The sequence below is a fragment of the Phascolarctos cinereus genome, unplaced genomic scaffold, assembly GCF_003287225.1.
Source record: "Phascolarctos cinereus isolate Bilbo 61053 unplaced genomic scaffold, phaCin_HiC Scaffold_5;HRSCAF=322, whole genome shotgun sequence".
Taxonomy (NCBI): Eukaryota; Metazoa; Chordata; class Mammalia; order Diprotodontia; family Phascolarctidae; genus Phascolarctos; species Phascolarctos cinereus.
The window spans coordinates 4,410,817-4,482,905 of record NW_027555958.1 but is presented as its reverse complement, the minus strand read 5'-3'; the positions used below and the strand labels follow the sequence as shown (position 1 = coordinate 4,482,905).

General features: G+C 42.6%; 1 long non-coding RNA gene and 1 other non-coding gene across 3 annotated transcripts; one reads left to right on the top strand and one right to left on the bottom strand.

The window, feature by feature from the left end:
- Positions 1-2,333: 2,333 nt before the first annotated feature.
- On the bottom strand, positions 2,334-2,415 carry TRNAS-CGA (transfer RNA serine (anticodon CGA)). The gene has a single exon. It is a non-coding gene; the product is annotated as a tRNA-Ser (tRNA).
- A 29,809-nt stretch (positions 2,416-32,224) lies between these two features.
- Positions 32,225-57,201, top strand: LOC110198865 (uncharacterized). Of its 2 annotated transcripts, none has more exons than XR_002321859.2 (2): positions 32,225-32,299; positions 56,831-57,201. It is a non-coding gene; the product is annotated as an uncharacterized LOC110198865 (long non-coding RNA). The 2 variants fall into 2 exon arrangements; XR_002321860.1 differs by lacking the exon at positions 32,225-32,299 and adding an exon at positions 52,430-52,566.
- Positions 57,202-72,089: the final 14,888 nt, after the last annotated feature.

Here is a 72,089-nt window from a genome sequence, read left to right as displayed (position 1 = left end):
CAAGTTTCTAAAATTGGAAGTGGTGGAGAAAGTGGCACCCTGCGTATTTGTAAAAGGAGTTTCCTCACCTGGGAGTTCCCTTAACCAATTAACTCACATAACTAGTCCCTTGGCTACAGCCATTTCTTAGGGCTTAGAGATTCACAGCTAGAGGCAAGAAACTGTTTGTTTCAAGGTCTTGGGCACACTAAAATTAGAGCTTCAAGGTAACAGATGCAAATCGAAGATTCCAATTCATAGGCCAGGAGAGGCTCAAGGTGAAGTTTGAACAGAGCAACAGCCCTGGAGGAAGATGTCACTTCTACAACACCACCACCCCTCCCGCAACCGCATCATTGCTCCAGGCAACCAGCCTGGCCTCGAGGGCACAGATGTGGGGCAAGGTGGGAAGCAGTGTCCTCCAATACCCAGGCTCTCTCCAATCTGCAGCTTCTACAAAGTGAACCTCTCCAGGTCGATACCTGGATTATGCGCAGCACTAAATGCTTATTTCTCCTTGGGGGCAGCGATCTAGCCATTAAGGCCTCTTCCTACCCCCATACCCTGAAATTACCTCATTGGGATTCGATGTGCAAACATTCGAATGTGGGCGTGTTTTGTTCCCTTTTTGAGGGCTGGGCCTGCCCACTGCTTTGTTTTCTTTGTATTCCCAGCCACCAAAAGCCAGGCATTTAGATGATATATCCTTTCTTGTTCAGCTGAAGTGGGGAAGCACCCTGACTCCCAGATCAGAGGCCCTGGACTCATATCCTGGCTCTGACATTCGGTGCCTTCGAAATGGGGAGCTTGCACTGGGATGGCCTCGAAGGGCCTGGCCAACTCGAGATCTTTGGGCCTATGATTGGGGCCATATTGCACCTGTCCATTTGTGGCCGTCATGGCCTTGGGCAGGGCTCTGTAACTGATCCGCCCTTCTTTCCGCCTTCTGTGGTCACATGGGTTAACGGGGTATGTCTCGAACTTGAGACAGCCGGCCCTGCAGCTACCTCAGTCGCTCTGAGTTTCGAGCCCCACCTACGACTCCAGGCAAAGAACTGATTGGGTGTTCCACAAATCAATGTTAGCTTATTTTCCCATGTTCCTTGAAGAGACCCCAGGGTTGGTCAGCAGTAGCAGTAGTGGGCTGTGAAGCAAGAGAGATCCTCCGAATCTTTCTTTCACTGTCTAGGTAGCTCGGTTTTTGTCTCTCTTTCTTTGTCCCCTCCCCTCCCCCTCCTCTCCCCTTCCCTTCCTTTTGCTCCCCCCCTCCCCCCTCCTCTCCTCCCCTCCCCCCTCCTCTCCCCTCCCCTTCCTTTTGCTCCCCCCTCCCCCCTCCTCTCCTCCTCCCTCCTCTCCTCCCCTCCCTCCTCCTCTCCCCTCCCCTTCCTTTTGCTCCCCCCTCCCCCTCCTCTCCTCCCCTCCCCTCCTCTCCTCCCCCTCCTTCCTTTTGCTCCCCCCTCCCCCTCCTCTCCTCCCTCCCCCTCCTCTCCCCTCCCCTTCCTTTTGCTCCCCTCCCTCCTCTCCTCCCCCCTCCTCTCCTCCCTCTCTTCCTCTCCTCCCCTCTCCTCTCTTCCCCTCCCCTCTCCTCTTCCCTTCCCTTCTCTATTTTCCCCATTTGTCCCCTCTCTCTCCACTCTCTTCTCTGTCTTCTCTTCCCCTCCCCGAAGAAATAACATCTGGCTCCCATTTAAGAGACCAGGTTAGGTCTCATCAAGACAGCCCCTCCCCGTCCCCCCATGTCAGAGCTCCCATTTCGATAGCCCCCTCCCAGCGTCAAAAGAGCTTTCCTGCGGCCTTCCTTATGAGGTAGGGGGCCCACAGATAATCACTCCCCCTTTACAGAGGAGGAATCCGAGGCCCAAAGAGACAAAGTGACTCGTCCAGCCTGACCACAGCGAAGTGTAAAGGTGGGCGCCTGCCTGTCTCCAGCATCCCCATGAATACTGGGCCAGGCCACGCAGCTCTTTTTGAGTCATTGTGGCCTTAACCAATTCCTCCCCGATTCTAGCTCTTGTAATTCCTGCTCCACCTCCCCAAGGCTGTATTTCCTTAGTCTGTATTTGCCTTTCTCTTTCCCCTCCCCACCCCCTCACCCACACGGGAGAATCGAAATGCCCTGACCTGAGGGACCGACCGGGTCTGACACCTGATTTTCCTTCTAACATTTATCACGCATTAGGGGAACGCTGGCTCACTGACTCCTCCCTGCAGCCTCCTCCTCCTTCCCGCATCCATAATTACCAACGCAAATGGCCGAATTGCACTTTTGTAGGTTGGTAGGTGGATGAATTTTTTCCAACTTTTCTTGTAATTAAACGAGACTTCTTCATAATGCTACAAAGTAAAAACACCATCGCTGTGAGCAGGATTCGAACCTGCGCAGGGAGCCCCCATTAGATTTCGAGTCCAACGCCTTAACCACTCGGCCATCACAGCACCTAATTTCACATCTACCAGACAAGAGGAATGATGGACTTGAGATGCCTAAAAACAACAATAATATAGGTCTGGAGGGCAGTCTTGTACGTTTGCTATACACTCTACATACTGGATACACAGGACCTCCCAAGAGCCCCTGGGCTGCCAAAAGGAATCAATCAATAGGTAGAATGCATTCTCGTTGGCTTAAATCAGGATCTGCACTGGTGAGGGAACGGGGCAGGGAAGGATGGCAGGGGACGACGCAGGAGTACTAAGCAGGTCCAAAGATTCTAGGCACGAAATTAATGATGATGCTGTTATCTCTCTAATACTTAAAGGTTTACAGCAAACGTAATAAAAAAAACTACCTAGCATTTATATAGTGCTTTAAGGTTTGCAAAGCACTTCACAAATATCTTGTTTGATCCTCACAATGACCCTGTGGGGTGGGAGCTATCCTCATTTTACGGATGAGGAAACTGAGGCAGACAGTTAAGGGACTTGCTCAGGATCACACAGATACTAGCAGTTGTCTGGAGACTGGATTTGAAATCAATCTTCCTGACTCCAGGTGCAGTGATCTATCCACTGCCCTGTGGCTGTCGATAATTCTTATCTCCATTAACAGAAAAAGAAATGAGGCTCCAGTAGATTGAACTCCTTGAGGGCAAAGACAGGCTCACTTTTGTGTCTGTATGTCCAGCGTTGAGAAGTGTCCAGCCTTTAGCACACACTGTAATAAATGCTCATTAACTGAACGAGTGACTTGCCTGCGGTCTTCTAGCCAGCCAGTGTCAAAGCCGAGATTCCAAAATAGCTCAGACTTCAGGTTTAGAGAGAACTGTACCGCAGCAATGCCGGAGGAAGCCTCGATGGCTTTGGGACTAGAAAATTTGGGAAAACTGGGCTTCCATCTTGACTCTCTGAGCTTGGGGAAGTCATTTCCCTGTTGGTAGATGAGTTTTCTCATTCACAAAGTGGCAGACACCCTGACACTGCACAGGGATGGCTATACCCTTGAAGTTGTAATCACCCACCAGAGTCCAGCTTCCTGAGTCCATTCCTCTGAAATTCCTCAGACACTAATCGGTCCTTAAATCTCTCCTTCACCTCACACCTTATCTGTTCCCATCTTAAATATCCAGGCACTGGACATCCCTTTTTTCTCAGGCTATCAATCTCAGGTTAAAGTGGGGGAGATACTGCTATCAGGGACAGCAGGCTGTTCAAATAATCTGGCAAAAAGTGGTAAGGGGCTTAAACTAGCATGGTGGTGACAGACCAGGAAGGAGCAGCAAAGCTGATCCTCTAGGTGCATGGGATAGGAGAGGTGTGATGGAAGAGGAAAGCATGCTAGATTTAGAAGAAGAGAACCTGTGTCCAAATCCTGACCCTTCCTTATTCTAATAAATAAACAGTCCCTGTTGAAGTTGGGAGGGACACCTTCATTTGATTTCATTTCAGAACACATCAGGCAATTCTGTTAGCTTTCCTCATCCGTGACTCCTCTGGTCTTCATCTTTACCTCTTCCCCAAAGGAAACTTGACCTTTACCAATAACCACCCTGGACTCTGCTAGGTGAGCTTCCACCTTGTCTTGCCTCCAGCCGGGCCTTCCCCTCCCTTCTTAGCCATCTCCAGATTGCATCTTTACTCTGGACCATCATCCCCTACCTCCCTTCACAGTAAGGGCTTGATCTTCCTATTTACCTTACTCATATTTTTCCCTTTGGATTGGAATGATTTCTTCCCCACCTCCCCAGAACCCCTTTTCCTGGTCTGGTCCATATGTGTCTACAGAGTCCTGGGATTTGGAGCTGGAAGTAACCTTAAAACTTGTCTAACCCCTCCAGTTGACAGATGAAGAAACTGAGGCCCAGGGAGTTGTGACTTGCCCAATGTCAGTAAGCATCAGTGGCAGGATGTGAACCCAGGTCCTCTTGCCTACCAAGAACATGCATTTTACACTCCAAGCCCTAAGTCTCTTTTGCTCCAAACCAAACACCCCTTAGTTTCTAAGTGCTTAATAAAGGTGTTTGTTGTCCTGCCTTGGTCGGAAGCCTACTGACTAGACTGGGCTTTATCTGCTGGACCTCTCATCTCCCCTTCTGATCTGTTGCCAACCCTTAAATGCACACTGTTGGACTTCCCTTTTTTTTTTTTTAACAAAAAGGCACCTTCTCTTGGGGGTAATATAGCAAAGGGCGACCAGTCTATAAACCTTGGTGAGAATGGGTTTCTGGGATTCTTTCAAATGACCACTGAAAGACAGATTTTGAGACACGATGGGGAGAGAGTAAGCATCCCTGGCTGTCAGAGATGAGAATCTGAAGCAAAGGGCTCATCTTTGTTGTCAAAGACTTGGAAGCCACCCCCCACTTTAGCAAAGGTCCCGTAAGGGCCTGCTGGCACCCTTTCTCATTAAAGAAAACCACTCTTTTTCTAACCTGAAGCTCTTTGGGGCTGCAAAAGTGAGGGCTGAAGGGACTTGATTTTAGCTGGAAACCACTGGGATAGATTTTCTCCAGCAGGATGTTTCTATTTTGCTCTCTAAAAGCATGCAAATTTCTTGCAAGGGAAGCAGGATTTATTTCTCATTAAAATATTTGTTCAAGGACCCAATTCAAACAGCAGTGCCAGGCTCCTCTTCCCTCTCTCTTTGCTTCACATCAGAAAGAATGAGTCACCATTCTGGGCTTGGTGAGAGTCAAAGGAGAGAAAATAAACAGAGGCCTCCAAGGGTATTGTTTTAATCAATCCTTGAAGATAGAGGGGGAAGGGAAAGGAGAAGGCAGATTCTGGAGCCTCCAAAGAGCCAGAGAAAACGGTAAGTTCCAAAAATTTTGTTTTATTGTTACTTTTCCCCCCAGTCCATCCAGAGACCTATTTTCTAAGGGTTACTTAAGGAGAAGTGGAACAACAAATATTTTCATTTGCTTGTCAGCTTCTTCAGGACAGGACCTTTCTTCTCCATCTCCTCACCTTGCCAATCTTCAGAGTGTCCTGGACACAGTTGGGGGCTCCTTATTCCACTGGAAAGTACAGGAATGGCAGAATGACTAAGTTAGAATGGATCTTGGAGATCCTGTCCTGCAATCCTCTCACTAACAGAAGAGGAAACTGAGGTTCAGAGAGTGACAGATACTTAAAAGTTTAATTAGGCTGCTAACTGTAAGATGAGATTTAAGGTACATTGGAGAAATGCCTCCTTCTTTAAAAAAAAATGGTCCTCCATTGTCTCAGTTATTGTGTCATGCTTATGTCATGATTCTTTGACCCTGCTATTTCTTTTTTTTTGACCCCACTATTTCTTCTCTTCATCAAGATAACCATTTCCAACTCCTTCTACCCTCTGACTTTTCCACTGGGCAGTGTCCAGTAGACACTGATAAATTGAGGATAAAGCTGTGAAGTGGGATTACATGAAGTGAATGAAGAGGTCTTTATTAAGCATTTACAATGTATCTCCACACTATGCCAAGCATTGGGCGTGCAAAGTCACAAAGCAAGAAAGGCCTTGCCCTCAGGGAGCTTATCCTCTAATAGAGGTAGACAACACCCATGTGAGGGGCCACATTTTAAGAAGGATGTTGTTCAACTGAACCCCCAAAGGAGAGAGGACAACCCAGACAGGGAAGGGCCTTAAGCCCATATTCTATGAGGATCTACTGAATAAATCAAAGCTGTTGAACTAAGAGAAGAGAAAGCTTTGGGTAACATAAAAGCCAACTTGGATTATTTTAAAGGATTGACATGTGGAAAAGAATTTAGACTTAATTCAACTTGGTCCCAGGGGGCAAGAGGATAAAGAGACAAATTTTCCTCAGGACCTGGAGAAGTTTGGAACACACACACACACACACACACACACACACACACGCACACACACACACACACACAATGTACTGGAACATGTAGCCTACTGATGTGGCCTTTGAGAATCCCAGGACATACCAGGTCCACAATGAGGACTTTAATGGGGGTCCATTTAAGATAAAATTTGCAATTGAAAAGAAGTGTGGTGAAGTGGACACAGAACAGGCCAAGGATTCAAGACACTTGGGCTTCAGTCCCAGCTCTATGACCTTGGGCAAGTCACTTGGTCTCTTTCTGCCTCAGTTTCCTGATAAGAAAAGCAAAAAGGATTGAGCCAGCTGATCCCTAATGTCCTGCCCAGATCTGATATCCTATATTTCTGTGACCAATTGTCCTGGCAATACCTTGTAAATAACTGAATCAATCAACCTCTTGATGGTACTAGAATCTGTCACCCTTTCCCTGCTCATTTGAGACCCAACTTCATCACATCAAGGAAAAAAAAAATGGGGCATTGCTGCACTGCCTAGCCAAAGATCTGCTGCAAGCCTTTCTTTGACATATAATGTATGTGATAATAGACCAGCTGCCTGCCTCTTCCTCTGCTTCACCTGGCCTACACTTAGATGTAACAGTAGTAACATCACATGGAATATTTGAATATCCCATATGAAATAATTCCATAATTTTAAAAGCATGCTAGGAAGTTTGAACTCTGTTTCCTAGGGAAAATCCTTCTCAATATTTTTGGTAAGATCTTAAAATTGAAATTATGCTTTCATGCTGTCTCAAATATTACCAGTGCCACCTTAAAAAGCAAACCTTAGGCATCATTATGTTCTGAAAAAGCTTCATCCTGGCCCTGGTGGCACCTGGCTATTGAGGCCCAGTATTGAAACTGTAATCTTAGACAGTTCTGCTGTAAAGTCATATTCTTGCTTCTTCATAACTTCCTTCAAAATATTTCCCTGGGGAAAAACCTCATCGTGCTTTGAGAAAAGCTCGACATTGTAGAAGCACCCCCAGCACCTCCTCCTCTCTCCATCATGTTGGCTAGTGACCTGCCTTGCGTTTCTACAGAAGAAACAAGGACGGTTCTTCCCTGTGTCTGGTACACTGTAAATGTTGTGCCTGTATAACAAATACAGATGGTTAGTTAGGGGTACTTCTTATGCTTAAGCATTTTACCAAATGCGCTTATGAGTGCAGTGCATTCCATGCCTCCAGACTGCTCCCTGTTACCTTCAGCATCAAATTTAAAATCCTCTGTTTGCCTTTTCGAACCCTTCATGACTGGCCTTTCCTACCTTCCCAGTCTTCTTATACCCTTCCCCTGTTGTACTAGCCAGGCCTTGCTGTTACTTGCACAAGATGCTTCATCTCTTAGGTCTGGCATTTTCTCTGGCTCTTCCTCATGCTTTGAATTCTCTCTACCTTTGGGATTCCTTAGCTTCCTTCAAGTTTCAGCTGAAGCCCCACTTTCTGCAGGAAGCCCTTCCAGGTCCCCAGCCCACACATGCATTGTGTAAATCTCCAATTTCCCCTGCATGAGTCTCTTTTGTATGGAGTTGTTGGTATCTTCTCTTCCCTATCAGCTTCTGGAGGGAAGAGGCTTTTTTTAGCTCTTAGCACATAGTAGGTACTTGATAAATGCTCATTGACTAAACCCAGTTTGCCATTTTGCAAATGCATCCCACTCACCAGAGTGATGATCAGGCAGGAGAGTGGACATGGTTCAGCACAAAGCAAGTGCCCCCACTGGGCCAAAATTTCCAAAGTGGGAGCTCTTCTGACAGTGGGCAAGAAGCTGCTCTTAATGGACAAGGTCAATCTTGTTAGTCTAGAAAATCATAGGAATAGAACACAAGAGCTGAAAAGGACTTAAATATCCAAACATTTTCTTTTCTACATGAAGAGACTGGGTCCCAGAGAAGTGAGATGACTTGCCCAAGACCATGCAGGAATTGAGGAGCAGAGCTGGGATTTGGACGTGGGTTCTATGTGATTTTCCATGACCTTTCCGCATGTGTGTATGTGTATCTGTGTGTGTGCGTGTGCATATGTGTATGTATGTGTATATGTGTGTGCATGTGTATATGCATGTATTGTGCATGTGTATGTATGTATGCATGTGTGCATGTGCATGCATGCATGTGTGTACGTGTGTGCGTGTGTATGTGTGTATTGTGCATGTGTATATGTGTGTATTGTGCATGTGTATGTATGTATGCATGTGTGCATGTGCATACATGCATGTGTGTACGTGTGTATGTGTGTATTGTGCATGTGTATGTGTGTGCATGTGTATATGTGTGTATTGTGCATGTATGTGTATGTACGTGTGTGTGTGCGCGCATGTGTGTGTGCGTGTGTGTGTACGTGTGTGTGTACACAGCTTGGTCGGGTGTGTCCCCCAGAGAGGCTGCAGCTGGCAGGGCACATGAGCATGTGAGCATCAGAGGCTGAGAGGGGCCGCCTGTGCCCGGAGCTTGGGGACGTGGCCTGGATCAAGAGAGACAGTGTGGCCGAGGGGGAGTGCCCGTGAAGCCTGTGGCCGGAGGCGGCTGCCGCGCCGGGAAGCCCTTTCCACAAAAGCGAGCCGTGCCGTTTTCGATGTTATCCAAGAATCGCTGCTGCTGATGTTCACTTGGTTCAGTTGTGGCCAACTCTCCGTGACCCCCTGTGGGGTTTTCCTGGCAGAGAGACCAGAATGGTCGGCCATTTCCTTCTCCAGCTCGTTTGACAAATGAGGAACTGAGGCAAACAGGGTTAAGTGACGTACCCAGGGTCATATAGTTAGTAAGTGTCTCAGGCCAGATTTGAACTCATGATGAGGAGTCTTCCTAATTCCAAGCCCTGCACTCTATCCACTGTACCACCTAGCTGCCTTAGGCAAGGACTACATCTATCATTATAATTTTGCTGGTTATTTTTAAAGAAATGGTTTCATCAGGGCATCGAGTGGCACAGTGGATAGACCACCAGCCCTGGAATCAAGAGGACCTGAATTCAAATCTGGCCTCAGACACTTACTAGCTGTGTGACCCTGGGCAAGTCACTTAACCCCAATTGCCTAAAAAAAAATGGTTTCATGATAAGTTTTCCCTTCCTACAAGAATTATGAGGATGAAGTATGGAAGGCTATTGTTCTCCATTGATAGGAGGACCCAAGTATCAAAGCATAAACCTTGCTCAAAAGAAAAATAATTTATTATCATAGCTATGGTCATAATCATCATTATCATGATATTTACAGAAGGAATTTGGGAACGGGTTGGTAGCACTTCACCAGAGAGCACTGAAGGCGGACAATAGATAGCCAGTCTTGGACTTGTTGACTCTGACTCCAGCTGGTTTACACAGAGGAATCTATGGCATGGTAAAGAGCAGTGAGGTGGTGCCCTCATGCACAGACTGCTGGTCCTAGGGTCAGGAAGACTCACCTTTCTGAGTTCAAATCTGGCCTCACCCACTTAACCAGCTGTGTGTCCCTGGGCAAGTCACTTAACCCTGTTTGCCTTGATTTCCTCACATGCAAATGATCTGGAGAGGAAAATGGCAAACCACTCTAGTATCTTTGCCAAGAAAATCCCAAAAGGCATCACAAAGAGCTGGACATGACTGGACAGCAGCAGCAAAATGAAATGGTAAAGATCCATGAGTGGAATCCTCAGCCCTGCCGACTCACAGATGACATACACATGAGCTCAGGCGACAATGCGTCACAAATGAGGGATTGGACAAATGACTAAATCACGTGGGTTCTAGAGGTAGAAGCTTATGGTAGTAATTCAGAACCAAGTCACTGCCACTAGAAATTTTGTAGAGTTATCAGGAAGAAAACCGGACTCAGCAAACGACGACAATGTGCGAGGAAATAATAGGAACTGTACAATCCATCACTGTGGGTTGAAAAAAAAACGCCAACTGAATACTTTGAACAGCATGACCTGGAGGCTGGGACGATATATCAGAGGATAACTAGCTTTCAAAAACAAACATGTCACCAACCCTCACACTGCAAATAGAGATGATAAAATTTCTTAAAAGTGAAGGAAATAAACAGTGCTGAAACTGAACTAGCATCACAGTCAGAATCGTTCACAGTTCCCTAGAAGTAACATTGATGTATAAAAAATTAAGAAAGGGGCTTTTCAAATTGACGTAGCCATGACAATTACTCTTACTCTCCAAGACATATGGAATGAAAGGGTCTCAAAATATAGAGACCTACTCAAACAAATAAAACCATGTTTGAACAAGATGATACACATATTGTCCATATTGACCCATCTGTCACCTGGAGATGTCCCAAAGATGCTTTTGGTGAGTCTACAGAAAGTGACCTTATTTCCTAATACTTTTATGTAATTACACAAAAAAGTCATGTTACTGACTGATGCAACAATACACATATGCATATCTGTGTGTGTGCGTGTGTGTGTGTGTGTGTGTGTGTGTATACTTAATGTAAAAGAAAAATTGTAGGGTAGTGACTTGTCCTTAAGAATGATAATGATGACAATGATGATGATACTAATTCCCTCACTGCCCACCAAGTCCTTCTCCAATGCCTCACTTTGGCATAGAGGTGATCCTAGATTCATGAAAGCTATGACAAAGTTCTGCTGGGTCCTAACAAGCTGGAAAGGCTCCAAGTACAAACACATCATGGAGGGTGGGTCTCTCAGATCAAATGAGATAATATTTGGAAAGTGCTTAGGGCACTGTCTGGCAGGTAGTAGGTACTTAATAAATGTTTATTTCCTTTCTGCTTCTCAGGCCAGGGACATTTTCGCTGTAGTTAGACAATCTCATGACCTGATTCTCAACAATATAATGGTTGTTTTGGCCAGAATGAACTCATAGGACATCTGTAAGTCTGGGCAGAAATAGATTATGAGGTACCACCAATTAAATTCACATATCCTTGATTACTAAAGTCTAATATCTCACCGTATATAACTCAATATGGTCCCCTAGTGATTTTCACTCATTAATGCTTCAGAATCACATGACCGTAGAATTGAAAGATCATTAGTGGGCATGCAATTTAAACCGTGCCTGAATCAGAATCGCATCTGTAACACACAGCCACCCCATCCCACTTTTAATTATTAGGAAGTTCTCCTTTCATCAGACCTAAGTCTGCTTCTGGGTAGCTTCCCTCAGACAATCCTCTCCCAGCCCTCTGTAGCCAAGCAAGGCTGGTCCCTTCCACGGCAGCCAAGCGCCCTATCCCTTCTATGGATGAATTCCTCCAGTCACTTCATCAGAGCCTCCTGACGCCTGGCCTTTCCCATAATGCTGGCTGTCTTCTTGGAGATAATCTCCAGCGATGGGGCAGCCTCCAGAGCCAAAGCCAGGCCTGCCGAGGCCGCGTGACCAGGGCTGGGCGCAATCAGACCGTCCCTTCTGACTCTCCTGATACAATCTAAAAGGAGATTAGCTTTGTAAGTGTTGTTGCTATTGCATGTGAAAAAACTGCGTGGATGTTGGCAGCCCCATTCAACAGACTTTTTTTAAAGCCCTGAAATCCAGAGAATTCATTGTCGAATGTTGTGAAATTGAAGAGAACTCTAAGACAAGTCACCTGACTCAGAAAAAAGTAACAGCTATTTATCTGTCCCATTTAAGTGAACAAAGCTCACTTTACAGACATTGTTCCTTTTGAGCCTTCAAGAGGTCCCGTGAAGGGGCTGCTACGGGCGTGACATTATTATCCTCACCTTGCAGATGGAGACAAAGAGGCTCAGAGACTTGCCCAGTGTAACACAGCTAAGAAATCAGAGGCAGAATTTGAAACCAGGTCTTTCCTGACTCCAAGGCCTGTCCCTTTCTGATAGATCCTACAGCCTAAGGCCTCTTTCCACATCATGGGTTAGGAGTCAGAAAGGCTTGACTTTAAATCTTCTTATGATAGCTACTTTCTATGCAACCTCACCTCCTTTCACCTCTATGAGTCTCAGCGTCTTCATTTGCGAAACAGGTCTGTACCTCATGGAGCGAGGGTCGTGAGGCTCAAACAAGAGAATACTTGTAAAGAGCTTCACAGACATCAAGGGCTCTGTGCTCACCAGGTGGAACTAGATGGCAAAGGGGATAGAGCACTGAGCCTGGAAGACTCACCTTCCTTTGTTCAAATCCACCCTTAGACATTTTATTAGCTGTGTGACCCAGGGAAAGTCACTTCCCCCTGTCTGCCTCAGTTTCCTTATTTATAAAATGAGCTGGAGAAGGAAATGGCAAACTATTCCAGTGTCTCTGCCAAGAAAATCCCAAATGGGGCCATGCCAAGTTGGACACGACTGAAGCCCCTGAACAGCAAACAACAAGATGCTTGGCAGATGTCATTCATTTAGTACAACAGGGTCGCTTCTCTTGGGACCTAGCCTGGGTTCCAAGTTCTAATTACAGAAAGGCCATCATCCTGACTGGGTGCACCATGGCAGAGCTTATAGTAATAATAATAGCAACTAGGTAGTGCTTTAGATCTGCAACATGCTTTACATATCTTACCTTATTGGAGCCTTACTACAGCCCTGTGAGATGTGAAGTATTATTATCTCCATTTTATAGGTAAGGAAACTGAGGCCAAGAAAGGTTAAGTGAGTTATCCAAGGCCACTCAACTAGTAGGTGTCTGAGGCAGGATCTGAATTTAGGTCTTTCCAGACTCTAAGTCCAGTGCTCTATCCACTTTGCCATCTAGCTGCCATTATAAGAAGGAACAATCCAGGGGAAGATTGAACTTAAAACTCCTCTTTGTACTTGAGTCGCCTTAGATAAGTCACTAAACCTCCTAGGCCTTGGTTCCTCTAGATGTAAAAAAAGAGGGCTGTACTAGTAAACATTCAAGATTCCTTCCAGCTCTAGATCTGTGATGTCACTGTGACCTCCCCCTAAGCCTCAGTTTCCTCATCTGCACAATGAGGGGCTCAGGCCATACTGCTCCCACAGTCCCTCCCAGCTCAGATCTAAGATTCTTTAGGTCAGGTTTCCTGCCTTTCAACCAGCATGAGGTGAGAACTGCTCATGGCCATTACATTCATTTTAGTCAACTTGACCCTTGCATATGGCTGTATGGTGCCGGTATTTTTCCATTGTTCTACGACAAGATGCATTCTTGATAGGAACCAGCCCCCTAAGCTGCTAGAGTACTTAGAGTCTAAACATTTGCTTGTGAATTTGGCCAATCCACAGAGTGAAAAACCAGGCCACTTGTTTTGTCCTTTTCTTGGGGGGGGGACACCCCCCCACCACACACACACATGCTTTCAAGCCCTGCCAGGGATTTTACAAGTGAGGCCTGTCCACTTAGAACCAAAGGAGGGGGAGGAGAGAGGAAGCTGGAAAAGACAATTCCTTGGCTTCCAATATGGAGATTGGAAGGATTTTTAAGATGTATTATGCTTGTCCTTCAGTCCTCCTAGCAATGGGTTTCATTTTTTTCAGTCAATAATCATTTATTAAAAGTGCAATATATATTAGATACTGTTCTAAGGCAAAGAAAAGCAAAAACATAGATTCTGCCCTCATGTGAAAGACATTAAATTCTAATAGAGGAGGCAACATTAAAATAAAGGAAGGTGATCTCTGAGGAAAGACACTAATGGGCAGTGGTGGGGAGAGTCTGAGTGAGAAGTAGAAAAATCCTCTGGTGAAATGGAGGATTTGAGCTCAGTTCTTTTTTTTTTTTTTTTTTAAGGCAATTGGGGTTAAGTGACTTGCCCAGGGTCACGCAGATAGTAAGTGTCAAGCGTTTGGTCCAAGGCTGGATTTGAACTCAGGTCCTCCTGACTTCAAGGCCAGTGCTCTATCCACTGCACCACCTAGCTGCCCCTATTTGAGCTCACTTCTATTTTTTTAAAATGTTTACATTTCTTGCTTTTTTATTTTTTTAGAAATGTTATTAGTTTATATTGATTTATCAACAATCACTTCCATACGTTTTTGAGTTTAAAATTTTTCTCCCCCTTCCTCCCCACCACCCTCCCCAAGACAGCACACAATCTGATATAGGCTATACATTTACATTCCTATTAAACAAATTTTCACATTAGTGAAGTTGTAACTAAAAATTAAAACCAATAAGAGGAACCATAAGAAAGAGGAAACAAAACTCAACAGAAGCAAAAAAAAAAAAGGATAGCAATTCAACTTCCATAGTTCTTTCTTTGGATATGGATAGCATTTTCCATCACGAGGCCCCTGGAGATGTCTTAGATCCTCGTAATGTTGAGAAAGGTTAAGTTTATTGATATTAGTCATCACACAACGTGGCTGTTATTGTGTACAAAGTTCTCTTGGTTCTGCTCACTTCACTCAGCATCAGACCATACAAGTCTTTCTAGGTTTTTCTGAAGTCAACCTGTTCATCATTTCTTACAGCACAATAGTATTCCATTATATTTATATACCACAGCTTAGCAATGGCTTTCTTGTCCAAACTGTCTGAACCAAGGCTCTGGACCATTCTATATCAGTTAGCTTATGTGCTCTTAGCCATGTAGGTTTAAACTGATGCTGAGGGACTTGGAAAACTGCCTGGGAGTGAGAATATAAACCATGAATGAAGAGCTTTTGAATCAATTCAATGCAAGGGAAAACCTCCTAGACCTTAGAAGCACCCCCCAAAATAGTGATGGCTGCCTTGGGAGATCAAAGGTTCTATTAAAGGCTTTAAGGGCTACTGGCACAGGCTATTGTAGAGGGGACTTTGTTGGGCTACTGGGTGGCCTGAGGCTCCCTCTGCATGCCTCTGAGGTCCGCTACAATTCAGTGATTCTATGATTCAGGTATTGAGGATGTGAAATTTCCTGAAAGGCCTAAATAGCCTTATGTTTGCATACGGCCTCCATATTTTTTTTTAAACGCTAGGCCATTAAAATTTACAGCTGCCTCTGGGAATGGGAGAAGCAGAGCGGTCATGGATTCATTTACTTCATCCAGGCAACTGTAGGCAGGAAAGGAAGGAGGGGGAGGAGGAGGAGAAGGAGGTGAGAGAAGGAAGATAAGTGGAGAGGGCATGCTGCTGGCAGGCCTGGGTCAGGCAGGATCTAAACCAATGCCACTATTTGCACATATTTCGCAGGTACGATTTATGCAGTTTGTCTCTCTCACTAAGAATGTGAACCTGTGAGGAGGAACCACGTTTTTGCCTTTCTTTGTATCCATAGCATTGGGCAGTGTCTGGCCAATAGTAAGCACTTAACAAATGCATTCTCTCTTTACTCTGTCACCCCACTTCTTCAACGCATCTCCCTTCCAACCTAATCCCACAGTCATCACTTATAATAAAGAACAAAAATGGGGGGGGGATGATCAAAACTAACCATCAAATCAAAAAAGACTGATATTATGTGCACCATTCTACCCTCATCCATCACCCCCCACAGAAGAGGAAAAGAAAAGAGGAGAGAAAGAAAGAAGAGAAGAGGAGCTGAAAGGAGGATAATAAAAGAAAGGGGTGAAGGAAAGGAAAATGCAGAACCTCAAAGAGTCATTGTGCCACATGCCATCAGGGACAAGAAAAGACCCCCACCAGCAATAGATGGTAGACTACAAAAAAAGACTTGCCTTTGCCTCTTTCTTGTTTGAGAACCAGAGGTGGGAATGGGGTGAACGAGAAGGCGACCATAGTAAAGATTAGTCTCAACCACAGAAAGGTTCAGAACTGGGTCATAGAGAGCCTCAGTTCTGCCAGATTGTCACGGCTGACAGGAAACAAATTAGCAAGTAAACAGTTTGCGTGCATGAGCTGAGCACCACCTCCAAAATCCAAATATTTTCTGGAAGAGAAGGCCAGAGGACTAATCAATGCATACATCCAGAAACCAAGAAATCCAGAAATCCAAGGTTCAAGGCTTCCACTTTCTATGGTAGATTCATGTCCAAGATCATCCTGGGCAACTCCAGGGTGATAGAGGGATTCCAAACAAACTCCCCATAATTCTCATGCTTTTCTGTTTATACAAGTAATGAAAATCTGCCTCCCTCTGAAGATGCCACACCTCTTTTGCCCTTGTCAATGCATTCAAGGCTATCCACAACTAAATTCTGATGGACTTTTCAAATCTTACCTCAAATTTCCCCCCTTCATACTTTGTACATCATAGCCAAACTAGCAGAGAGCTATTGTTTCCTGAATCTGAAATTCCTTCTCCTGCCTCCACACAGTTGCATAAACTGTCCATTGCACTTGGAACCTATTCCTCCTGGTCTCCACTTCTCAGAATCCTGAGCTTCCTCCAAAGTTCAGCTCAGGCCTGAGAGAGTAAATTAAGAAAAGAAAATGGAGGGGCCCAGGAAAGTATCTTGGGATGCTCCTAGAGTTTGTGAGCATGGATGGTGATTCCCCCAAAGGAGACTGAGCAAAAATAGCTGGGCATGTAGAAGGAGCAGCACAATGGGGAGCCAGGTCGGGGTGGGGATTTAGGAGTGCACAACATTCCCAGAAGCATTTCTAACACAGAAAAGAGAGCTTCTGGGTGTCAGGGAATAGTGGCAGTGGAAGAGATTCACTGTGCTCTTCAACTCATTCAGATCAATCAGTATTTACTGAGTGCCTAAAGTGTGTCAGGCACTGTGCTTGGTGCTGGGGACACTAGGACAGAGACAAAGGTATTTCTGTTCATCTGATCCTGACCCCGATGTGCATTATCATCCATGTGAATCCTGAGTAGGAGCTATGTGATGTGCAAGAGGCCTCTCTTTGAGGATTTTTAAATTTCATGGACACACACCCAGAATTGGGTTGTCTATCTCTGTGCTGCCACAACCACCATTTGACTCATCCAGTGGCCTTTCTGACTGTACATTTATATTCTGACATCCTGTATACCAGTGGTGTCCAACTCAAATAGAAAATGACTTAAAAAAAAAAACACAATTTTTTTTCTTCATGAGGCAGAGCTAAGATGGAGCATTAGGGGCAGCCACTCAGCTGACCAACATTCATAAGACACCCTGTCCCAATATTCCCCTCCAAAAAAACCCTTTAAATAATATCTCTAATCAAATTTTGGAGCAGCAGAGCCAACAAAAAGTAGGGGTGAGGTTTTTTCTGGCCCAAGAAAACTTAAGAGGTAGGTAGGATAAGGCTGTTACACCAGAGGGGAGGTCTGGTAGAGGTCTGTCCAGGCCTACACAACCCAGTGAGGACAATAGTGGCCATAGCAGCAGTAGTAGAAGCAGCAGTAATTTAGGAGCTCTTAGCCCACAGATAGTGAGGGGGTCAGAATGGTAAGAAAGAGACTACAGGGAACCCTTTTCTGGCACTGGGTACAGATGACAGTGATTGGCAGCTTTATTGCCCATATCTAGTTCTGGGTTACAGTTCCAGGGTAGAGAGGAGTGCTGGTGGTCAGTTGCAAAGGAGCAGGAGCCCTGACAACAGTACCAAAGCAGAGATTCTCTGGGTTAGCTCATTGTTTCTGATTATAAACACAAAATCTACTTGACTATACCTTTAAACACTGACCCTTCTGACTTTCATTGAATGGCCAGTAATAGCCCTCATCCCAAGTCTCTGTGGCTTATTATTTAGGTTTTGATGGCTAAGAATGAGTGTAAATAGCAATTATTTTCTGTTCTGGCTAGAAATGTTGAGAGTCTTCCCCTCCCAGATGGATATTTTTGTGAAAATAAATTGGTCCATCTTTTGTTTCAATTCTTACTTAGCCCTTAGTAATCAAATTGCCATTGCCTCAGACAGACTGAAGGCTGGGAAAGGTCAAGGTCATCCACTGCATCCTGGTTCCATCTCCAGTCATCTTCACTTTTGTCTTGCTACTGGACTTCCATGACTCTGGAGGAGAGAGTGAAGTTGATGACTTTGTGAAGCTCTGCCTCACTTAGTCCAATACCTGTGCAAGCCAAGAAATCGCCCTTATGATGTCATTGGTCCTCTTAGAGAATGAAGGGCAGAGGTGGAGCAAGATGGTGGAGAAAAGGCAACTGAACTCTCCCCAAAACATCTCCAAATACCTTTAAATAATGCTTCAAAACATATTTCAGTGTGGCAGAACTGACAAAAAGATAAAATGAAACAATTTTCCATCCTGAGACAACTTGGAAGCTCAGCAGAAAAGGTCTGTTGCAGCAGGATGAAAATGGAAAACATTTCAGTGTAGGCCAAGCCCAGCAAACCAGCAGTAGGTCTTGATGACTGAATCAGTGGTGGCAGCGGTGATTTCCAGAACTCTCAGCACACAGACAGTAAGGGGATCAGACAACTGATCAGAAGGAGATTATAGGTGTCCCTTTGCTGGTGTCAGGAGCAGGACTCTGTTGTATTGCCCATACTCAGAACTTGGTGGCAATTCTAAGTCTCATTCCCAGGGCAAGGAGGATCAATAGCATACCAGAGCTTGAGCCAGAGGGGAACTGAGACCTTGGTGACAGTTCCAGGGTGGTAGAGTGCTTTGGTCACTCACAGACCAGAACACAGAACAAGAGAGTAGTAAACACAATTCTTCCTAGATCATACCCACCTTGGAAGAACTAACAGCTTACAGGTCCCTAGAATTACCTCTGAAAACAGCAGCACAAAAATCCTGAAGGTTGGCACAGTGGCCCCTCCACTCTGAAAGTAGAACTCCAATTTAGCATAAAGTTGAAAGCAAAGAAATAGGCTTAAAAATGAGCAAACAGCAGAAAAAAAAATCCTGATTGTAGAAAGTTACTGTGGTGACAGGGAAGATCAAAACACAAGCTCAGAAAAAGACAACAAGGTCAAAACCCCTACATTTGAAACCTCAGAAAAACATAAATTGGCCCCAAGCCACAGAAGAGCTCAAAAAGGATTTTTAAAGTCAAGTAAGAAAAGAAGAGGAAAAATTGGTAAAAAAAAAAAGTGAGAGCCATGCAAGAAAATCATGAAAAAAGTCTACAGCTTGGTAAAGGAAGCACAAAAAAATAGTGAAGAAAACAACTTTAAAAAACCCAGAATAAACCAAATGGTAGAAGAGGAACAAAAATTCAATGAAGGGAAGAATACCTTGAAAAACAGAATCAGCCAAATGGAAAAGGAGGTACAAAAACTCACTGAAGAAAATAATTCCTTAAAAGTTAGAATTGGGAAGGTGGAAACTAATGACTTTATAAGACATCCAGAAGCAATAGAACAAAATCAAAAGAATGAAAAAAATAAGAAAATATGAAATACCTCATTGGAAAAACAACTAACATGGAAAATAGGTCGAGAGATAATGCAAGAATTACTGGATTACCTGAAAGTCATGATTAAAAAAAGAGCCTAGACATCATCTTTCAAGAAATTACCAAGGAAAACTTCCCTGATATTTTAGAACCAGAGGGTAAAATAGAAATTGAAAAAATCCATTAATCACCTCAATATCCCAAAATGAAAACTTTCAGGAATATTATAGCCACATTCCAGAGCTCCCAGGTCAAGGAGAAAATATTGCAAGAAGCCAAAAAGAAACAACTCAAATACTGTGGAGCCATAGTAAAGATAACACAAGATTTAGCAGTTTCTACATTAAAGCATCGGAGGGCTTGGAATATGATATTCCAGAGGGCAAAAGAGCTAGGATTACAACCAAGAATCACCTACGCAGCAAAACTGTATTTAATCATTCAGGTATTTCCCCCAAACATTCAATTCAATGAAAAATTCATTCAAAAATAGAAGGCTTTTCAATGATCTTGATGAAAAGACCAGAGTTGAACAGGAAATTTGACTTTCAAATACAAAACTCAAGAGAAGCATAAAAAGATAAACAGGAAAGAGAAATCATAAAGGATTCAATAAGGTTAAACTGTTTACTCTCTTACATGGGAAAATGATACTTGTAACTCCTAAAAACTTTCTCATTATTGGGGCAGTTAGAAGCATACAGAGACAGAAGGCATGGGTGAGAGTTGAATATGATGGGATGATTATCTAAAAAAGTAAAATTACAGGATGAGAAAGAAGAATGCACTGGGAGAAGGGGAGAGGTACAATGAGATAAATTATGTGACAAAAAAAGAGGCACAAAAGCATGGAGGGAAAGATGGGGGAAGTGGAGGGGAGCACATGAACTTTACTCTCGTCAGAACTGACTTATCTAGGGAATAGCATACACACTTGTATAGAAATCAGTTTTACCATACAGGAAAGTAGGAGGGAAAGGGAATAAGAGAAGGTCAGACTGACAGAAGGAAGGGCAGATTGAGGATAATAAAAGTCAGAAGTAAAACACTTTTGAGAATGTACAGGGTAAAAGAAGAGAAAAAGTAAAATAAAGAGGGGGAAATTTAGATTGAGGGAAATATATAGTTAGTAATCATTATTGTGAAAAAACATTACAGCAAGTTTTTCTGATACCTCATTTCTCAAACCTATAGAAAGCTGAGACAAATTTCCATTTGTCCAATTTCCATTTTTCTTTGAGGCTTTGCTTGTAGCTGTTTTCACACTGTTGTCTTCTGAGTTTGTGTCTTGGTCTTTCCTGGCACTGTAGTAGCTTTTTATGGTCAAATTCTTTTTTTTGCTTGTTTGCTCATTTTTCTAACCGATTTTAAGTTTGGCTCTGCTCACCTGGGGGTGGGGAGGCACTGAACCAAGATTTGGGCTTTTTTATGCTGCCATTTTCACAGCTAGTTCTAAGGATCTGCATGTTTTTGGTGCTTCTAAGGGGATATGATCTAGGTAGAGGTGTGGTCACTGCTCTCTTAATCCATGCTCTGGGCTTTATCTAGGAAAGACCCATGATCCCCTGCAGCTGTAAGTGCTAATGCTCCTCTGTGCCCTGGAACTGTGGCCAAGGTCATTGCTCCTTTGTGACCAATCACAGGCATTCATCTTTGTTCTAGAACTGTGAGCCAGAGCTGCAACAGGATCTTGAGCCAGTGTCACCTCTGGGTCCCCTGTAATCTCTTCCTGACCAGTCGTCTCACCCCTCTCATCATCTCCGGGCTAAGAGTTCTCAAAGCTGCTGGGAGCCACCTCCAGGGCCCACCACTGGTGCTGATGCTGGGCCAGCCCTGACCCTGATCTCACACACCTCTCCTGTTAATGTCTGTAGTTGTCTCACCCCTCTCATCATCTCCGGGCTAAGAGCTCTCAAAGCTGCTAGGAGCCACCTCCAGGGCCCACCTCTGGTGCTGATGCTGGGCCAGCCCTGACCCTGAGCTCACACACCTCTCCTGTTAACCTCTTCAGTTGTCTTAGCCTGAAAACAACTTTCACTCCAACCTTTTGTTGGCTTATATGGGAACAAATTGTGTAATCCACCCTCCGCTCAACTGCCAATGTGATTTTCCTCAAGCACAAGTCTGACCATGTCACCCCAACTCTGACACACACCTAACAATCTTTAGTGACTCCTTATTACTTCCAGGATAAAAAAAAAAGCTGATCTCCATATATCCCATGATCGGGCTATGCTGGCTTACTGGCTATTCCTCATACAATGTTTTGTTCCCTGCTCTGGACAATGGCTGAATTCCCCCAATCTGGGAATTCAATGGCTCCTCACCTCTACTTCTTAGAACTCCTGGCTTCCTCCAAAACTCATATTAAGTCACATTCTGTAGGAGGGCAGCCTTCTGTGATTAATTGGTTTTCCACCTTCTCTCTATGTATCAAGTATGGACCTGGTCATGTACCTGTTGTCTCCTCCATTAGAATGTGATCTTGAGGTCAGGGCCTGCTTTTGTTGTGATATTTCTTGGTATACCCATCACTTGGCATAGAGCCTGAAACATTATAAATGATAGTGATTCAAGTGTGAATGAATATAGGGCTCTAGAAAACTTTGTAAACTATTATGAAGTTCCAGGCTAGAAACAGAATGTTGGGTGTCCCCCTAAGTATGTTACAGAGAGAATTCTTGTTAGGTATGAAGTTGGATCAGAAGGCAACTGATGTATTTTACAACCCAGAGATATTGTGTGATTCTGTCCGAGCATCTTAGGGAAATGGGTAGTGTTTTCCTCCCTGTGGTATGGTGTTCCCAAATGCCACCATGCTCTTAGCTTGAATTGAAAGGCGGTTGAGTTATAGTCCCTTGTGGCTCTAAGTCTGGAGCCTTTGCTACTAGACTGTGTTGTCCCACAATGTCACATGAGTATCAGCCAAAACTACTAAATCCTGTTAGCCTGAGGAATTGGAGTCTTGGGACTGAGTCAGGGGAGGGGAATATGGGAGGGAATGTGTTAGCTATCTTCAAGCCTAGGGACTGTCTGGTGGAAGAGAGATTAGCCTTGTTCTTGGCCCTGGAGAGCTAGCCTAGGATAAATAAGTGCCAGCTGCAGAGGTAGATTTCAGTTTAATACAGGAAATATTTCCTACGAATTAGGCCTAACCCCAAGTGCATGGGGCCATCTTGGGAGTTAGTGGCTTCTTCATTTGAAGGACTTAGAACAAAGGCTTGTCACAGAGGCCATTACTATCTGGGCTCAGGTCTGACTAGGTGGCCACCAAGTTGTCTTGTTTGCTACTAGACATTACACATAAAATGATAACTTTTCCAAGATCCCTCCTGACATTTTTTTAAATCTGTGTGGAGAAAATCCAGTGAAGTAAAGGGAGGAATTGAAACAAAAGCCTCATGATGGTGCCACCCATAAGACCTAGTGTTTCCATCTCTCCTCCTCCTGCCCCAAGAAGGCTGCTCCACATTTGGCTCTGTCAGAGTCAACCTGGGGCTGTCAGAGACAGGCATAGATGCCTCTCCAGCTCTGCCATCGTATGAAAGGAACATCTTCAGGCCAATCCTTCAGGCCCCTGGAGAGTCGGCAGATGGTGGCAGCAGGCAGAGTAAGTTCTACAGTTTCCCTTTTCTTCTATCACAAAGGATTGAGGAGGAAGGATAAATGAGAAGACTAGAAGTGGAGTGTAGGACATACAAGGGCATAGAAGAGCGTGTGAAACTGCTCTGTGTTGCTTCTTCCTTCCCTTTGTGTGACTAAACACAATTTGGAACTAAAATCTTTATTTCCTCACCCCTTCCTTTGCTTCCTTTTTTCAGTTTTTTTTTTTTGGGGGGGTGGAAGGTCTATTTTATTTGATGTAAAGAGGGGCCAGATGAGGAGAAATTGACAAACTTGGTTGTGACTTTTTACTAAGAAAATTGGATTGTGTTTCAGGTATGAGTCAGGGTCTGATTAGAAACGTCATTTTTCTTTTTCTTTTTTAAATTTTAATTTAAAAAATACATACTATAACCAGAAATTGAATAGAGCATGGCAAAGCTGCCCTTTCTGCTTCTGACTATCTGCATGTGAATGACTCAGGGCCTAGGGGGTTTGGCTTGAGATGACAAGGTAATTCTTTATTAGCCCCTGATCAGAATGACCAATAGTTGAGTTTATCATTCACCAAATCTTTACGAAGGGACTATACCCATTAATCTCCGTTGGAATCTCCATGCGACAAGTTGCTTTTCCAAAAAATGCCAAAAAATGGCAGCCATGAATACATGGCAGCTAAAGCCCATGTTCTTTGCCTCTGGTAGCCTGAGTTCTAGACTGTCTGTTTTGGTTGTGTTCTTTACTGATCCTAGGTGAATGGATACCAGACCTGAGATAGGCACATGTGGTCTTAGTGAGCATGTGGAAGTTCCAGAGTTTGACATTCTGGGATCTTTTGGTAGGGGCTGACTATTGGCAAGAAAAGGAGTCCCCAGAAACTAGTGCAGCTTTCTAGGAGAAGATAGTCTGTGGCATGAGGATAAACCCAATCTTGGCCCAGAAAGCCAGAAGACCTCTGCTATAAGGGAGAGAGTACAAAGCCAAGGTCAAATGCAGAAAGCCCATACAGTAATCCCACAAATTGTTTTGTAGTCTTTGAGGTTTAAGTGTCTCAGTTATTTTTTTCCACTTGCTTACCTCTGTTTCTGGCAAATATATGCTTCTGAAGATTCTGTATTAAGCATTTCTTTTGTGTAGGAAACAAATAGCTGTCCCATACATGATTCATATTGCACATTGAGTACTTTTCAATTCTTCCATTTTGGAAGGGCCTTAGACATTATATGAAATCTAAAGTATAACTAGATTTTCTTCACAGCCCTGAGTTAAAGGGGTAATAATTAGAAGATGTGAGAAAAGGGACCCTCACTATTCCCATTAGGTGTTAGGCATCCTACCTCACCCTGCACTGAATAAGATCCCACCACAATGCAGAAGAATCCCTTAGCAGAGAATAGAGAGAGACAAGTGACCCTAGCAGCAGTTATTATTGTCAAATTAACATTGTACATCAATGTAATCAACACCTTGACCATTTATTTCCTCTTCTCATTCCTGGCTCCTTTGGGTCTTTGCAGGAATACTGAGAAATACCTATATTTGGTGCTTAGGTGCTATGCAAAGTTCCAGGAAGCAGAGTACCTGCAGTTCTGGTCAAAGGAGGTTTCATTGTTTGTGTGTTTCTAATTAGAATTCCTTTCCTAACAGAAGCTGGCACCTTCCCAGTGTCTTTGTCTGTCAGCTCCATTGATCTGGAGAGCAGCTCATTTCTATTTCTTTTCTAGAGAGACAGGAGGAGCCTGTATTTGCCATTAGGGTAGCTAACTGGTTGGTTTTTTCAAGTGAAAACACTGGAATTAGGTGGATTGAGTCCCATTAATTAGTAGAAATGACTTTAAAGAGAAGTGCTCCCTGTGCTTGGCAGTATTTATGACATCCCAATAGAAAAGGGGACCTTCCCCTAAGTTCTGCCATTCTGTCAGCATGAGAGTGTGTGTGAACACACACACACAGACATCCCTCATTCTCTGTCTCTCCTTTTAATAAAGTAAACCTATTTTAAGCATTTATTTAACTGTTTGGGTCTGGGTTTAGAGTAGACCCTAAACATAAGTTCCCAGAAACCTATTCTTTATTCATACTCTTCATTTAATCCTTGCTTAAACACATTTTGTTCAAATTTAGAAACTCCTTTTTTATTTAAAAAGTACCCCCAAAAAAGCATTCTCTCTAATATTGTAGATCTCTAAGATTTTTTCTAGCTCCAATCTCTTGTGTTAGCTAGTATGCTATAGGTGAAAATGCCTAAAAGAAAGAGAAGGATTTCTACAGACAACATACACCTTTGTTGAAGGACTGTACTCCAATAAAACAGTAAATGAAGAGCCCAGAGAGTTCATCCCAACATCCTAGGCCAATACACAAAGACTTTAGCAATCATAAGACAGCTAGCTGTTCAGTCGATTACTGACATTGGGCCAAGATGAATAGAACCACGTTCTTAGGTACTAAGAAAATTGACAGTGATGCCAGCTAAGCCACTGCCAGTCTACTCTGAAAGCTTGTGCAGAATGGGAGTGGCACCAAGAAATCAGAGAAGGGAAAATGTCACCCCAATATTTTAAATGGGTAAGAAAACGGAGCTGTTTTTCTTTTTTTAAAAATCAGGTTTGTATTATCTGTAAATTTCTTAATCCTTCATCCTATCTCTTTAAACAAGTCATTGAGAAAAATGTCAAGACAGCCCAGGGCTAAGCACATGTTTCTGGGGTGCTCCATTGTCCATTTCCTTCCAAATTGTCCTAGTTCTTAATAGCAGCTCTGGGAGTTAGAGGGTTTTTCACAAAAGAAGAAAACAGACAAGTAGAAGACAATAAAACAACAGGTCTTTATTAGCATGAGGTTGAACTCACAAAGGAAAGATTTAAAACTTAAAATGAAATTCTCCAGTGTAGGAGCATGGGGGCAGACAGCCATGGTGGGGGAAGGGACAGTGGCTGTGACACTGCCTGGACTGTCCTTTGGACCATAGATGGATGAGAAGGGGGGTCAGCTGTTGTCCTTCAGAGAGAATAGTTCAGGGAGAAGGAGAATCAGGCAAGAAGAGGGGCTTGCCCAGTATCCAGAGCAATGCCAGTATCCAGCCAGAGACCTTTATGGGTCTCTGAGAAGAGCTCCTTTGGGATGATCAAACAGGTTCATAGACACATCAAGTCATAGGTTTAGAGCTAGAAATTGTACTACAGGCCATCAAGTCCATCCCTTTCCTTTATCAGCTGAAGAAACAGAAGTACCAAGAAGTGAAATGATTTGGCCACAGCCCCACAGCTAGGCTAAGTCCAAGGGAGGATTCAAATCTAGTTCTTCCTGATTCTAAGTCCCACACCTAGCACCCAGTCATCATCAGTAAGTGACTTACCATTAGATCTAGCCATCATTTGGCTACCTATGGCTCACTGGTCAACATAATCTATGAGTCTACCATTGGGTCATAGAAGAGTTCAGTAGCTTGCTTTGTATATATTTGTTTGCAAGTTGTCTCTCCCAATAGATTGCGAGCTCCTTGAGGGCAGATATTGTCTTTTGTCTCTTTTCATATCCCCAGAATTTAGCAGAGTGCCCTGCACATAGTAGGTGCTTAATAAATGTTTATTGATTTATTAATATTGGTGTTGACATAATTTATCAAGCATGTACAACTACCGACAATAGAATAATAATAACTAGCATTTACATAATACTTTACGGTTTGCAAGATAATATTTTACATGTTATCTCCTCATAATTCTACAAGGTATGTATTATTACTGGCATTATTTTACAGATGAGGAAACTGAATTGGGGAGAAGTTAAGTTCACTTGCTCATGATTATAGGGCTTTTAAGTGTCTGAAGCAGAATTCAAATGGTTCTTTTTCTGACTCCAAATCCCACGCTGCACCACTTAGCTGCCTCTAACCAGATACTAGAATTGGAGAATCAGACTCACCATAAAAATCACTCATTCATTCATTCAAGAAGTATTATTAGGTATCTCCCATGTTCCAGGAGCCATGCTAAGTGCAATTCCAGCTATAGGAGCAGCCTTTCAAAATGGCCCTGAAGCAATGGAGGAGGGATTGGAGGAGGAAGAGGGAGAAAAGCCAAGCCTTTGTCTTAAAAATCCTTTTTAATCACACTCACCGTGTGCTATATTAGTGGGTGCATAGCATATGGGATTATAAAACTCATAAGATATTCTTAGAAATATATGGCATGTGTGGGTGTGCTCTATGGAACTGAAATTATAGTTTTATCATTGATGTTTTATAGAGGAGGGAAAATATCAAGGCAGATAACTCCCCCTTGGGCATGTACTGCATTTGGTTCACAGCTCCAAGTTTGGGGCTCTAACCCCTTGGCTCTCCCATCAAACATGTTTCACACATGAAGAAACTTCAGAAAGAAGCCTGTTCCAAAGTGTCCCATGATTTAATACTTCATTAGAAATGGCATTTCAATACACCGCATGCCTGTGCTCTGGTAACTAGCCAAGACTCAGGCAACAAAGACAATATTTAAGGCTTTATTGATGAATAGGTTTTATTTTTAGCTTAAAAGTTGGACCAAATGAAAATCCACATGGAGGAAATTAGAATCTGCCAGAAACAATCACACTGGCTGGGGCTTGGGAATGGGGACAGGAAACACCCATTAGTGCTAATGGGAGTCATAGGCCTGCCTCTGAGTGGCAGGAATCTCCTCAGAAACCTTGTACTGATTCAGAAAGAGCTCTGGCATAGCATTGAAGCTAAATCTATATTTTTTTTAAAATCCCACAGGCTCAGGATCACAGGATTGAGAGGAGTCAGGAATCTTCATGATCATCTACATTTCATTTGACAGATACTGAAACTGAGGCCTGCTTGGCAGATGAGACTTGTCCAAGATCTTACAAATGTTACCTACTAGAACGAGGCTTGGAACCTAAATCTCCAGATGCCAAACTCACCATTCTTGCCTGCTTTCTCTTCATCTCCCTAACTGCAGTTGACTGAACTTGAGTCTCGTGAACAGCATTTTGGTAGATCTCTGTATAGGGTCTGGTTGGGAGTGAGTGACCATTTAGTTCATTGAAGATGATTTGAGATTTCTTGATCATGTCTACTTTCCACTCTGTATAGCTACCTCTATTTTGCTTCAAAAAGAAAATGTACCCTAAGCGAGAAGAATTCTGCTAATCAGCACCGGCCATATGAGTCGACCAACTGAATGACCATATGTGGTCTTTAGAGAGCTAAGTAGGGCCAGCCCAAGAAAGCCTGAAAGGACACATTTCAAGGGTCATCAGGGAAGTGTTCCCAAAGGAGGTGATTTTTAGCTATGTCTTACAGAAGGTGATCTGGGGAAGGGACTGAAGAGGCGGTTTGGTTGAATGTGTAGCACCCTTTGGAGGGAACAGGATTATAAGCAAGGCTAAGCTATGGGGATTGGAGAGATGATATTTTTGTTACTTTATGCGGCTTTTATCTGTGATTTCCTTGGTATAGGGAATTCTCTACAGGGATACTCCCTTTATGAATGCAGATTAGCAACTTTTTTTGCAATTTATGGTCTCAGTTGCTTGAGCCATTGAAAAATGACATGACTTTCCAAAGGTCACACAGCCAAAATTTGGAAGAAGTGATACTTGGATTCAAGTCTTTTTGACTCCAGGGTCAGCTTTCTATCCACAATTGTCATGCTGCCTTTTAATGGATTTAAGCCAGCAAAACTACCCTTAACTCTAAATGAGCAACCTTACTCACCAAACACCTCCTCCATATTGTCTTCCTTGATATCCCAGAAGTGATCTACCCTTTCTCTGAAATGGAATAATACTTCATAGCTCTCTGTGAGTTTTAATACTATGTATTATAGATATCTGTGTGTGCGCCTCCGCTCTACTCACCCCCGTCAGACTGTGAGTTCCTTAAGAACTGATGCTCCAAACATAGTTGTGATAGCTCAGCTAAGGCACTGGAATTGATATTCAACAGGGTTCTTCTCAGCTTTGAGTTCTTCTCTCATGTATTGTCCACATCACAAGTCTACTTTGATGAAGGAACATGGTAGAACATTCAAATCATGCATCTCCTGCTTTCTATTTGTGTAACATTGGGCATGTGATTTAACCTTTGTGGCCCTTGATTTCTTTGCCTGTAAGGTGAAGGGATTGAAATGGATTGCCTCTGAGGTCCTTTCCAGATTTAGATCTAAGATCCTATGAAGTATGTTTTCTAAAAGCAGCAGCTCTTGCTATTTTCAGCACCTAGGACAGTGCCTTCATAGGGAAGGGGGTTAATAAAAGTTTGTTTGATGGAATCCAGTTGACCTCATCCATCTTTTGATCTCTTTCACCATTTTCAGGATACTATTCACATGGAAGGAGCAATGTTTGTTCTGTTTAATTGAATTGAATGAGTACTTTCAGAAGGAAGGAGCACCTTTGTTGTGGTGGTCGTGGAATCTGCTGCCCCCAGAGGCTATTTCACACAAGTCCCAGTGATTCTCCTTCTAGACATGCAATTTAGCCAGGTCTCTTCCCCTCACTTGGCTTCAATTTCCCAGCTGTGAAATGGGGATAATAATGCTTTTGCTGACTCCTTCATAGTATGATTGTAATGAAAGGATTTCTGTGACTTGTCTATGAACATTTTTCTCCATTAGAATATAAACTCCTTAAGAACAAGGAATGAGCCACCCTTGTGAGTGCTTGGCATAAGTAGGTGATTAAAAAATTCTTGTTGACTGACTGATCCCTGGAGTTTGGAACTTTTGTTGTCATAGTAACATAATATGTCAATACTCTAGTAAGTCAATGATATGTGATTCCATAGCTGTTGACATTCTTTCTATTTATATAGAATAAAACCCACCCATATCTGTACTATCATGTTCATATTTTGCCCCAGGACTTCTCTAAATTTCATCATGGGAGACTCCTTGATTGATAGGGGCCTTCCTAGTATTCCCTTGATGTGAATTGATCTGAATGGAAGAATGGGCTTCATGAGCTCCTTATGATTCCTTGATACATTGACTGGTACATCTTGAACTGTCATAGCTTTCATTGATTGCATCTGATTCTTCATTTGATTAATTCTTAATGTGATTGCTTTAATTCTTCCATGATTTGTCATTCATCATGTGTTCCAGCTGTCTCCCATTCACCATGCACCTTTCCACTGCCCATGGAATGATTCTCAACTTCATTGTCTTTGACACTATGGTATTTCATGCCTCATAATTATATAACACCATCAGAAAAAGACTGGTACTGAAAAAGAAGGACCTTCTTTCAGGAAGAAATACAGAAATAGAACAATGTACACTTTAGCTGCATGACCACTGGTTGGAAAGGTTACTGGAGAAATTAGTGTATAGTCATGTGCTAAGCCACACCAAGCATGAGGTAAGGAAGTCACTGTGTATTAAAACAGCATTGCCTTCCTTATCTTGGGGATAACTGACCAACTCTACTTTTTACTGCCAAACAACTGCCTTAGTTTTTTTTTTCTTTCCATCCTCCACCCAGACTATTTCCTCCACAAAACAATGGTTTTCAGTTGTGTTCATTTCCATCTCACATGGCTCACATCAGTATTCCTCCTATCCACCATTAGAGAGAAGGGTTATGTACCACTGACACCAAAACCAGGTCTCTGGCAAATCTCTACTGGTTAGACATTAGGTTTGGCATGTTCCATCTCTTTTGGTCTTGCAAAAAACAAAAGATCTTTCCTAATAGCATAAATAGGAAGTGCTACAGTGTGATGATTAAATCAAGTGATACAATGATCTGCTAGTCCAATTTTCTGCTAGTCACTGACCCAGAAGTCTCACAGACTCTGATCTTCACCCTCTAAGCTTTACAACCTTCTCCAGAGTAGGTGAGGAGCAAGAAGAGATTATGAATGAGGACATTCTTCATTCCTGACATCGTCAGGGATAAGGGTACCACCTTGAACATATGAGAGCTTAATGCATGATTGTCAAATAGTATTGGTTTGAACTCTAATCCCCTATAGAATGGGAAGGATATGGATTTGAGGATCCTATTAGGGAACACAACAAGAAGTTTCATGGTACATGTGCTATAGCCAAAAGCAACACTATAAAATCAGAGATAGTGTCTACTACTTCCAGGTGCAAAAAATTATCAAGCAACCATGGAAAGATGCATGGCAGATGAAGTTTGAACAGCCACCGAGAAGAGTGTGTGGCCAAAGTGACACAGACCACAGAAGCTGGTCAGCAGTGTCAAAACCAGAATCTATATCCTGAACCCTTTTGTGAGTTACTGTCCTGTATTTGATGCCTCTTCCATTTTAGGTTTCTGTTTTTCTGACCTCTGGATCCAATGTTTTCTGACTTGCTGATTTTTCTGATTTTCACTGTAATTAACTTCCCTTCTGCTGCATCTTATGGGCATTGGCTCTGACCTCTTTAGATTCTCACTTCCCACAAGGGATACCTCCACCCTCCCTATCTCTGTGTTCTCTCCAGGATGATACTCCTAGAATGTTAAGATCCCCTGGAAGATGTTTATCTTGCTTGAATCATCCCATATCAAGTTGACAGTAGCTGCCCTTCTCATTCTCAATATTCAGCCAAATAAGAACATTTATTTCCTCCAACCAATTGATCAGCGTTCATTAAGATGCAGCTTCAGTTCCAGTTGTGCATTCTAATAGACAAAAATGCTTTAATAATGAATAGATCATAAAATGTCAGAGGAAAGAAACGAGGCATCATTTAGTTGCATTCCCTTATTTGTGAGAAGAGGATGCCCAGGCCTAAAGAAGTAAAATACCTGGCCAAAACCACCCCTAGTGGCCAAGGGACCAACCTAGTCTTAGCCTATAGCCACATTGTATGTTTATAGCCACATATCCAATAATTCCCAACATTCCTGAGAGGAGATCAACAACTGTTCATCTTCCAGACCCTTTTGTTTCCCAAAGCTCCTAGCGGTGGCATGGTAATGCTTTTGACCAACAATCCAGAGGCCCCTGGATGCTGATATGACAGCAAGAAAAGATTTTAGGAAGCAAGTAAGCTGCTCCAGTGAAGGAATGAAGCCCCCATCACTGGAGGTCTTCAGACAGATGATGAGTAGTCCAAAGTGACATAGTTTTTAAGCTATATTTTCATGCGTGAGATGGAGGAGGGTAGATTATGTCACTCTTCAGGTCTCTGAATCTGAGATTCTCCTATGTTAATTCATGTTGCATTAATTGATCAATTGAAAATGTACATAAAGACTGACTTTGGTTTGTTAATACAGAACATCTGCAAAATGGGATCATGAATAGCACCTAACTTCCAGGGCTGTAATGAGGATCCAATGGGATAACATATGTAAGTACTATGCAAACTTTAGAGCACTTAATAATGCTGACTTCTTTTTAAATTTTTATTTCTTTTTCACATTCATTAAAAAAAAATTTGAGTTCCAAATCCTCCTTCCCATGTCTTCCCCACCCATTGATAAAGCAATGTTATATCATCATTCATGTGAAGTCATGCAAAATATATTTTCATATTACCCATGTTGCAAAAGAAAATGCACAAAAACCACAAAAAAAATAAAATGAAAAAAGATATTTCAATTTGCACTCAGAGGTAATCAATTCTCTCTATGGAAGCAGATAGCATTTTTCATCAAAGGTTCGTTGGAATCATCTGGGATCATTGTCTTCATCAGACTATCTAAGTCTTTCACAGTTGATCACTGTTACAATATTACTATTATTATAATATACAATGTTCCCCTGGTTATGCCACTTCACTTGGCATCAGTTCACATAAATCTTTGCTGTTTTTCCTGAAACCATCCTGTTCATCATTTCTTTGAGCACAATAGTATTCCATCATAATAATATACCACCACTTGTTCAACCATCCCTCAGTTGATGAACATCTCTTCAATTTCCAATTCTTTGCCACTACAAATAAAAAAAAAAGAGCTGCTATAAGTATTTTTGTACATATAGGTCCTTTTCCCTTTTCTTGGATCTCTTTGGGACACACACCTAGCAGTGATATCACTGGATCAAAGAGTATACACAGTTTTATAGCCCTTTGGGCATAGTTCCAAACTGTTCTCCAGAATGATTGGACCAGTTTACAACTTGACCAACAGTACACTAGCATTCCAATTTCAACATGTCCTCTCCAGCATTAATCATTTGCCTTTTCTATCATATTAGCCTATCTGATAGGTGTGAGGTGGTACCTCAAGGTTGTTGTAATTTCCATTTCTCTATTAAGTAGTAATTTTAAAAATTCATATGACTATTGATAGCTTTGATCTATTTTTCTGATAACTGGCTGTTTATATCCTCTGACCATTTATCATTTGGGTAATGAGTCTTATTTACATAAATTTGGCTCAATTCCCTATATATTTGAGAAATTAGACCTTTATCAAAGAAATTTGCCATAACTTTTCACTGCAGTTTCCTGCTTTTTTATATAATTTTGGCTGTGTTGTTTTTGTTTGTGCAAACCTTTTTAATATCATATAATCAAAATTATCCATTTTACTTCCTGGGACCTTCTCCATGTCTTGTTTTGTCATAAACTCTTCCTTTATCCATAGATATGATGTGTAAAATTTCCATGTTCCCCTAATTTACTTATGCTATTATCCTTTATCCCTAAATTATTTACCCATTTTGAACTTATTTTGGTATATGGTGTGAGGTGTTGGTCTATGCCTAGTGTCTGCCAAATTGTTTCCAATTTTCTCAGAAATTTTTGTCAAATGGTGAACTCTTGACCTTAAAGCTTAAATCTTTGGGTTTATCAAATACTAAATTACTATGGTCATTTACTGCCATGTGTTGTATACCTAATCTATTCCACTGATCCACCACTCTATTTCTTTGTTGTTGTTCAGTCATTTTTCAGTTGTATTTAATTCTTTTTTACTCCATTTAAGCTTTTCTTAGCAAAGATACTGGATTATCTTTGGTTTGGCATTCTTCCTCTAGCTCATTTTACAGATGAGGAAATGAGGCAAACAGGGTGACTTGCCAGGATCACACATCTAGTAAATGTCTGAGGCTGGATTTAACTCAGAAGATTAGTCTTGCTGATTCCAGGCCTGGAAATCTATCTGCTGTTCTATCTGCAAGCTGCTCTCACTTTATTTCTTAGGCAGTATCAAATTGTTTTCATGATTACCATTTTGTAATATAGTTTGAAATCTGGTACCCTGAGGCTGCCTTCCTTGATATTCTTGACTTTTTGGTCTTCCACATGAATTTTGTTATTATTTATTCTAGTTCTGTAAAATGATTATTTGTTAGCTTTGGTAGATTGATATGGTATAAGAATTGTCATTGTTAATATATTGGCTCAGCCTACCAATAAGAAATTAATATTTCTCCAATTGTTTAGAGCTGTCTTTGTTTGAAAATAGTTTTGTAATTGTGTTCATACAGTATCTGTGTTTGTCTTGGAAGGTAAATTCCCAAGTGTTTTATAATGTCTGCAAATTATTTTAACTGAATTTTCCCTTTCTGTCTCTCCCTGCTAGGTTTTGTTGGCAAACTATAGAAAAACTAATAATTTATTTGAGTTTATTTTATGTCCTGCAGCTTGACTAAAGTTGCTAATTGTTTCAACTAGACTTTTTAGTTACTTCTCTAGAGTTCTCTAAATATACCATCACATCATCTTAAAAGGGTGATAGTTTTGTTTCCTCATTACCTATTTCTGTTCCTTCAATTTCTTTTTTTTTTGGTGGGGTCTTATAGCTAGCATTTCTAATACAACATTAAATAATAGTGATGATAATGGTCATCCTTGCTTCACCCCTAATCTTCTTGGGCAGGCTTCTAGTTTATCCCCATTACAGATAATAATTGTCCTCGATTTTGGATAGATACTACTTATCATTGTAAAAAAAATCTCAATTTCGTCCTATGCTTTCTACAGTTTTTAATAGGAACGGGTGTTACATTTTATCAATATTTTTTCTGCATTTTTTTTTGCTGTTGTTTTTATTGATATAATAAATTATGCTTTTAGTTTTCCTAATATTAAAGCCATTCTGCACTCCTGGTATAAATCTCACCTAATCGTAGTGTATAATCTTTGTGATATATTGCTATCATCTTTTTTTATTTTATTTTAATTTAAATTTTTTGCATTGATATTCATCAAGGAGATTGGCCTGCAGTTTTCTTTCTCTGTTTTTGCTTTTCCTGGTTTAGGTACCAAAACCATATTTGTTTCATAAAAGGAATTTGGTAGACTTCTTTTCTTATTTTTTCAAAAATAGTTTATATAGTATTGGGATTAATTGTTCCTTAAATGTTTCATGGAATTCAGTTGTAAATCCATCTGGTTTTTTTCTTAAGGAGTTCATTTGTGGCTTGTTAAATTTCTGTTTCTCAGATAGGGTTATTTAAGCATTCTCTTTACTCTTCAGGTAATCTGGAAATTTTCTATTTTTGCAAATATTCATCTATTTCATTTAGATTGTCAGTTTTACTAACATATAATTGAGCAAAATAGCTCCTAATAATTGCTTTAATTTCATCATCTTTGGTGATGCGTTCATACTTTTCATTTTTGATACTAGTAATTTGGTTTTCTTCTTTTTTTAAAAAAATCAAATTAACCAATGGTTTATCTATTTATCTATTATTTAAAAAAACAACAAAAGCAATTCATTATTAGGCTCTTTCTCTCTTTTGTTGTGTACCCATTTAGAGATATAAAATTTCCCCTAAGTACTGCTTTGGCTACATCCCACAAATTTTGATATGTTGTCTCATTGTAGTCATTATCTTTAATGAAATTATTGAATAGTCTTACAATTTGTTCTTTGACCCACTTCTTTATGATTAGGTTACTTAGTTACTTAGTTTCTGAATAATTTTTAATCTATGCTTCCCATGTCCTTTATTGAATATAATTTTATTGCATCATGGTCTGAAAAGAGTGCATTTAATAATTCTGCTTTTCTGTATTTATTTGTGAGGTTTTAAGTCCTAATATAAGATTAATGTTTATGAAGGTGTCATGTAAATGTGAGAAAAAGATACACTCATTTCTATTCCCATTCAATTTTCTCCAGAGATCTATCATATCTATTTTTTTTAATGTTCTATTTATCTCCTTAACTTTTTTTTTTAATTTATTTTAGATTTAGATTTTTCTAGCTTTGAGAGGGGAATGTTGAAGTCTTTTCCTAATATAGTTTTACTGTCTATTTCCTCCAGTAACTCATTTAAATTACTTTTAAAAGAATCTGGATTCTATGCCATCTAGAGCTTACATGTTTAGTATTGTTATTACTTCATTATTTGTAGTATCTTTTAGCAAACATAGTTTCCCTGATTTATTTCTTTCAATTAGGTCTACTTTTGCTTTTGCTTTGTTCAAGATCATTATTGCTACTTTTGAATTTTTCTTTTACCTTCGCTGAAGCATAATCGATTCTACTCCAGCCCTGTGTGTCTTTCTTTACCTTTGTGTGTGTGTTTCTGTTTTGTGTTTCTCTTGTAAACAACATATTGTTGGATTCTTATTTCTTTTCCCTTCTGCTATCCACTTTTGTATTATGGGGAAGTTCATCCCATTCACATTCAGTTTTGATTACTATGTATTTCTCTCCATCCTATTTTCTTTTGTTTATCTTTTTTTCTCTTATTACTCTGTCCCTCCTCAAAGCCTGTGTTGCTTCTGACCACTGCCTCTTTTAATCTACTCTCTTTTGTCACCTCTTCCTCTCTCTTAACCTTTACCCCTCCTACTTCCCTGTTGGGTAAGATAGATTTTCTATACCCAACTCAGTGTGTGTATGTATACAGATAGTCATGTGGATATATACCTGTATATCTATGTAGATATACACATATGTAAGTATATGTGTATATGCATACATATATTTATCTTTTCTTCACTCTTTGAATCAATTCAGATGAGAGTGAGGTTCAAGTGTTGACTTCCCCTGCCATTTCCCCTTCCATTATAAGAGCTCTTCCTTGGACATCTCTTTAATGTGAGATAATTTTTTTTCCAATTTTCCTTTACCTTCTCCCTTCTCTCACTGTGTCCCTCTTCCTTACCCATCCATTTTTTTTAGATTATCCCGACATAATCAACTCACACTCATGCCCTTTGTCTATGTGAAGTCCTTCTAACTGCACTAACAATGATAAAGTTCTTAGGATTTACATATATCTTCTTCCCACATAGGAACATACACAATTTAACCTTACAGTCCTTTATTATTTCTCTTTTGTATTTAGCTATTTATGCTTCTCTTGAGTCTTGTATTTAAAAGTCAAATATTCTATTCATCCTTGGTCTTTGCATCAGGAATGCTTAAAAGTCATTTGTTACCTTGAAGGATTATACTCAGTTTTGCTGGGTAAGTTATTCTTATAACCTTGTTTGTAACCAGCTCTTTTGCCTTTCAGAATATCATATTCCAAACCCTCTACTTTAACACGGTAGCTGCTAAATCTTGTGTAATCCTGACTGTGGCTCCACAATATTTGAATTGTTGTATTTTGTTTTGTTTTGTTTTGTTTTCTGGCTGCTTGAAGTATTTACCTCTTTGACGTGGGAGCTCTGTAATTTGGCCATAATGTTCCTGGAAACTTTGATTTTGGGATCTATTTCTAGTGGTGATCAGTTGTTTTTTTTCAATTTCCATTTTACCCTCTGGTTCTAGGATGTCCAGACAGTTTTCTTTTTTTAATTACTTTAAATATGATGTCTAGACTCTTTCTTTCATTATGGCTTTCATGTATCCCAATAATTCTTAAATTATCTCTCCTTGATCTCTTTTCCAGGTCAGTTGTTTTTCCAATGAGTACTTTGCAATTTCTTCTCTTTTTTTATTCTTTTGACTTTGCTTTATTGTTTCATAATGTCTCATGCAGTCATTAGCTTCCACTTTCCCAATCCTAATTTTTAAGATTATTTTCCTTAGTGAGTTTTGTACCTCTTTTTTCCATTTGGACAAATATGCTTTTTATTGAGTAATTTACATTGGTGAAGTTTTGTACCTCTTTTGCTACTTGGTCAATTGTATTTTTTAATGTGTTATTTTCTTCAATTTTTGGTGCTTCTTTTATCAGGCTGTTCATTGTCTTTTCATAATTTTCTTTTTTTACATATATTTTTTTGCTTTTTTCTAGGCAATTGGGGTTAAGTGACTCGCCCAGGGTCACACAGCTAGTACATGTTGTGTGTCTGAGACCGGATTTGAACTTATGTCCTCCTGACTTCAAGACCGGAGCTCTATCCACTGTGCCACTTAGCTGCCCCCATAATTTTCTACACCACTCTAATTTCTTTCCCCAATTTTTCTTCTACTACTCATCTCCTTCTTTAGCTCTTTCAGGAATTCTTGTTGGGCTTGTGTTTAATTAGCTTTTTTTCTTCAAAATTTTGCTCATTGCTAATTTGACATTGTCTTATTCTGAATTTGTGTCTTGATCTTCCTTATCATCATAGTAGCTTTTTATGATCAGGGGCTTTCTATATTATTTGCTCATTTTTCTAGCCCATTTCTTGACTTTGAACTTTATTTTAAAGTCGGGCTCTGTTTCCAGGTATGGGGGAGGTGGGGATGTGGATGGACACTTTCCCAAGCCTCAGGCATTTTTGTGCTGCTATTTTCAAAGCTAGTTCTGGGAGTTTCGAAGTTTTCAGTGCTTCTGAGGTGGTATTATCCAGGAGATCTCCTGGTCTGTGCTCTCGTCTTTACCCAGGAGGTGCCTCTGATCCCTCTGAGGGCTATTGCTCCTCATGGCCCCTCCTCCTTTGGTACCACAAGTGCCACTGCTCTTCAAGGTTTCTGCTCCCTGCAAGCAATCCTGCTCCTCTGGGTCTTTGCTCCTCTGTGACTTACTAAAAGTCTTAAATCTTTCTCAAGATCCCTGCTCCCTTGGGACCAAAAGCACTCTTCTCCAACCTGGGATTGCAACCCAGAAGTGGGTATGAACAATAGAGTTGCCAGAACCCAATCCTGCTCCTAGTTCTAGCACTGGGGTGTCTTGTAATCCCTTTCTGACCAGTTGCCTGATCCTTTTACCATCTCTGGTTTGAGAGCTTCTAAAGCTGCTCCAGTTGCCTCTAGGACCCTCCAGTGGTGTTGCTGCCATGTGGGTTCTGGACCAGCCCCAACCTTAGCGTCACAGACCTCTCCTTCCAACCTTTTAAGTTGTCTTGGGCTGGAAAAATGTCTTACCCTACAGATGTTTGTTGGCTCTGCTGCTCCAGATTTCAATTTGAGGCATTATTTTAAAACTGTTTGGAGGGGAATGTTGGGAGAGTTCAGCTGAGTGCTTCTCTGCTCTGCCATCTTGGCTCTGCCTACTAACTTCTAATACTACTACTAATAATAAAAATAATAACAACCATAACAAACTAGTTCTTTCCAGTGGTGAAAACTTAGAAACTGGAGGCAGAAGGGACTTGAGAGGTCAACTAGTCCAAACCTTATATTTTATAGATAAAGAACTAAGGCCCAGGGAAGAGAAGTGACCTTCCCAATGTCACACTGCTAGTAAGCCTCAAAGGCAAGATTTGAACCCAGATCTTCTAACTGCAAAGTTAGTATTCTTTCCACAGTCTTATCACCACCAACTTCAAAGGCAGCATATATTCTGCTGCCTTACCAAAGATTGGATAAATACTACTCGTTTTCAGAGCCTACAGTAGTAGTCTGAGCATAGAACTGTAGGTTTCCAGGACTCAGGTCCCCAGAACGAAGCAAAGAGAACATTTGGCAGTCATGTGCGTGACCTTGTCAGTGCAGTTTCTCACCCCCCCCATTCCCCAATCATCCATGCTGCTTTGCAATATTAGGTTTTGGTTTGCGTTTCGCTCCAGTTTAGGTATTGTCAGATATGCAGCTATTCCTTGGTTCCAGGAGGCATCTTAGTTCCTCTCAATTCAGAATGCCTGAGCAAGAAAGATGTGAGGGAATCACTTACTCAATCTCTTTGATCTTCCTCAGGGACCCTTCTCCCTACCTGTAAAATATCAGTCCATTTTGTTTTTACTTAGAGTCAGAGATGTAGAGCTAGAAAAAACCTCTGAGGTGATCTAGTCCAGGTGAGGAAACTGAGGCCCACAGAGACCAAGGGGTTTGCCATGGCTCCATAGCCAGTCTGAGGTCTTCCCAACTCTGAGTCCAGCTCTCCATCCACTCTGTGGCCTCAGGGGAGATATCTGAGGATCAGAGATGCAGTGAGCCCAATTCTTCATTTGACATTTGAGAAAATTAGTCTGTTTAGAAGTATGTTGTTCTAAGGACAAAAGCACACTTCTTTCTCACTCATTTCTGAGATACTACTGCTCCTAATGTGGACTACAGAAAGCCAGGATGAAGTGGAAATTGAGCTACTCTGTGACTTTTCCTCTTCTGACCTAACACAGAGCCTAGACCTTGGGTGAAGGGAAGACTACAGAATACAAACCTGGAAACCAGGCTTCCTGGAAGCTGAAATGAACAGGGACATCTTAATTAAAAGACAGAATGCAAATGCCTAAAAAAAATACCATTATGAGCCAGTTAGACATCTTCTATCTAGAGGAAGCAATTAAGAAAAGGCTACAAAACAGATTTCCTCGCATGGTTTTCCCTCCAGACTTCTAACTCTGCAATAAATGTAGGCTTCAAGATCCAGAGAGTTGCTTCTGGCTTTATTTTCCCAGAACCACTTCCCTCATTGCCTAGTATTTCACATTTTCACATGTCTCTCAGATCCTGTGGGGGTTTATGGTGGTTGTTTGTAAAATCTATGATTAGTAAGTTTTTCGATCCCAATGGCTTTCAGACCCCTCCACTTCCCTTTGCCCCCTCCATAAGACCTGTTTTCCATTTGCTGATATCTAAGGGTCCCCAGTGGAGAAAGCAGGTGTCCTATCTGAACAAGCACACCTGGAGGTAGCCAACGCACTTTGAAAGTGAAATATAAAGTCAATTCACCTAGCAACAACCATTCCTCAGGTGTCAGACACCTCGCCACTCAGGAAAATAGATTCAACATATGGGTCACATCCATCAACCTGTGAAGAAGGCAGCACAGTGTGGGGAGAGGAGTCCTGGGCTCCTGCCTCTGCCACATCTTCATATTGTCACGTGGCGTCAGTCACTGAATGTCTTGGGGTTCCAGCTTCCTCAGCCATAAAAAAGGGAACACTAGTCTTTCCTGCCCTCTTAGATTTAGAGTCTGCCCAAACTTCGGTTAGAAAAACTGATCTCCTCCTTTTACAGATGAGGAAACTGAGTCCTAGGGAAGAAAAATGTCTTGGCCAAGGTACCACCTGGAGTTTCAGAGTCACCAATCACTCCACTCCTCTGGCCTCATTCAGCAATGATCTAGCACCTCGTGCTCCTGGGCTCCTGTGTAAGGCATGGGAAGAGATTTAGGAATCACTTGGGGCGCTTTGTTATCCCCCAGCTTCTCTCTACAACTTCTTCCCTTTGTTTTTCCTGGCTCTGTCTTCTGAGCCCCAAAGGATCAGTGTAACCCCTCTTGCATAACAGCCATGCAGAAGTGCCAAGACATTAATAATTCATTCCCTAACTCTATTCTCGTGTAGTCAAACAATCTGATAAAATGGAAAGTAGTTCAGTGCAATGGAAAGAAGTGGATCTGGGTTCACACCCTGTTTCTTTCACTTACTATCAACATTCTGGGGCCAAGCTCCCAACTTTTCTGGGCCTGAGTTTTCTCATCAACCAAATGACAGTATTGGACTTGATGCCTTCCCTCCCCTTCTTTCCCTTCCCTTTCCCTTCCTTTTTCTCTCCCCTTCTTTTCCCTCACTTCTCTTAACCTGACCCTCCCCCTCCCTGAATCTTTTGGGTCTCATTCATTCACCTTAATTACTTTGACCTTGGTTCAATTTTCATCTAGTAAGAAAACCCAGCTAGGATGGAGGCAGAGCCACATGCAACCTCATCAACACAGGGGTCACTGATCACAGCAAGATGCCCATGTGCCTCTTCACTCCCCTGCTGGGCTCTCTGAGAGCAGGTGCTCCCCGTGTCCCTGTGGGGTCTTCTGGGTTTCGCCTTTGTGCCTGTGACTTTTAACACATTATTCAAGAACAGAGCTCACTCAGGTGTTTTTTTTTCATTTGTATGGGACTTAAATGAGGATTTTCCAAAGAATGAGGCACAAATAGTCTTTATTTTCAATTCACCGGTGCTCATATTTTTCTAGATGGAGAGCTGCTATAGTGATTTGAAAAAACAAGTGGAGCTTTGGGTGATCCCCCCGGCCCGCCTTGGCCGTGTCCTCTTCAGGAGCTGGAATTTGATTCCGTTTTGTTGCCATATTTTCCCCTCAATCTAAAGCAATCTGCCTCATTAGTTAATGTCAGGTCATGTGTGAACGAGACAAAGCTAAGAAGTATTCACATGGGAAAAAATCCAGGCTTGAAGCTCTCTGTGAGTGATGAAGGTTGAGTTAGACCACAAAAGTGCAAGGAATTTGTGCCCTATCAAAGTCTTTAAAAAAAGAAAGAAAGAAAAACCACATCTCCCCAAATAAATCCAAGTTCCTAACATCTTACCGGGGCAGCCACTTCAGTATCTAATTACTAAGTGCCTTTGGCCAGTTTTCATCTGGTACTTAAGAGAAGCCAGGAAATATGACCGAATGGAGTGCCAGTGAACTGAAGAATGCAACCAAAGACATCTGTGTCTACCTGAGAGTTGATTTTTTCATGGGCCATTAGAAGCACTTTCCCAGGAATCTTACAGGTGGAAGCAAAAACCAGAAAGAGTACCAAACACGGGACTCATTAAGAGTGATTATGTATCCCTCACTGAGATGGAAGAGAAGAAAGACTTTGATGAGCCTTTGAATGAACTGGGGATATACTACTACATCCTATCCAAAATCAGGATGTTGTGGACAAGGGAGTTTGGGAATCCCATACTTTGAGACCTGACTTTTATATTCAAGACCAAGCTTTATGTAATGCTCTTTCCTGCCCCATCATCCCCGTGAATGCAATTCCATTGGGCAGAATTTAATCTTCAGGTTGAACATCACCTTCCTTTTAAAACACACACATACACCTCCCCCAAAGTAGCCCCTAAATCACCATCTCATTAACATTGGAGAGTTCTCCTTTCTTGCCAATAGAGGGGTCCTAGGGCAGCAGTAAGGCACTGGACACTTGAGAAGCAAGCATCAGTGGGGACATGGGGGGGGTACAGGTCTTAGGAGTTGAAAATGGGGGCTTCTACACACAAACTTAACCTCTTTAATGATCTGTCCAGGGACTGCAATCCTGGTTCATCCATATCTTGGTTCTCTCAACTTAAAACAGAGAAAATGCCAATAAAATCCCCCCTTGGACACAAACTAAGAGGGCCAGCATGATATGCTGTCAAAAACATTGATCTTTGCTTCACTTCAAACAAGTCAAATGAAGTCAACAAGCCTGCAGGGTGACAGGAATTCAGAAAGTCAGGGTTCTAGGTAGGGTCTGCCACTGCTTTGCTTGACCATGGCCAAACCATGTCTTCTCTGAGTCTCCCACATTTCTTCATCTGCAAAGTGAGGGCACTGGGCAAAATGTTGTAGGTCAGAGTGACATCCATGGGGATCCCTGGATAGATTTTCACGGAGAGAAGTTTACATCTTTATTTTCACATACCTGTAACTGAAATGAACATTTCATTCAATTACTTAAAAACAAGATTTTGAGGAGTCCATCCATAGACTTCACTAGATTGTCTATCAAAGGAGTCCATGACATAGAAAAGTCACTAAGTCCTGGTCTAATAGAAAGAGCATCAGATTTGGAACCTGACCCAGAAAAGGACTAGACATCACTGCCTGCAGAGTGGTTCAGTGGGAAGTGTACCTGGTGTGGGGGAATTATTATCATAGGATGATAGATTATAAGCAAGAAGGGAACTTGGAGGCCATTGAGTTCTCCCTCCGCATTTTACACATGAGGAAATGTAGGCAGAGAGACGTTAATGGGATTTTCGAGGGTCACACGGTCAGTAAGTGGCTGAGGAAGGACTCCAACTCTTGAGTGCAGCTGCAGCACTCTCTCCATTGCTCCACCAGCTGCCACTGAAGCACTTTCCTCACCAAAGGCGCCAAAGGTGGCAGAGGGGGGAGGAGGCGGTAATCATTTTAAAGATGAGGAAACTGAGCTACCTTAAGTTGATACCAAGCTCAAAGGTACACCAGTAGCAGACAGCTGAATCAAACCCAGATTCTCTCACTGACAAGCCAGTGCTCCTTCTTCTATTACTTACTGCCTCCTGTTCCTTCTCATCATTTCCATACAAATACAGTGCAGATCCCTGCTTTCAGGAAACACAGAAAAATAAGATTTGGAAGGACCTCAGAGCCTATTTAAGTCTGATCCAACCTTAAAGAGGAAGCCTCTCCGTAAGATTCTTGAGTGGGCCTTTGCTTAGAGAAGTCCAGAGAGGGCTGATCCCAGTATCTCCTGAGCAGCCCAGAGTGCTTTGGCATAACTCCAGTGGGCAAGAAGCTATCTCCTTTCATCAAGCCTAAATCTGCCTCTTGGCAACTTCCACTCACCATTCCCAGTTCTGTCCTCCAAGGCTGAGGAGGAAAGACCTAACTTGTCTTCAACAGGTCAGTCCTTCAAATACTCCAAGGCCATATCTTCCTGTGTTTGGGGGACAGGCACTGCTGGCTTCTCCAATCATTTTCCATATGGCATAATCCCAAGGCCCTTCCTCATTCAAGCTGTCCTCCACTAGCCACTCTTCACTGTAGTTATGCCTTTCCTAAAACAAAGGGCCTGGGACTAAATCCAATACTGTCTGTCTTGGACAGAGTTGAGAAGCACTATTTTTCCTGAGTCCCAGACACTATTATTTAAGGAGATGCTTGACTAAGGGGGCGTTAACTTTTTTGACTACCATACCACTCTGTTGATTCCCTGAAAGACATAACAGCCATCATAGCTTTGCTCAACAATCCTCTTATTATTATCATTACAGTAAAGCAGAACACCAAGAGATATGTGCTTGCCAGAGATATTTGCCATTATCATGGAGCACAGAGTCCGACTGGAAAAGCAATTCCTTTTAAATGGTCAGGTCCTTTGCACACCCCTGTTTGCTGATGGTAAGGTGCTGTTTGTGTGAGGCCCTGGAACATTCCAGATCCTCCTCAATGAAATCCATTATTGCTCCAAAGTATTCAGCCTTACCATCCACATAGGAAAAACAAATGAATGAAGACTGCCTCTTGACTCAGCCTATAGTATGCACCTGGATAAACCATTGAGTTGGTCTACCAGTAACTACATCTAAGATAAACACTGAAGATGAACAATGTACTCGACTCAGAATTGAACAAGTGAGGGGGAACAGGCTGAACTCTATTTGGGAAACTGCACATTTCTTTGAATAATTACAAAATTTTCCCTCAAACCAAGGACAATTATCTTGTCCCCTTTCAACATATTGATGATGAGAGTCTCCAGGTCTTCAGAGAGTTTTCTCTTTGGCCTCATCAGGGTTTGTCATGGTGGGCATATGCATATTAATGATGATGTCATGGTGTTTTCCTGCAAGTGGCAATCACATTGTCACAAGCCTGTCACTCACTCGTTTTGGGGAGGCATACAAGCTTGTAGACTAGATTAGTTTTGATTGTGAAACCTACACCCATGAGAGAAGATGAGAACATCAAGAGATTGAAGGGAAGAGACTTAAGGTTAGTGCCTCTGTGGGCAATGGATACTTTGAAAGTAGGAGCTAGCTGATAAAATAGCAGAGAATGCTGAGAAGGAAGGATCAGACAGTTAAGATGGACAGATTCCAGGTGACTAGTGAATTTCATAACCTTAAATTCTCCTTAGATCAACTTTCTTTTCCTGGAGGAATGCTATGGGGGAAAGGGTTCTGTTACACAGCTCTACTACAGTCATGAAAACTCCAGAGCATTGCTGCCTACTTCAATAAAACAAATATTTATTGAGCTCTCATTGCATGTGAGACTCCTTGCTAGGCACTAAGGAACAGTCTCTGTTGGCTGGGGATCTTCCACTAAAACATGTATCTAAATGACAATAACCCACATTATTATTCAATGAGTGTCTGGCAGAAGTCAATCAGAATGGCTTGACAGAGACTCCTGGATGCCAGTGATTTAGAAATCACTGCTATTTAGGGGCTTAAGTAAGGTTTCATAGAGAAGATGGCAAGGGCCTTGATCCCAGCAAGAGGAGGCAGGGGTGAAAAACTTCAGCAGAGTTCCTTGGAGTCATTGACGAGTAATGGACATGTAAAGATCTTTCAGCTAATATGCCCAGTGTTTTATAATCTAGAACTCAACCTAACCTATGTGCTAGGATAGGCACATGTCTCTTCTGCTGGACAACACAATCCCCGATTTCAAGGATTGATTCTTTTTCATTTATTTCTCCCCCATATCCTAACTAAATATAGGAAAAGCTCTATTAATTTGGAATGAGTGAACGATTGCTGATAGCGTCAACTGTTGCTTGGCTTAAGTAGAATTTATCCTTCTGATAGATTAATAAAGATAACTATGATGATGATTAATGATAATGATATGATGAAGAAGAAATGGAAGAAAGAGAAGAAGAAAAAGGAAAACAGACGAAGAAGAAGAAATGCTTAGAAAAATTACTAAGGATAACAAAATGACCTTTTAAGTTCTGTTCAGAACAGAGATTAAGGACAGCTTCCTTGCAGTGTATTTTAAGTTAACAAATGTCAGAGAATGTAGAATTATACAACTATTATTCTTCCATCTTTTCTTTGTGTAAGGATGGTTTCCCACATGAAAAGGAGGGAATAAACTTGGTTAAAAAGAAGTCAAAACCAGAAGTTGATAAGGAGATAGTAATATGGCACATAAGTGGTTTAAATTAAGTTGAAAAGCCAAGACAAATTTCATCAGGGGTATGGAGTGAATTTCTGCAGTCATTTCTGGGACCGATATATGTGTTTTTTAGGAAATCAGAGAACATTGGACAGACACAGAATGATGAGGAATAGACAAATGTCTTGATCTTCAAAATGGTGAAGGAAATTGATTTAGAAAAATAAATATTGGCAAACAATGTTGATACCTGGTGAAATTTTTCAACATATTGCAAATATGCTAAACCAATGTCTTGAAAGGTCACAGAACACATATGATGTGTTGCTGGAATGGCCATAGCCTAGAATGGTCCCTATTTTTAATAACTAGGAAGATAGCCAATTCCCTGATGTATAGGAATTGGGTCTTGATTTTGACTCCTGACAACTTTCCAGGACCTGTTATTAAAGTGATGCCCTGTGAACATTTAGAAAGGGAAGAGGTGGCACTCCTGGATGGTGCAGTGGATAAAGCAGTGGCCCTGGAGTCAAGAAGACCTGAGTTCAAATCTGACCTCAGACACATGATACTCACTAGCTGTGTGACCCTGGGCAACTCACTTAACCCTGATCACCTAACCATAACACACACACACACAGAGAGAGAGAGAGAGAGAGAGAGAGAGAGAGAGAGAGAGAGAGAGAGAGAGAGAGAGAGAAAGGGAAGAGGCTATCACTGAGTGCTTTGAGAGGTTTGATCATGAGCAGGTCATAACAATTGCACCTCATTTCCTTTTTTGGAATCTCTCAGAGGAATACCATAGGTCTAGTCCATCTATATTTTAGCAAAGCGTTAACCCAAATTCTTGACATGGCTTTTGTGAATAACGTGCAGAGTTGTGGTCTGAAATGCTAAGATAGTTAAGTGAATTCAGAATTGTTGAAATGACCAGGCCCCCCACAAATAGTCATTAGTGAATCAATTTCAACTTGGAGGAAGGTCTTTCTTTTGGAGGGTCTTTAGGACATTCTCTTGGCCCTGTTTTGTTCACCAGTTTTATCAATAATTTGGATAAAGTGATGTATGACATGATTATCAAGTCTTCAGATTATATGAAGCTGGGAGGCAGAGCCAACAGTTTGATAACCAAGTCAAAGTCCAAAAAAATCTTGACAGAATAAAATTATAAGCCAAATATAAGATAGAATTCATTACAGATAAATGTAAATAAAGTCTTATGCTTTGGCTAAAAAAAAATCAATTACACAAGTAGGAACAGTAGTTCTTATTAAAAAAAAAAGATTGGGAGGTTTTAGTGGACTGCAAATGAGATACAAATCAATAACATGAATTAGCAGCAAAAAGAGACAATATTCTCCATCTCAGGCTATGCTGATTGGTCTAGTCATCATGCCAAAGATGGTATGCTGTACTCAGCTCTAGTCAGGCCACATCAGGAAAATATGGTGGCCAATTCAAGGTGCCCTACACAAGGATTGATATGGACAAGTCTCTGGAGAAGGATGGCCAGTATGGTGTATGTGAGGATTGCCATGGTGAAGGTCTGGAGAAAGAATAAAAAGTCAATCCTTCCTTTTCCTTCAACATTCAGGAGTAGCGGACCAAGGCCAGCACTGTTGGAGAGATCCTTGGCCAGAGAAGCTTCATATATGGTACTGGAAGTGACACAGAGCTTTAATGAGCACCTTTTTCTGGTTCTTTCAAGAATTCCAGCTTTATTTTTCCCCTTCTTTTTTATCAAAGATCTTTCTAAAGCACTCTACCGTTGGAAAGGATCGGGGAGGCCAACTGGCCCAACTTCCTCATTTTACAGGTGGGCAAACTAAGACATACAGTGGTTAAGTGGATTTGTCACAGAGCTAGTACCTATTTGAGGTTGGATTCAAATTCAGGCCTTCGTGACTCCAGGTCCAGTACTCTATCCAGTGTGTCACATAGCTGTCTTCTAGAATATTGTGAACCCTGTGGTTTTAAGTGGTCCTTTGATCACAGCACCTTTGCCCTTCCCTCCAAGGCATTGGTCACTTTTCTGCATGCATTTTCCAGGTTTTCTGGAAATGAGGACTAAGGGCCCAGGAACCCTGAAGGTCCACCCACTTGTACAAATTCTGGTATGGGGCTGATGACTCATCTGGCTGTTTATACTCGTTTTCTAATTCTCCAAACTTGTAAATGCATCCCACCTACATGCAAATAACTCATTTCTATTCAGACAAGCTGTGGATCAACCAAGCTCAATACCAGATTTACAATTTGTCCTTTATTAATGTGACTAATGCACTCAACTCAGATTGGAGAATACGTCAGAAGGTGTGTGTGTGTGGTGTGGGGGGGTATGGTATCAATTAAAATGAAATACCAGCACCTATGGTCGCCCACATGCAAGGTACCTGAATTTAGAAAGGCAACTCTACTTTATGTTTCCTAGCTAATCTTCAAGCACCATCAGCATCACATCATCGTCCATACCATTGGTGTTATCATCATTAATGTTCTGCTATTTTGGTCCAGATGTGATTTCCTTACTGTAGGGAACTCTCAAGCGAGGAAACACCCTCCATCAATGCAAATTGGCACTTACTCTGCAATTTATACCTTAAAAGGCTGCCTGGGGTCCTGAGGTGTTCATTAGCCATCCCTCGGCTCGTCCGTGTCAGAGGCAGGAACCAAAGTGATGTCTTTCTCACTTTGGAACTGTCTCCCTCTCCATTCTGCATCTTTTCCCAACAAGATGTCGAGCATTTTGGTATGGGAATGGAGTCCTCTGTTGAAAAGGTGGAGGAGGACAGAATCAGATCCTGCTTCTGTTGCTGCTGGCAGTCCCTTCCCAAAGTCAAGATTGCAGTGATCTGAAGGTCTAACATGGTGAAGATGGGATTCTTAAGAAGGCCATTCTTTAATATCAATGGTGAAACATGACAGCTTCCCCTCTGAATGATGTATCATGTATTGGAAGGAAAGCTGTCTCAAAGACTCTAGTTCCTTCAAATACACAGCTTGAAGGGATTCTCCAACACCATCAAATCAGAAACACTCTTTAATAACAGATTACAAGTCAGTTGCTGTTATGCCCAAGCAAGCTCCCTCTAGGAGTGCATCCACATTGGATGATCTGGGCATGCTCCACACACAGCTTCTAGTCAGAGCTTCTGAACCAGGAGATGCTAAGAGCCCCCATACCCATGGATAAATTCTCAGAAGCTTACCAAATGCTTGAAATGCATCATCTCATGTGAATCACACAACCAGCAAAACAATCATAAGGTTAGAACTGGAAGGGCCCCTAGAAGTCAATCCCTTCATTTTAGAGATGAAGAAGTGGAAGCACAGAATGGTTCGGAGCCATGCCCAAGCCCATACAGCTCATCAATGGCTGAGACAGGATTGAAACTCAAATTCTCTAACCTTAGACCTAGCTCTCTTTCCACTGTGCTGCAAAGCATATAGACTACTTTGAGAGGTATTATTATTGTCCCCATTGTGTAGGGCCACCATAGCCAGCAAATGCCTGAGGTCAGATTTGAATCCAGTTTATCTTAATTCCCAAGTCTAACTCTCTAGACATCAAACCACATGGCCAGGTTGATATCAACCTGTAGAAAGAACACTCCTGGCTTACACAGAAAGCCAGTTTCTTCTCACCAGTGGTGTGAGTTACATTCTGGCTTCCAGAAGGATGTTCCTCTATTCTTCATCCCAGACTGCACATACCACCCCAAGAACTTGAGAGAGAGAGTTTCACCTTTTCATAAGCCCTAAGCTCTTTCTAAGGTTGTTCAGGCTCTTCCTAGCATGAAAGACATCACTGGCTCCACTTCCTCCTCCCAGGCACACAGCCCCAGGCTCTTCTACTGATCTCAGAGCAATAAAAGAAAAAGCTTACAATGAGGATACTGGTTCAGAGAGACTGATTCTTTTAGGGGGGAAAGGAGCCCAAGAGGCACTCTTGGGATGGGGGAATATGCATTGGTTCTAATGAAGTAGAAAACCAAACATACATTGTGAGCCACGATCAACCCCTAAATTGAACCCAACTTTCAGCTATAAAATGGAAACCATTACAGGTAGAACAGTTGTGGTGGCTAAGCCAGTCTACTACGAACACAAACCAAGTCCTGTAAAAGCAAAGCCTTCAATATTTAATGCTTGTTTTTAAGTTTCCATGAAGCCTGATTTATCAGTGAGGATGAATTTTTGGCCATTTGTTTTGGTGTTGTGGAGAAAGAGCTCCAGACAATATTTCTGAAGGTGTGGGAGGCATGACAGCTCAGTAGAAAGGGATCTGATTCTGAAGGCAAACAACTTAGATTCCAATCCAGCTCTGTTTCTCTCTCCTAGTGTCACCATGGGCAAATCATTTCACCATCGTGAGCCCCTATTTCCTGATTTGTCAAAGGAGGAGTTGAGATTATTTGACTTCTGACCTGAGATGATGACATATTGATGCTGTTGTAACACAAGGCACCAGCCATCATGTGCTTCCTTATAAATCTCAGATAGCATCATTTTGACATCGTTTGTCTAGAGATCCAGAGCCAGTAATAATATCAATGGGGTCAAAATACTTTAGGCCAAGGGGAGAATTTTGAACATGTCTACACATAGAAACAAAGATGTTTCATGATGTCAATTGAAAACAGAAAGCCTACCATGATTACAGGATTCAGAGACATTGACTTGAAACATATAAAGACAGTTAGACAATAAGAAAGAAGTTGGGTGAAGAGATAATTTAGCCCATGGATAATTTACTTGCCTGGTCCTATCCCTCAGTTTCCCCATTTGTAACTGGAAGATAACTGAGCACAAGAAACAGGGAAAGGCCACATAAGCTATTCTGGGAACTACTTGGAAGAAAGGCAGGGTTAGCCATTAGAAATTGTGCTGGGGGGGCAGCTAAGTTGTCACAGTGGATAGAGCACCAGCCCTGAAGTCAGGAGGATCCGAGTTCAAATTGACCAAACACTTACACTTACTGGCTGTGTGACCCTAGGGAAGTCATTTAACCCCAATTGCCAAAAAAAAAAAAAAGAAAGAAAGAAAGAAAGAAAAGGAAGAAAGAAAGAAAAAATACCATGCTGGATTGGGAGGTAAAGCATATGGGTTAAAATCCTGCCTCTGAGGTTTGCTATGTGAAGTTGGGCAAGTCACTGCATCTCTGTGTGTTTCAGTTTCCTCTTCTGTAAAATGAGGAAATTGGCCTTAATGACTTCTGAGGTCTCTTCCCTCTGTAGGGCTGTGATTCTACGCTGTATGATGAGGATGACATCCCCAGCCTGCTCTTTCTAGAAGGGTAGCTTGTGGTGCCCATCTCTGGGTGTCAATCTGGTCAGCACATTCACTTTCAAGAAACTTAGAAACAGAGTAAATATCATTAGTGTTTTTCATTATTTATTTTTACATGAAAAGAAGAGAAATTCCATTAACTCATGAAAACTGGACAAACAAGGCCATTACAACACAATATTGGGGGCAGATGTTTCCCTTGCCGGCCAAGGTGGGATGCTGTTTCCAACTAACTGGAAGCCAGACACTCTGACAGCCTTTCCCAATTAGTAGAGTTTCCCCCAACGGATGGCTGACTTTTTATTTCAATGGATTTTTGGCTTTTCAAGTAGGCTAGGTTCAGACTGTGGAACTAGGCTCAGTATGAACACAGCCTCCAGATCTCTATACATCAGACAGGGAAATTCATTAAGGCAAAGAAGGAAAGTTCCAGAGAATGACACATTGCATGCTGATCACCTTGTGACAAGAAGTCAAAGAAGTCAGAAGGTATGGCAAAGGGGACAAGGGCCTTTCTGTGAAACCTGGGAATGCCCTGTGATTCTAACAAGCACAGGGATAGGGGCTGAACCTGTGATTTCATTGATACTGGGAACTCTCAGACCAGGAAGTTCTTGCTTAGAGCATTGAGAGATCAGGTAATTTGCTCAAGGTCACACAGCCAGTATGTGGCAGAGGTCTTCCTGGCTCCTTGACACCATGTTGCCTCTTGTGAATCTAACAATTTATTGATTCAGAAGTACCCTCAACCACCTGAGAGAGGCAGGACTAAAAGTCAAGTTCTGGACCTAAATCTGCAGAGTGACCTTGGGCAAGGCATTTGCCCTCTCTTGTTCCTCAAAGGAGGGGATAGGAATAGAAAATCTCCAAGGTCATGTCCAGCTCTAAAATTCTATGCCTGCCAACAATTATGGAGCTCAATGAAACTGGGAAGGCAGTAACTGGGGCAATAGTGAGCCAGTGTATTCATGCTGGCCCCTGAGCTCTTTGGAAGAAAGGCCATGTGGACGATGGGAAGAACTAGGTTTAAAATTAGAGGAGCTGAATTCAAGTACTACCTCTGGTCCTTACTACCCAGGTGACATAAACAAGTCATTTAACTCTCAGGTTCCTTACTGAGGGGCAGCTAGGTGGTGTAGTGGATAAAACCCTGGGCCTGGAGTCAGGAAGACTCTTCCTGAGTTCAAATCTGCCCTCAGACACTTACTAGGTGTGTCGCCCTGGGCAAGTCACTTAACCCTGCTGGCCTCAGTTTCCTCACCTATAAAATGAACTAAAGAAGGGAATGACAAAGCGCTTCAATATCTTTGCCAAGAGAACCCCAAATGGGGTCATGGAGAGTCGGACACAACAGCACAGTTGTTCAAAGTTTCCTTGTCTGTGGAGTGAGCAGGTTCCATGCAGTGACATCTAAATCCTTTCTCGCTCTAATTCTTTGTCTGTTTTTCTATGATCCATGTTCATGAACACTTGTTAAGGACCTTTTGCTTAACATATGGAGAGCACAGTGCTAGAGGGACAAAGCTCAAATGTAGAGCAATTTCTGGCCTCAAAGATTCCCAGGACTTGTTTTCTGCCCCAATGCTGAACCCCCAGGACTTCTGGGCCTTGCCATCTGCCCTGAAGCTGATCATTTTTTATGTGTTACCTCCCTCAATTAGAGCATGAGCTGCGGGGGAGCAGGGACTGTCTGGCTTTTTCTATTTGTCTCCTCAATATTGAGCACAATCCTTGGCACATAGTAAGTGCTTAATTAATACTTTTTGATCTATTCATTCATTCCATTCTACCAGGGTGATGCAATATATACCTAGTTAAGCACAATACAAAGTAATTTGAAGAAGGAGGGAGCTCAAGGCTGGGGGTTCTACCCACAAAGGAGGTCAAAGAAGGAATCAAAGAAGGACAAGAAGAGGGTTTCATTGGGTAACCTTTAAGGCTCAGCTTGAAGATCCCACAGCTAATGATGCAGCCTCAGTCACTCTGGAGGAATGGGCGGAGGACAAAGTGAAGAGGCCTGAGCAGAGCTGTACTGAGGCATAGGCCTGAGGGTGTAGGGCATGTGGACTGAGCTAAAAAAGCAGAGAGATAGGAGGGAACAGCCAGGGGAAATCAGAAGCCTGGCTTTCCAGTCAGGAAGGGTCCTGAGTTCATTAGAAATATCTGACTCTTTGATCCACTCTGAGAAGGCTCCCTGACTCCCCACTGTTTGAGGCTGACAGATGGGAGGGATTTCTATAGTTTCCAGCTCTCTCTCTCTCTCTCTCTCTCTCTCTCTCTCTCTCTCTCTCTCTCTCTCTCTCTCTTTCTCTCTGTCTTTCTCTCTCAGCAGTGCTGTTCCTTCCACCCATTCTAGTGTGCTGGGCCACAGATAGGCACCAGGCTATGGCAAATTTTTTTCAGATCTGCTAAACTTTTATTACCAAAGGTCCTTCTGCTAAAAGTCTGTAAACTTTTAAAAAAATTAATTTCTTCTTCTTCTTCTTCTTCTTCTTCTTCTTCTTCTTCTTCTTCTTCTTCTTCTTCTTCTTCTTCTTCTTCTTCTTCTTCTTCTTCTTCTTCTTCTCCTTCTTCTCCTCCTTTTCCTCCTCCTTCTCCTCCTCCTCCTCTCCTGCTCTTCCTACATGGACTCCTTTTTTTTCCTTCCATTCACTCTTTAGGCTATGGAGAGCTTGGTCATTGGCTCTCAGGGTAATTATCAAAATAAAATGAAGAAAAAGGAGGGGAAGGAAGAGGAGGAGGAGAAAGAGGAGAGGGAGGAGGAAAAGGAGAAGGAGAAGGAGAAGGAGAAGGAGAAGGAGAAGGAGAAGGAGAAGGAGAAGGAGAAGGAGAAGGAGAAGGAGAAGGAGAAGGAGAAGGAGAAGGAGAAGGAGAAGGAGAAGGAGGAGAAGGAGAGAGAAGGAGGAGAAGGAGAAGGAGAAGGAGAAGGAGAAGGAGAAGGAGAAGGAGAAGGAGAAGGAGAAGGAGAAGGAGAAGGAGAAGGAGAAGGAGAAGGAGAAGGAGAAGGAGAAGGAGAAGGAGAAGGAGAAGGAGAAGGAGAAGGAGAAGGAGAAGGAAAAGGAGAAAGAAAAGAAGGAGAAGGAGGAGGAGGAGGAAGAGGAGGAGGAGGAGGAGGAGGAGGAGGAGGAAAAAACAAGTAGCAGCATTTATTTAGCACTTTAAGATGTGCAAAACACTTTGCAGACATGGCCTATTTGATCCTGACAACAACTCTGTGAGAGAGGGGCCCCCAAACCTGTACATCTAGCCCTAATCTCTAAGGAATTTCAAACATGCATCTCTAGCTTGTTGGGTACCTCTCCTCCTTTAAGTCCCACAGACTCTCAAATTCAGTGTGTCTGAAACTGAGTTTGTCATCTTTACTAAAAAAAAGTAACCAGTCACTTTCTCCAAATGTCCCTCTTTCTGTTGAGGTCATCACCATCCTTCCAGTATTTAAGTCTGTGAAGCTTGAATTCATCCTGGGATTGTTTCTTTCCTTTATTTTTCATAGCCAAATAGTTTTCAAGTCCTGTGGATTAACCCTGTGCAACCAACCCTTTCTCTCCACTCACATGGCCACCACCCTAACTCATGTCTCATTATCTCTGCCCCCCCCACACACACTTTTAGAGGCTTCTGGTTAGTATCCCAACTCCCAGGCTCTCCTCTCCCAGCCCTGCCTTCACAGAACTGCTCCAATTATTTTCCTAAGGTATACTATTGTTTCAATAGAATCTTAACAAAAGGGCAAACGGAGGCAGATCACTGAGTGAGATAACACATTTGCAGGGGCATGCTACTTGGCAATAAATAGGTCCATGGCTTGCCTCCATTTGTGCCAAAAATAGCTCCCCTTATATAGGTTTTGGAGAGTACAGAACAAAGAACAGAGACAGGTAGATGACATCACGGGATTAAAAGTGACGTGATTGGTTACAGAGGTGAAGGACAGTGAACAACAGGATTGGTTGGAAGTTTGGTGATGGGGGCTAGCAACAACTTCCCTTCTTTTCTCACGAGATTAAGAAGTGCTCTTTCTTTGAGTCCAGGTGCGAGATAGCAGCCCAGACTTTTGGACAGTAAACCAGACATCCCTGAAGGATGGCTTGCTGGTGTAGAGATATCAGGCCCCAACTCCCTTGCTTTCTTACACATTCCCCAAGGTTAGCAAAAATTCCTTGAGCAGGAAAGTTGGCTTTTTAAACTTAACCGATTACTGGCCAGCTGAACTCTGAACTAAGTCCAGAGTCAGAGAAACCACAACTCAAGCAGCTACAGAATAAAAGCAGTCATGGGGTAAAATCAAGGACTTGTAAATAAGATCAATAAGAAAGTGATCCAGGATCAATCTGAATCTTGTCAGGTCTTATTCAGTCACTCTCCTGCTCAGAAATCTTCAGTGGCTCCCTATTGCTTTATTATAAAACATGAACTCTTTACAGTGGCATCTAATTTCCTTTATAATCGATTCCCTACTTACTTCTGCAGCCTTATCTCAGATTAATCTCCTTCATGAAATTCGTGTTTTACTCAAAAATGACCAACTAACTTTACAGCTTATACAATATTTTCTTTAGAATGTCCCTGTGAGGTATGTAGTATAAGAACATCAAGACTCAGAAAGAAAAAGCACCTTACCCACTGAAAAGAGCACTAGGAAAATATAGTCCAATGCCTGAAAAATCATTCAGTGCTCTATAGCCTGCATATTTCCAAACTGATTTCAGGGTCTGTATTTATTCTGCTCATCTAGTTTTGTTTTTTTCTCTAGGATGATGGAGGCACCCGAAATTCCATCCTAACTGGCCAATTTGCTGTTCTCCCCTCAAAACATTCCCTCTTCCACCTCCATGCCCTGCTTCAAGCTGTCCATTGTACCTGGAAGACTCTCTCTGACTCTCCACCTCATAGAACCCCCAAGCTCCCTTCAAAGCTCAACTCAAGTGCCAGAACAGAAAAGAGGTGTTTTCTGATCTCTCCAAGTCTTCATTCTCCCAAGCTGTTAAATTATGGCTGTTTCAATATGCATGTCCCAACTCTTCTCAGTAGAGTGTAACCTCCTTGTGGTCACAGACCTGACGTGGTCACAATGTCTGAGCTATACTTGTTGGATGGAATTGAATTAAATAGGATAAACTTGAATTGATTTCTTTATGCTTTCAGTTAATTTTTGTTTTCCAGGAGAAAACATTCTCTGTCTCTCTAAGACCATCACATTATCCGCTGATATTTCTCTGCAGAGTTTTGGCTGAGGCTTCCCAAAAATGAATTCTGGAGTAGAAAAACATTCACTCTGAGGCTGTGAGTTCTCTCCATGGAAATCTTCAATAAAAATAAATAAGAGTCAAAAGAGAAAGCATGACCACTTCTGTATATAAATCAAATGAAATGTTTCATTAAAGAACAATTTCCTTTGGGGGAAGGCTCATTTAAGCCATGAGAACTGAGGACAGGAGCATGTCATGAGCTCCCGCCAGCACTGTGGATATTTAATAAATAGGGAGCGATTACTGGTAATTAGACTATGGTTTGCAGACATAAAACTGTCAAGCTTTTATATGGTCCCATTCTCCTAAGGGATCTTGAGTCTTGTATGGAAAAGGAGGACCATGGGATATTATAGGGAAAATCCAATTAGAACAAGTCATGATCTAATGAGGGCTTGGGAGGGCAGCAGTATTTATGTGCTCATCTCAAGGTTGTCTCAGACTAATAGGATTCCATCTTGATAAAATCAATGTGATAAATAATCCTGGCTACCAATGGCTTTTTTTGGTTCCTGTTCCTGGCATAATCCACCTCCAAGAAATAATGCTACCTGCTTGGGTGGGTCATTAGGAAAAGACAAAAGACAGCAGTGAAAACCAAGATATTCAGGATTCTTTTTGTTCTGTTCATTGAGACATGTGGGTTGATGAAACATCACCACCAACAGCAATAACCCTAAAAAGGATCCATTTTAGCCCCATACTGGCCACTTGCTACCTCAAGAACCATTGACTGCTTTGACTCTCAGTTTCTACATCTGTAAAATATAGATAATAATCCCTCCCCTGTGAAATCTATAGAGTAATTATGGGAAACGTGAGAAGTCAAGCAATCATAACCTGGATCCCAGAACTGAATCTCTGGGTTTACACAGCCCCCTGACTCATACTGGGGGGCTTCTCAATAATCAGTTTTTGTGCAATGTTCCCACGAGGATTTCCTCTTTTGAAAATCAGAATTTGGCTTGTTGTGACCCTTGTGGGTCTCAGTCAATCAATAAGCATTTATGAAACACTTACTGGGAGCCAAAAACTGTGCTGGGTGCTGGGATACCTAAACAAAACTAAAACACCATTTGGCCTTAAGGAGCTTGCATCCTACTAGGGAGACAATATGTATCATCTATTAGTCAATGTTCATTTACTAATCACCTACTATGTGCCTGAGATATGCTAGACACTGGAAATACCAAGACAAAATGAAACAGGGCCATGCCCTCAAGTTGCTTTCATTTTATGAGGAGGAGATAATATTCAATGAGGAGAGGGGCAGGAACTGTGCTAAGTCCTGGTGATTTCACAGGTATAGGGAACTCCCAGATGAGGAAATTCCATCTACTAATGAAGGTCAGTGCCTTCTCTGGAACTTAAGTCTTACAGAGCTGCCTATAGACTACAACCTTAAAAAGTGCCATGACTTAAGAAGAAATTCTGTCTATCCACTGGAGTGCTGAGGTGAGAGACAGGAAGATCTGAGTTCAAATTCAACCTCAGACATTTACTAGTTGCGTGAGTTTGGGCAAGTCACTTAACTTCTGTTTGTTTCAGTTTCCTAAACTGCACAACAGAAATCATAGTATCATCTACTTCCCAGGATTGTTGTGAGGACGAAATGAAATATTTTTAAAGTGCTTAGCGTAGTGCCTAATATATAGCAAGCATTTAAATGCTTCCTCTTTCTCCCTCCCTCCCTTTCTTCCTTTTTTCCTTCCTTCCTGTCTTCCCTCCTTTCTTCTTCTTCCTTCCTTTCTCTTTTCCTCTCTCCCTTCCTTTCTTACCTTCCTTCTTCCTTTTCTCTGTCCCTTCCTTTTCTACTCTTCCTTCTCCTTCCTTCTTTCCTTCCTTCCTTCCTCTCTTCCCTCCTTCCTTCTTCTCTTCCTTCCTCCCTTCCTTTCTTCTTCCTGGAGCATAGAGAACTTAAGTAACTTAACAAAGGTCACACAGACAATCTGTGTCAGAGGTGGGACATGCACCCAGGTCTCCCTGACCCTGAGGCTAGTTCTCTATTTCGTGCTGCATGATAGGCCCTTAATCAATGCTTGTTTACTGATTGACTATCCACTGTTACATAGCTACTAAGCGTTGTCTGTAGGATTTTAGCTCAGCTCTTCCTAGTTCCAAGTCTTGCGCTCTCTGCAGGCACCAGGCTGCCTTCCAGCCCTCCCAGTGCTGTCTGACTGTGCACGATTATACTCAGAAGTCATTATGCATTTCCTTACTTTTTTCTGATCATCTCTGGGATGCTTAGTATTTACTGAGTTTGGTTGCTTAAACAAAATAGCTAAAACCCACTCAGGAGTGCTGCCCACACTCCTCCTGGGACAGTCTGGGTTTGGCTGGAGAGCAAACATGTAGAACATTGTCTTCTGTCCTTTCCCAGCTCATCCCAGCTCCAGCACCTGGGCTCCTTCCACCCAGTGATGGGATGGCTGCATGCCTTGGGTGCACCCTGGGCTTTGTGGATGGCCAAAGCCAAAGCCTCAAAATTCAGCCCAGGCTCAGGGTGGAGTCTGGTCCTTTTACACCCTTGCCCTGGATTCACATTGATCTTCCCATTCTTTAGCCCAGCAGAAATTTGAAGGCAAACCTGAATACCCCTTTCACGTTAATGGCCTCCCTCCCTTAGGCATGATCACTGCAGTGCTGCCCGTTCTACAGAACCTTCAGGGTGAAGAGATCATGAAAGATAGGTGAAATGCAGTCTTTTGACAGAGGTGGGGGTGCATATCAGAAGTGTGATTTCACTGCTAAGAGGAAACCCCTTCTACCACTGCATTACAGCCTCTCCCTCGGTCTTAGAGAGCTGCCTGAAGCACTGAGGAGTGACTTGCCCAGGGACACACAGCCAGCATATGCCTGAGGTGAGACTTGAACCCAGGTCTCCCTGACCCTAAGGTGAGCTCTCTATCCACCAGGCCATGTCGTTATTTCTTCTTTGACTCTAACAAAGCGCCATCCATGACTGTTCTCTTTAGCATGGGATCCTGGCACGACTTGGCATTCCAAATGCTGCCTGCGGATCTGAAGCTGTGGAAGGCCACGTTGAGCTGGAAGGCTTCAAGCCTAGCTAAATTCATATACAAATCCTTTGTATATGAGCCTACTTGTTGTCTGGGTCTGTCACTGCAGGCTCAGCCAGAGGAGCTTTGGAGAGAAAGCCCTTACCTTTCAGGCCCGATAATTCATGAAGGCTGACTAAAAGGAAAACATTCAGGGATTGTCATCTCCACACGTATATGGAACAGCCACAATATTGAATCCATAGATCTTCTGCAAGGTTGAAGAAAAACAAATTCAGCAGGACTGGGCTCCCACTATATGCGGGAAGTAATGGAGTAATAGCTCCATGCTTTGGGATTGATGGAGACAGGGGAAGATGGAGCCCTTCTCCAAATCTGAGAAGTCAAAGGATGTTTTTAAATGGTCTTTCATTACTTGAAAGCATAAACCCATAAATCTAAACGAATATTTTAATAACCTGCCATCTGGGATGGGAGCCCCATCTTTACTTCCTGCCCAGGCCTGGGGCCTGTCACCACTGCCACCACTGCCACCACCATCTGGGGGCCATAATGAAGGACATGCATCCTGCCGAAGGAGAATTCTGGTGTGATGAAGTCACACTCCATGAGCTCCAGCTATCAATATGGGCACAAGGTTTTCAGTAAGCTGATGCACACCCTGAGGAGACGACGAGCAGGATGATAGAGCATGGAAACAATGTCATGTGAGAAAGGCTTACAAGTGCCAAGGATGTTCCACTCATAAAAAAATATTAAAGAGGGAAATGCTGGATGTCTGAGTAAATGAATAGTTTCTATGATCATAAATGTGGAGCTGAAGGAAACAATGGAGTCCATACAATCTAATCCTCTTATTCTATAGATGAAAAACTTGGTGCTTAAGGAGAATAAGTGATCGCCCAAATCCACATAGTTTTGTTTGTTTGTTTGTTTTTGGCTAGGCAATGGCTTAGCCCAGGTCACACAGCTAGTAAATGTAATGTGTCTGAGGCTAGATTTGAACTCAGGTCCTCCTGAATTCAGGGCCAGTGCTTTCTATCCACTGCACCACCTAGCTGCCGCTCCACACAGTTTAAAGGGCCAGGTCCTCTGTTTTCAGAGTTAGTGTTCTCTCCTCCATACCACATCTCTTCCCTCAAAGATCAAGCTTTATGGGTCTAGGTGGTCCCCATGACATACGGAAAGAAGAACTCAGTATTAGTGTAGATGTTACAGGGAAGCAGATTTAAGCTGAATGTAAAGCAAAGCTTTCCAACCGCCAGGGCTGTACAAGCCCAGAAGAACTGGATGCTTTGAGAGATGGTGAATTCACTGGCACTGGAGTTACTCAGAGCCTGGAAGGCCACTCTTTATGAAGGCTGCAGAAGGGATTTTCCTTGTGGATAAGTTCAAGAAGATGGCATCTCAGGTCCTTTGGCACTCCAAGAAGTTAGGATTCCGACTTGCACCAAGCATGGCTTAGGCTAGGTGTTTGCATAGGCTACATGGAAGATGAATTCAGTGTAGGCCTTGTACTTCACCTCAAACTGTAGCCTAGACCCTACATTAGGCAGGTTGAGTGGAATAGTTGTACCCACCCCCCACATCACCCATTAGCCAGCTGGTCACCCACTCTTACCCTTGACATCTCAGCCACTGCTCAACAGGTGGGTAGACATACAACTACCTGCCACTCACATGACCTCGCTCATGACCAGGTGTTATAGCTATTGCTGCTGGCATCTCTCAAGTGGTAACCAGATGACCTGCTGGGTGGCTGGCTGAAAAGGCACAGCCACCAATCTTTCCAAAGGTAGGCAACCTCGATCCCCATGAGCCATATCCAACTCTCAGCTTGATTTCATCTGACCAGTAGGGTGAATGACAAGAAGCAAAAGCCCTTTTGTTGTGAAAATTGATCATAAGTATAGAAGCCTGTAGCTATAGTAATCTAAAAAGCAATAAGGTGGAGATATTATGCCATGAATATTTGCCTTTGACTATGGATCCGCCAACGTATGCATTCATTTCCGTGTACATCCATCTCTTTCTCTTTTCCTCTCTATATGAAAGATAAGTAACTCATTCCCTGAGGGCCCCCATAGTTCACATAGACTGAGTCTGACCATAGGGGCTAAAACAAAAGGTTGTTTTCTGTTTTGGTTCACAATTACCCAGATATGTCACTGGGAATTCTCCAAATATGCTCATATCTAGGTCTCCAAAGATACAGATGATAAGCTCTATAGCTCATGCATAAGCACTCAAGGTAACAAATATATATTGGATAACACATTTAACTCTAGAGAAAACGCAAAAAAAAAAAAATGTGACTAGCGATAGCCCGTAAACAGAGACAGAAAACACACAAAACATTCGTAGTGGTCACAGTAGCAATTAAGTAAGTCAACATCAGTCTTTTCCTTCCCTGGTGGATTCCACTTTCCCATAGGTCCTTAGGCTTAGCACTGACACATGGAGGGCTGGACACTTGGATGTTATACCTTACCATCATGACCACCAAAATAAAATGTGCAGCTGCTCGCCAGACACCCTCCTTTCCACCAGACTTTCATTGTCTCAACAATTCATAGCAATAGCACAACACAAGTCTCTGGCTTCCTCCAATTGTGGCTTTAGTCCTGTACTAGTTTCCTTCTACTGGGGGCCACATGGCTTTTCTTCTTCCTCTGAGACAAACAAGACACTGCACCTTTCCCCATCTCAGTGGTATAGCTCTAGATTCTCAAACTTCGGAATCATTAAACTGCCCAAGATGTCTCTCTCTTTTTCTCCTGGGAGGTAGTACCCAGGTCTTTTGCTCCCAAGTCTAGTGTTCATTCTATCACACTACACTGATTATATCAATAGGATTTAAAGAGCACACACACACACACACACACATACGCAATAGCTTGTCTACTTATAGAAAATTGACTATTGGAGTCTGAGAGGACTCTAGTGGTCATCTCTTCTAACCTCTTCATTATATATTTAAGGAAACTAATGTCCAAGTAGGCTAAGCAATTTCTTCAAAGTCACATCATTAATAGCTGTATTCACCTTAGGGAAGGGGTGGGGAATCCACAGCCTCAAGGTCGTATGTGGCACTCTAGGTTCTCAGGTGCAGCCCTGTGACTGAATCCAAACTTCACAGAACAAAGCCCCTAAGGGGTTAGAGTCTGACCCTAAATGCCTCTGACTCTAACCCTAACCCTAAATGTGCCTTCAACTCCAACTCTAACTCTTTCTAAAAATTTTTTATTTATTTGTTTGTTTGTTTATTTCCAGTTTCCAACATTCACTTCCATAAGATTTTGAGTTTTAAATTTTCTCCCCCATTTCTCTCCTCCCCCCCCAAGACTGCATGCAATCTGATATAGGCTGTACTTACATATTCATAACAAACATATTTTCACATTAGTCATGATGTAAAGAAGAATTAGCAACAATGGGAGGAACCATGAGAAAGAAGAAACAAAACAAAACAACAAAAGAAAAAGAGAGCAAATAGTGTGCTTCCATCTGCATTCAGACTCCAGAGTTCTTTTTCTGGATGTAGACAGCATTTTCCATTTTGAGTCTTTTGGAATTGTTTTAGATCCTTGCATTGCTGAGAAGAGCTGTTTTTCTATTCCTGGAAAAAACACCACAGAAGAGGCCTGAAAGCCGGGGTGGGGAGACTGCAACCTCAAGGCCACCTCACACGGTTCTCTTGCTGCTGCCCTTTGACTGAATCCAAATTTCACAGAACAAATCCCCTTAGGGGTTAAAAGTTAGAGTCGGAGAATATTGTACACAGTAGCAGCCACATTCAAGACAGCAAATACATATTAAGCGCTCATTAAGTTCCAGGAATTGTACTAAATGCTGGAGATGCAAAGAGAGGTAAAAATCCATCTTTACCTTCAAGGTGCTCATGGTCCAATGGGGAGGGGAGGGGAAAAACATGCAAACAATTATATGCAAACAGGATATATACTAGATAGACTGGAGAGAATTTTACAGGGTAGTTACTAGCATTATAGGACAGTGGGAAAGATATTGTTCTTGACTCCTCAAGTAATACAGAGGGAAGAAGGAAAGGAAGGAAGAGAGAGAGGGGAGGGGAGGGGAGGGGAGGGAGGGGAGGGAGGGAGAGGTGGGGAGGGAAGGTGGGGAGGGGAGGGGAGGGAAGAGAGGGGAGAGGAGGGAGGGAAGAGAGGAGAGAGGAGGGAGGGAGGGGAAGAGAGGGAGGGGAGGGGAAGAGAGGGAGGGGAGGAGAGGAGAGGAGAAAGGAAGGAAGGAATAAAGGAAAAGAGAAAGGAAGGAAGGAAAAAAAGGAAAAAAAAAGAAAGAATATATGTTTCATAGTACATCCCAAGAATTCTAGAATTTCCAATGTCATGTGGCAGTCAGATGGAAGCAGCTTGCACTTGAATGCTCAGCCCTTCAGGAGACAGTGCTTAATATGATGAATCCTGAGAATTTCTTCTTCAATGGGTTGCTCATGCCTTATGCGATTAGGGGACCCAAAGGGCCCTGGAAGACAAACAAAGGGATAGCAAAAGGAGTGTTCAAATATGTCTTCTCAGGTTGTCTTTCCTCAGTTTTCTCCACCCTCCCCCTACCCCACGACCACTTTTATGGTCTCCCCAGGCTTTTCTTCTTCTTCTGGGCTGACTTCAAGTATTGGAATCACAAATCAGCAGAACTGTTTCTAGGGGGATGGTTCTAACTAGTGCCAATAATTCATTTAAATGTCCCAACTTAAGTCTTCCTGGCCTAATTCTCCTTCAGTTTCAGCAGAGGAAAGAGTTTTCTTTTCCTCCCAGAGCCTACATCCTCTGCTCTGGACAAGACTGGGGGCAAGGCAGGTTCTTGTTGGGTTTATTTTAAATTTATTAGTTAATATTTTATTAGGGATCTCCAAGATGGATGGAACCTTACTCATATCTGAACAAACGTTTTCTCTATTATAACATCCCTGACAAGTTGCCATCCAGATTCCACTTAAATACCTCCAATGATAGGAAACTCATGTATCTACCAAGGAAACTATTGCATTTAGAGACCACTCTTACCATGAATAAGGTTTTCATTGTATTGAGGTAAAATTCATCTTCTTCCAGTCTGCTTCCTCCCCCGACCCCCACTCTCTCTTCTCCAATTTTTTTATCTCCTACTCCAATTCTGGTGTTTTGTCTCTACTTCATTGCTGCTACTTCTGAAGTCTTTAATAAGTGATAATTCCTTTCCCACTGGACAAAATGAAGAAAGGAGCAGGACTCTTGGACTCTGCAGTTACTAAGGCACATCTGACTTCCTGTGGTCATGTCTTTGATTCTCAAGAGAGATATCGCAGAGATCCAGACCATGGGGTGCCAGCTGGTCTCAGAGTGGGTGCCCAGCTGCCCTGCACCCTAGCTCTTTGTTGGCTCTTTGTGGTCTACGAGGGACACTCCAATACTAAGTGAAAAAATGTGGGGGGACCTTGGGAATTCCAAGATGGCCCTGCAGCAAGAAGGCAATTGAGTGGGAATAAGAGGAAATGAGCAGAGTTAGAAAGGAAGCTGAGCTCACTTGCCAACACACACAGATGTTCTGAAGGCAGCTGGGTGCCAGCTCAGCCAGATGGCTTCCTCTGAAGCCATCGGGCCATCCTTCCTTCTCCTCTGCCACTCCACTCCAGCCTTTCCCCTCAGGTTTCCTCAGGTGTTGTCATGATTCACGTTTCTCAGAGATGTGGCAGAAATAAGTGACTGGGGCTTTGTTCCCCATCCCCCCCAAATATGGTGAGGATCCATGGGCACACTTAGGAAGCACCACCCAAAGAGAGAAAACCAAATGTGAACAAGAGCTGAATCAAAGGCCAGAACAACAGGCCATGGAAAGAAGAGTACTGAATTGCAAGCCACTGGAGTCTGAGGTCAAATAGTCAACCTACTATTTACTATTTGCATGACTCTGGGCAAGTCAATGCCCTTCTATGTGCCTCCATTTTCTCATGGGACTAGATGACCTCTAGGGTCCCTTCCAGCTGGAGACTTAAGATTCTAGGAGCAATACTGGTAACAACCACAGCTGCCATTTCGATAACAGAGTATTGTTTGCAAGGTACTTTATAGATATCAACCACATGATTCTTACAACAGCCCCATGGGGGCTGGATGAAGTTCACTGATGAACTTGAGGGTGCCCATGATTATGGAGAGTCTTGGAGGGCATGCAATATTAGGAGAAGATATGGTAGCTATATTCTAACAGCTGAGGGCTACCTTGTGGAAGAGAGACTAGTCTAACAGGGGACTGGCTACGAGGAGCCATGTACTTTAGACACTCAGTAGACACTCAGTATTCTCTGCCTGCTGCCAGCCCACATGGATTCTGGGGGAGACTGCTTCCAAAGACACCTGATGACCCTGAATGCAGGGGAGCCTGTCCCCATTTCAGAGCATGCCCTGGTGTTCTCAGACTTTGCTGCATAGTGGAGGAAAGCACTTTACCTGCTTCCATCTGGAGCTGAGTGGGCAGGTGAGATGGTCCAATCAAGGTGGAGCTGAAATGCCAAGAGGTTCTGCGACATATAAGCAGACCATTTCCCTTGGTGTTTTACAGTTGCCACCTCTTTTATTCAATGGAGTCCATTCCAGCACTATGGCTCCTGCTCTTCTTATGAAGAACCAGGGTCTGTTGAAGTGCCAGTCCTCTCTCTCTCCTATCTCTCCTTGGCCTTCCATTACCATGCATCTCAGCCCTCCCCTTCCACAATCCCCATTGTTCTCTGCCCTTCCATCCCACTGCAGCCCTCTAAAGGCCCTTTTCCATTGGGAACACCGCTTCCTTGATCCTGACTTTCTTTGCTAACATTTCCTCCGTCTTCTTGCTCTTGACTCTTCCCAGAAGACACTGTGTTCTGGATTGGCCTCCCTGGTGCTCCATGTGCCTTCCCTCAAGCCCCTCGAAGCCATACTCCTTGCTCCTTCCTCTCGCTTCCAGACTCCCCCTCTTGCCATAATAGCACCTGCTTCCCAGGGTTGGAGTGAGGATAAAATGATATCGTATCTGTAAAGGTCTTTGCGAGTCTTACAGCATTCCACAAATATTACAGTCACTCAGGAACCCTTCCTCTATTCTTTCCTAACCTGATTCAAAAGCTTGTCTATGAGTCAGCCACTGAGCTCCAGGCCATTCCCCATCCTTTCTCAAGGAATTCAGGGTTTCCGTCTTCCCCTTCAGTCCAGCTCTTGCTCCAGTGCTCAAGGGCTTCACTATTGGTGGCAACATTCCTCAAACCTCCTGGCCTCATCATGTTCCTAAACTTCAGAAACTCCATTAGTCTCCATCTTCCTCCACCTCAGCCATACACAGGAATGGTGTCATTGGGTCAGTCACCTCTCACATTTTTCAGCCTCGATTTCTTCATCCATAAAATGGTGTGTAATAATAAAACCTAGCCCATAACATGTGATATTTCTGATGCCTCTCAGCTTCTTAAGGCTTAATGGTGAGTACTTAAGTCAGCAGCTGTTCACCTGCTCACTACCATGCCCTTGATAACTAGAGATCTTCAAAGGATTGGTTTCTATGTAAACAAGATTGTTTGATAATAGTTCTCTTGTGAAGGGAAAAAGAAACCTGAATTTTAGAATTAGTAGAAGTTAGTGGATTATAAAGCAGTGACAAAGAAAATGGAAGAATTAAGCAAAACCCAGGCTTGGAGGGGCAGCCTAAAATCACCTGCTTTATTCTCTTCCAGGCCTTTCAGGTGGTCATTTGCTTGGGACCATTGGAGAGAGGGACCATTTACTTATTCATTTCAGTTCAATTCAACTAAGAGCCTACTAATCTTTAAAACCACTTAGGGGAGCTGCCACCAGAGGGCAGGTTCCCAGACAGGACAGACCTGACTTCCTCTCAGCTCTGCTGCCTTAAAATAGTTTCCATCTCACTGCCTGAAATTTCATTAAGTGGAGATTAATTTGCCTTGCTTAGGACCCTTCTTAAATTTGGTAAACACCTCTGGAGCTAGAGGATTATGGGATGTCCATCAGTCATTCACAAGTTAATGTGAATTTGTTTAATTAGATTACTCTCCTCCCAAGGAGTCATATAAGTAAATGATTTTTCCCAAGGTTATATGGTAAGTAGCTTAACCATGATTTGAACCCTGGTCCTATGACTCTACAACATTGGGAACCAATATGACAAAGAGCAAAGGCTCTCTAAGGGCCAAGTCTTACACTTGCACAGCTGGTGGAGGTGAGTGGGGATGGTGGGTGAGAGCACCATGATGGATGGCCAACATTGGGTGACAAGTGAGGCCATGCTGTTCTCTACACAATGGGCCCCTATCATCTCAGAACACAGAAGAGTGGGTGGGGACCCCAAAGCCATTGAGATGAGTCCTCTCATTCTATAAAGGAAGAAGCCAAAGAGATTAAGTGACTTGACGTGACACAGCAACAGGATTTGAATACAGGCCCTTCGACATAGAATCAAGGATTTCCCACTGCACCCAGTTGTTTTCAGAGGGCACTCATACCATTTCTAGTACAATAGAAATCGAAATTCCTGAGGCCGGCATTTGAGGCTCTGCCTTGCCCCGTCCACAGCTTCCCTTTCCAGATAATGCTACTCTCTTCAATTCAATCTGTGCTTCAAGCAAATTGGAAGATTTACTATCCCTGATCACTCTTCTCCATTTCCTTCCTCAGCTTTGTACAGGCAGAGCCTTCTATTTAGAATGACCTTCTCCAGCATCTGTTACTGATGTCAGCATGGGCGTAGAGGTTTGGTAGAGAAGCTGGCAGATAGGAGCCTTCCACATAGGAGAGAATCCTGGACATGAGTGCCAAGTCACTGGTGTCTCTACAGCCATGATCCCGAACCCTGCTCTGACTGACCTCTCCACATCCTGATCTTCTTCTTCCATTTTTTGTTTCCTAGATATTCACTATCATATACTCTGATTCAGTGCCTCTTCCTTTCTTCTCCATCCACATCCAATTGAAGTCCAGGGCTAACATGGCTCTCAGGAAGGCCCAGCTCTTGTTTGAGCAGCTAATGCATGTTGTTTCCCAGTGCTCACCACGGAAAGAGCACTGAATGTAGAATTAGAGGACAAGAGTTCAAATCCTGCCTCCACTCCTTACTATGTAACCTTGGGCCAATCACTCACTTGCTCTGGCTCTTCATATGTTCATCTATAAATAAAAGGTTTTGGCCTGAATAATCCCCAAGTCCCTTCCAGCTACAGATCTATGATCTCACCACCCCAGTCCTTGGTGCTGTTAAATGGCTCACCATCAGAAGTGGATAGGGTTCTTAATGGAAATGATACCAAAGAAGATACATTACAATCAGCTTTGCCTCTGCCCTCAAGAACCACGAGGATTTTCCATCCGACTTAGAGGGTTTGTTTCTCTGTGAGCATTCACCAAAGAGTGGGCGTCTCATGGTCTAGGCAGGTTCTTCTCTGTCATCATGTGTCTCATTTGGAGAATTCTGACACGTGGCCACATTTTTGGGGGAGCCAAAGAATTGGATTCCATCTAACCCAATTGGCCAGATAGGTTAATTCTCTACTGCAGGCCAGGCACTGTGCTGCATGCTGGAGCCACAAAGTCAAGAATGAGACAACCCCTTCTTCAGGGAGCGCATGGAGGGTCCCTCACACCTAAAGGAAGGAAAACACGAAGGAGAGCCAAGGTCATACAAAGCAAGTCCAAGGAGGGGAGAACACTCAAGCTTAGGCGGGTGAGGGAGGGCTTTGTGCAGATGAGGCACCAGGGCTGGCCTGGAAGGAAGCTGGAATTCTAGGAGGGCTTGAGAAGAGGGCACCATTCCAGGTCTGGGCCGACCTGAGTTGGTGGGGAGCAACGACTGGGGGGATTTGCCCGGATCTGAGAAAGGGGAGGACAGAGTGTGAAGTGAGACTGGCTAGGTGGCTGGAAACCAGTTTGTGGCAGAGTTTACGTGCCAGGCTGCAGAGGTCAGATTTCATCTCAGAGACAATAGGGAGGCAGTAGAAGTTTTGGAGTAAGAGAGATGCAAAGGGAAATAAATGGAGGCAGGAAAACAGCTACACAACGTCTACATCTAAGGAGAAAAGAGCAACAATGGAAGTGAAACCTTTGTGATTATGATGACCAAGCTTGTCCTGAGGAAGAGATGGAGAAATACATGGCTGTCCCTCTGTCAGAGAGGTGGGCAGTCATAGCCGGAGAATGTCACAAACTGTCGTGTTGGGTGGATTGGCTGAACCACTCCTTGCTGCAGGGGGAGGGCATGTCTGTGTGTGTGTATGCACATATATGTACATATGTACAGGCACACATACCTATACTATACACATAACTGGAAATGAATGTTATAGAAAAACAAAAGATAAAACATTTTATAAGGATGTTTCCCCTTTACTCTCCTCCCTAGAAGCTCCAGTCCTTGGGCCCTTGAAAAGCCCATTGAGGAGGCAGAAGTGAAGAAGGCTAAGGAATGCTGAAATACACCAGTAGAGTAAGTTCGTGGGAGCTGCCTATCAGAACTACTGTGCAGAACAGTTGGAACAAAGCTGGGTGAGCCAGAGAATCTGACTTCTGAATTTGGCTCTGCTCCTCAGTGCTCGTGTGACCTTGGGTGAGTCCCTTTCTCTCTCAGTCTTGGTGTTTGCACCTCTACAAGGAAAGGGTGGGACGAGATGATTTCCAAAGACCTTTCCAGCTCTAGTGTGATGACTGTCCATGCTGTGATGCCCAGTCTTGCAATTGTTGGAGATGTTGAGAACAATGCCTTGGAAAGAGATCATGGTTCATATTCTCAGCTCGGCCCCAACCCAGCTATGTGACCTGCCAAAAGGGAAGGGGCAGAACTAGCAGAAATGGGTAGAGGCTGCAGATTTGCTGTATCATTTTAGACTTAATGTCAGAAACAACCTCAGAATCATCAGCAATGCCCCCAAAATGGAGTGCACGGCCTTGGGAGGTGGAAGGCTCTGTATCACTGGAGGACTTTAACTAATGGCTAAGTGCATGATTCCTCCTCATCAGATATATTGCAATGGGGTTTATTGGTTTTGAACTTTAGAAGATCTCTGGAGACCCTCTCAACACTGAGATTCTGTGACCTTGTATTTGAGTAAGTCAGACCCCCTTCCTTATTAAACTATCTCCCTCCCCCAGTCCATCCATAAAAGGGAGGAGGGGGGTCGGACTAGATGGTCTCTAAGCTCCTGGATCTCTGACTCATACCTGCCTAGACAGGAGCATCACCTCTGTTAAAGTCAGACCCTTAGAGGGCAAAATTATTTTAAAAAAAGGAAAAAGGAAAAAACAAAAAAAACCCCTTTCCTCAGTGAATTAGGACTGACTCTTTACATGGACCGCCAATGGCCACTTCCTCCTCCCACCCACCCTCTGGTTATTTATTTCCTCAACTGTAATATTGCAAACCCATCTCCTGATCAAAAAGACCTGCCATCGTGATCCCAGAAGCAAATGAACTGGAAAAGCCTTCTGGACAAAGCTATATTCACCACAACAAAAGAAAAAGAAGAAAAAAACCCCAAACCCAAACCTGGCCCATGGCTTCCCACAACAAAAGGAACACAAGCAATTAGCCTCACAGCAAAGTGCTCCCAGATGAAATTCTGGAAATTGAAAAAAAAAAATAAATCAACCGAATGAGCTATTGGAGTTGGGATGGTCCTTTTGTTAAGGAAAAAACCAACTGGATGTTTGTTTCTTGAGCTTCCCCTTATTAAGACATACATACATACCTGCAT